The sequence below is a fragment of the Rutidosis leptorrhynchoides genome, chromosome 8 (genome assembly GCF_046630445.1).
Source record: "Rutidosis leptorrhynchoides isolate AG116_Rl617_1_P2 chromosome 8, CSIRO_AGI_Rlap_v1, whole genome shotgun sequence".
NCBI lineage: Eukaryota > Viridiplantae > Streptophyta > Magnoliopsida > Asterales > Asteraceae > Rutidosis > Rutidosis leptorrhynchoides.
The window spans coordinates 320,259,026-320,331,114 of NC_092340.1; the positions used below are offsets into that span (position 1 = coordinate 320,259,026).

At 35.7% G+C, this 72,089-nt stretch overlaps 3 protein-coding genes across 3 annotated transcripts; 1 reads left to right on the top strand and 2 right to left on the bottom strand.

Annotated features, from left to right (window-relative positions):
- Positions 1–16,457: 16,457 nt before the first annotated feature.
- Positions 16,458–21,019, bottom strand: LOC139862835 (serine carboxypeptidase-like 31). The gene is made up of 10 exons (XM_071851466.1): positions 20,690–21,019; positions 19,621–19,728; positions 19,374–19,469; positions 19,117–19,209; positions 18,956–19,038; positions 18,059–18,349; positions 17,833–17,963; positions 17,154–17,249; positions 16,953–17,058; positions 16,458–16,843 (listed from the first exon to the last, which is right to left on the bottom strand). The coding sequence occupies exons 1-10, from the start codon at positions 20,991–20,993 to the stop codon at positions 16,697–16,699; spliced, it is 1,455 nt and encodes a 484-aa protein (XP_071707567.1). The 5' UTR covers positions 20,994–21,019; the 3' UTR covers positions 16,458–16,696.
- Positions 21,020–45,705: 24,686 nt separating this feature from the next.
- On the top strand, positions 45,706–46,807 carry LOC139862520 (caffeoylshikimate esterase-like). The gene has a single exon (XM_071851141.1). It carries the CDS (start codon positions 45,721–45,723, stop codon positions 46,654–46,656), a length of 936 nt encoding a protein of 311 aa, XP_071707242.1. The 5' UTR covers positions 45,706–45,720; the 3' UTR covers positions 46,657–46,807.
- A 179-nt stretch (positions 46,808–46,986) lies between these two features.
- LOC139862557 (helicase-like transcription factor CHR28) lies at positions 46,987–55,776 on the bottom strand. The gene is made up of 10 exons (XM_071851173.1): positions 55,399–55,776; positions 52,813–54,159; positions 52,643–52,714; positions 51,469–51,549; positions 50,566–51,379; positions 49,913–50,043; positions 49,610–49,831; positions 48,339–48,938; positions 47,713–47,922; positions 46,987–47,508 (listed from the first exon to the last, which is right to left on the bottom strand). The coding sequence occupies exons 1-10, from the start codon at positions 55,546–55,548 to the stop codon at positions 47,404–47,406; spliced, it is 3,732 nt and encodes a 1,243-aa protein (XP_071707274.1). The 5' UTR covers positions 55,549–55,776; the 3' UTR covers positions 46,987–47,403.
- Positions 55,777–72,089: the final 16,313 nt, after the last annotated feature.

Below are 72,089 nucleotides of genomic sequence, written 5' to 3' on the forward strand. Positions count from 1 at the left end.
AAATAATAATAATAATAATAGTAATAACAATAATAATAATAATAATAATAATAATAATAATAATAATAATATAAATATTACAGAGTATATATCTATATCTGTGTAAGTGTGTGTGATGTTCGAGCAAAACAATTAAATTTATAGTACCTTTTCTGAAAAAGCACCCCATGCGATCGCATGGGATTTGTGCTTCAAGGCCATGCGATCGCATGGCCCTCTGATCCAGCTCACAAACTTTTAACTTTTTGTTTGTTGACATAATTTTATATAATATATAATATATTTAATTTATATAATTAATTATATATTATATTAAATTCACATGCATAGTTGACTTGTAATTTTTGTTCCGATAAGTCGTACGTCATCACTCGACTTATGTCCCGGTTCCGGTTTTTCAAATGTCCTTTCGTACGCTGAGAAAACTTGTATTTTACATTTCGTGTCACGTACCTTTGTCAAAATATAGCCTTAAATTATCCCTAAACTATACCACTCAAAGTATATCTTAAACTTTCGAGTATTTTGATCATTTACTTCTATAAATCATCGTCTCGCTATTTGTTAATATATATATAATAACAATTCGTTTTTATGACCAAGTTAATATTATATTTTATCGTATTGTTAAATATATATTTTCGATATTAATAAACACGTTTTAAAATACACATCGCAAGTTATTCATATATCTAATTCCAACCGTTGATATTCCTTATTATTGTATGTGTCCAAATTACGTTATTTAAACAAACACTTTACCATTTATTCCGAATACCGTTAAGAATGAATGATTTCCCAAATCAACGTGGACCTTACAACAGAGACCCGTAATAATATCATAATCCTTAAGAGACTCAATAATTATCTTTTAATTCAATCGTTTGGCATAATCTTTTAACTCTGTATCTAAATATATCAATCAGATAATCAAACCAATAAGTTTAATGCACAGTATCATATACTCAACACTTTGTTACGTTTTCAAGTTAAGGTATATATATGTATCTATTTACCTATAATTGTTCGCGAATCATTGAGAACAATCGAAAGGTAATTGAATAGTTCAAAAATTTTGAGATTCAACTTTACAGACTTTGCTTATCGTGTCGGAAACGTTAAAGATTAAGTTTAAATTTGGTCAAAAATTTCCGGGTCATCACAGTACCTACCCGTTAAAGAAATTTCGTCCCGAAATTTGAGTGAGGTCGTCATGGCTGACAATAAAAATGTTTTCATGACGAATATGAGTTGGTAAATAGAATTTTATCACCATTGAATAATACGGATAAAACAATCCGATTACTCGAAGCGTATGAGAGAAGTTATCGTAATAGAGTGAAATGGAGAATAGAGATTCGTCTTATCTCTTGATGTAGTAACAATTGATTTCTGGAATTTAAGGAATAGAAAATCTTCATAATTTAAATAAGATTTGATTCTTCGGAATTTAAGGAAATTAGGATTTCCTTTGATTAAATGCGTAATCTGCCTTGATTGCTATGTCTGATATTTTGCTATAAATTAACCTCTCCCGTTTCATTTATTTTCACCACTCCTATAATCTTCTTTCTTATTTCATACTTACAAAAGATTTGTGAAAATGCTTCATCCAGTTCTGATTCTTGATATTTTCTTAGCTATCATATCATTCATTCTTCTTTTTCATCTGCCACCAGAGGAGGTTATTTTCTTCTACTATTACCTTGGGGTTATATTGTTTTTCATTCTCCCGTTTCTTTGTATTGCTATACGCGATTTGTAATTTTGGGGTTGTTTTCGGGCTTTATATTTTCCATTATATTTCGGAGCTTCATGCTTTCGTTTTCTCTTCCCGACTTTAAGTCAAGCGAATAATGGTCCAAAATTCGTACGTATGGATTTTGAAATGAACATAATTAATGTTCTAAGAAAGAAACGGTAATGGCACAATCTGACTTGTCAAATTAACAGAATACCTCGAAAAAGACCGAATCATCAAGAAAAATATTTTCTTGATATGTTTAAAGGTTAAATAGAATGAAAGAGTTATGTAACATGGTTCATGATGAGGGTATGATCTGTGAACCTTTATCACGTTCCATTAGAAACTCAGCATGACTTACTGTAATAAAATCACGTTGATCAAGTGTCATTATATTATACTAACTCATGCTTCAATTCCCAACACTACTTCAAAAACATCCATTTTTCGAAATTTTCAGAAATTAGAAACTAAAATAGTTTCTTTTATGATGTAACACAGATAGCGTGAAGAGATAAATGATTTCAAATAAGAATAGTTATGAAAATATCTTCAGAAATATGAAGGATATTTATAATGGAAGATACGATGATATCTTAGAATTTCTAATATCAGAGGATGATGCGGAATATCTGTCTGTGAAGGTTTAGAATAAGAAGTAAGATTCTTACTAATAGTTTCAGCAGACACTGAGTCATTTGGATTCTTTGAAGGTAGATTTCGTCCTTGTGATTTGTCTACAGCTTCCTTCATATTTTGCTCAACCCGTTTTCCAGTTTCAAACCTTCTCTTTTTCTGTGCTTTTCCAACACACTACTCTTTATCATCAAACTTTCGACTGTTAAAGTCGTTTATAGTTTTTGCTGCTTCATCAGCATTTTTCCAAAATTCGTAGAACTAGTTTCGTAGTTTGGGGTGTTTTTCAGAAACTTCACATTCGAAGTATGTAAGTCTAGAAGATAGATGTTATATATATATAACTGTTGTCGTAGAAAATGCTGCGAGATTCAAAATACTGATTGCTAATTCCCGGTGGTTGGTATGGAAATTATTGTTACAAGATGTGGATGAGTACATGATAGAGTTTCAATGAGTATAAGAATTTTTTCAAAGGTCAAGGATTAATAAAGTTGTTTGGTAAATTTACTGCTAATGTGGCGGAACATGAAAGGTTCCCCAGTAACAAAACGTATATATCAAGGTTACAATAAGGCTTAATCTGAAAAGTTGAAGTTGACTGATTGGAAGTGTGATAAAACTGGATACTTTGAAAAGAAATTGCAAGATTATTTTTTATAATAACAATGCTAAAGGATCTTTCACCGTTTTGAAGTCAAAGTATATCTTTGAAAGATGTAGAGATCTAAGAATGATGTCACTTGTTAAATCTTGACTTGGATTCTGCTCTGTCAATATCAGAATATGTAATTGAATTTGTATAGAAACGATTGTATATCGCTGTGAGCATAGTTAATAATTTTTGAATCAAAATTGAAGAATGTACAGTGTAACATATTAATTGCGAACTTATATATTTCCCGGGTATTACCTACCCGTTAAAGATTTCACAATTAATACTTTGTACAAAAGAATTTTTATTACCGTCTTTATGAAAATATATGTATGTATATTTTCTTCAGATGTAACACAGATTTAATGAGTTAATATCATATTAAGCTCATTTAATTTTCGGCTTGACTTAGAAATGATTAATCTCTAAAACATTAAAGATTACATAATCTTTGCGGAGTATTTCGCTAATGTAATCGATACTTCATTATTTATTCTTATTGATATTCCTCGGTGAAGGATGTTGGTGCTCGTGGAATTTTTGTGAAGCTTACAAGGCACAGATGATGTTTTCTGAAAAGTTTCGAGTATATTGAAATTGAAAATGTAAAATCAATTATGTAATTGATTAATACACTTGGTTTATTATGAAATGGAATTCATGGAGTTGAAATGGAGATTGTAGTTAAAAATGGTTAAGTTGTTAAGGAAGGATGTACATCATTGCATATTAGTAATATGAACTAACCGAGTAGTACCTACCAGTTAAGATTCACACGTAATAGCTTAGTACGAAATTTATTTTGATTTCAAAATTCATATATATTAAATATATATAAAATTTCTTCAGGGGAAATGAGTTAATACTTCATCGGTTATTGTTGCTGGTATTTCTTGGTAACTACGTTGCGTATGATGTTGATGCTCGTGGAACATATTGTGAAGTTGAGGTTTGCGATGCGGATGTTGTTGGTGGTGGTAATGGTACTGTTGGTGTTGTTGTCGGTGGTACTGTTGATGCCGGTGATGCTGCTGGTGTTTGTAACCTTTGCACCATATTCTCCAAAGCCACTACCCGAGCACGAAGCTCGTTGACTTCTTCTACTACACCGAGATGATTGGCGGTTCGGACGAGCAGATGAATAAGATCCAGAATTTGAGATAGTATATTATCGTAACGAGATACTCTGGAAATGAGAGAGAAAATGGTGTCTCGGACAGGTTCGCCGGTAAGTGCTTCAGGTTCTTCGCCAAGAGGGCAATGTGGTGGATGAAAGGGATCGCCTTCTTCTTGTCTCCAATAATTAAGTAGGCTACGAACCCATCCCCAATTCATCCAGAATAAATGATGGCTAATTGGTTGATCCATTCCGGTTACACTGTCTTCGGAATTCAGGTGAATATCCATATCGGAATAGCTGTCAGAGTTTGAACTAGATACGGGATCCATCTTGTATAATTAGGGAGATGATTTTTGATATGAATTAGATTATAGAATTTAGTTTGGTATTCTTCAATACATAATTTACATATGTATATATAATACCAAATTCTATAAATCACAGAGAAATTTTTGGAAGATATCAGGAAAAGTTTACAGTAACAGATACGCTAAGATATGAATTTTTGTCTATACAGTATTTATGCAATAAATGCAGGAAAACGTGTCTAGGCTTAAGAATGATAAGCATGTAATTTCCGACAAGAAATGATAAGCAAAACTTTTAACATGCAGACACGGTCGAAGTCCAGACTTACTAATGCATCTTAACAACTATCAGTTAGACACATTCATGCAAGACCTGGTTCGCTAGGACCAACGCTCTGATACCAACTGTGACGATCGCTCCAAATCCATATGGACGAACACATCATTCATTGATTTCATTGCGAGGTATTTGACCTCTATATGATACGTTTTGTAAACATTGCATTCTTTTGAAAAGGCACACCATAAATGAATATTTAAATCAAAGGTTTTCGACATCTGATGATTTCTACATATAGACAATCACCGTATATAATAGTTTACAATAGTACTTCCGTTGACAATGCAGTCAAAATAAGGTACATGATGATGAATTGGTGAATGCAATGTTTTCTTGAAAAATATGCCATATAAGACTCCATGCACATAGCTTGTCTATCATATAAGCAAAGAGCGGAAGACTTCTAGGGAACCTGAGAATAAACATGCTAACAAGTGTCAACACAAAGGTTGGTGAGTTCATAGTTTGTATGTTTCGCATAATCTGTATATAAAGATGAATCACAAAATTTCAGTTGTTTCATCCAGAAACATTTATCAAAATATTCTACGAAATTGAGCACCCTGGTAACGAAACTTAACGTATATACAATTTGTACCCTTTGTATAATCATCTTAATAATACACGCAAACCAACGTGTACGCCTCTCAAATAGCATACGTCTGTTAAAAGGCTAGTGCTCTAGCTCGGACGGGGATATCAAGCCCTATGGATCCATATACTACTACTCGCGCCCACCAGTTCTTATAACTGGCAGTTACTAGTTACCAAAGCTAAGGGATTTTTGGTTCAAACTCAGTATAGAATTTAGTATGTACTTGTATCCATTGTTTAAAATAAAGTGCATGTATTCTCAGCCCAAAAATATATATTGCAAAAGCATTTAAAAAGGGAGCAAATGAAACTCACCTTAGCAGCACATAAAGTTGTTCATCGTAATGTGACCGAAACTCGGTATATCAAATAATCGTAGATCTCAACCTAGAGAACATATGTTGGTCAATAAATGTCTATCAAGCTAGGTCAGGTCATAGTGTATCACAATCCTAATGCTCGAAATTGAAATACAAAAGTTATTCAAAGTTGTTTCAAAAAGTCAATTTTGACAATAGTTCAACAAACGAGACGTACCTTATATAAGGATTCATTTACTCGGTTGGTAATATTCAAAAATCCATTTTATCAATCTCGTAAACAAGTTGTTTAAGTATTAATTGCAGATTCAAAAAGCAATTCCAATTAATGTCAATTATAATTCAGTTGACCATATCTTTTGATTCGTTCCTCGAAACTATTCGATATCTAAATGAAAAGTTATTGATTTTTCGCCAGCTTTCCGAAAACATGTATATCATATATACCTTTTACCCGTAATATATGTATTTAATTCGTGATTTATTATAAACTGTTTAACGACGAAATTTAGCATACAAGCATGTATAAATATATACACTCGAGCACTAGTATGTATACACTATTAATTTATAAAATATAAAATATAAAATATAAATGCTTACGTATTAATATTGAGATTCAATATTGTAGAAAAGTACGTAGACGTAACAGAGATGATAAATACTAAGTTTGATTCACAATTATACCCCCGAACATTACCCATAACCTCCTTGGCAATAACCCATAATTTCCTTAGCTTTAATTCACTCGAAAATCATTTTTGAAATCGTTTGAACATGACCTCGTCGTAGTATTTTATGTATAATACTAATAAAAATAATATTAATACTACTGATAATAATAAGATTAATATTAATATTAATCTTTAATAATAATAATTATAATAATAATAATAAAAATAATAATAATAATAATAATAACAATAATAATAATAATAATAATAATAATATAAATATTACGGAGTATATATCTATATCTGTGTAAGTGTGTGTGATGTTCGAGCAAAACAATTAAATTTATAGTACCTTTTCTGAAAAAGCACCCCATGCGATCGCATGGGATTTGTGCTTCAAGGCCATGCGATCGCATGGCCCTCTGATCCAGCTCACAAACTTTTAACTTTTTGTTTGTCGACATAATTTTATATAATATATATAATATATTTAATTTATATAATTAATTATATATTATATTAAATTCACATGCATAGTTGACTTGTAATTTTTGTTCCGATAAGTCGTACGTCATCACTCGACTTATGTCCCGGTTCCGGTTTTTCAAATGTCCTTTCGTACGCTGAGAAAACTTGTATTTTACATTTCGTGTCACGTACCTTTGTCAAAATATAGCCTTAAATTATCCCTAAACTATACCACTCAAAGTATATCTTAAACTTTCGAGTATTTTGATCATTTACTTCTATAAATCATCGTCTCGCTATTTGTTAATATATATATAATAACAATTCGTTTTTATGACCAAGTTAATATTATATTTTATCGTATTGTTAAATATATATTTTCGATATTAATAAACACGTTTTAAAATACACATCGCAAGTTATTCATATATCTAATTCCAACAGTTGATATTCCTTATTATTGTATGTGTCCAAATTACGTTATTTAAACAAACACTTTACCATTTATTCCGAATACCGTTAAGAATGAATGATTTCCCAAATCAACGTGGACCTTACAACAGAGACCCGTAATAATATCATAATCCTTAAGAGACTCAATAATTATCTTTTAATTCAATCGTTTGGCATAATCTTTTAACTCTGTATCTAAATATATCAATCAGATAATCAAACCAATAAGTTTAATGCACAGTATCATATACTCAACACTTTGTTACGTTTTCAAGTTAAGGTATATATATGTATCTATTTACCTATAATTGTTCGCGAATCATTGAGAACAATCGAAGGTAATTGAATAGTTCAAAAATTTTGAGATTCAACTTTACAGACTTTGCTTATCGTGTCGGAAACGTTAAAGATTAAGTTTAAATTTGGTCAAAAATTTCTGGGTCATCACACAAACGGCGTAAGCATCTTTGAATATTGTAGGCCAATAGAAACCGGCCTCGTAGACTTTCCTCCCCGTAATTTGGGGACCAAAGTGCCCACCCGTTGGACCACGGTGACAATCAAGAAGAATTTGAGTGCATTGCTTTCCCGAAACGCACCTTCGAATCATACCATCCACACAACGCCTAAAAAGATAAGGGTCTTCCCAGAAGTAGTATTTCAGGTCACTAAAGAATTTTTTTCTTTTCTGATGTAACCAACCGGTTTCTAAGTACCCTCCTACAAGATAGTTGGCTATGTCAACAAACCAAGGATCATCGATTTTCTCAATTTTCATGAGATTTTTGTTCGGAAAGTTATCTTGGATAACAGTCTCATGGAGAACCTCAAGATTCGGGCTCTCAAGTTGAGAAAGGTGATCGGCAGCTAGGTTTTCGGCCCCCTTTTTGTCTTTAATATCAATGTCGAATTCTTGCAAAAGCAAAACCCAACGTATTAACCGGGGTTTAGCATCTTGCTTAGCAAGCAAGTACTTTAATGCTGAATGGTCTGTATAGACAACCGTCTTTGCTAGTACCAAATAAGATCGGAATTTATCAAACGAAAAGACAATTGCCAGGAGTTCCTTCTCGGTGGTAGTGTAATTAAGTTGGGCTCCTTTCAATGTCTTACTAGCATAATAAATGAGCTGGAAATGTTTTTCAATTCTTTGCCCCAAGACGGCACCAATAGCAAAGTTACTAGCATCACACATAAGTTCGAATGGAATTGACCAATTCGGCGATATGAGAATGGGTGATTGCGTGAGTTTTGCTTTAAGGAGGTTAAAGGCGTTAAGTCATTCGTCCGTAAAGACAAATGGAGCGTCTTTTTCAAGAAGTTTGTTCATTGGGGTTGCAATTTTGGAAAAATCTTTAATGAACCGTCGGTAGAAACTGGCGTCCCCAGAAAACTTCTTACACCTTTCACGTTCGACGGTGGTGGTAATTTAGCTATGACTTCCACTTTAGCTCTGTCCACCTCTAGTCCCGCAGAGGAAATTTTATGACCTAAAACAATGCCCTCTCTTACCATAAAATGGCATTTTTCCTAGTTAAGTACAAGATTAGATTCTTCACACCTAATCAACATACGCTCAAGATTATGAAGACATGAGTCAAAAGAATCACCGAAGACTGAAAAGTCATCCATGAATACTTCCATAAAGTCTTCAATCATATCATGAAAAATAGCTACCATACACCTTTGGAAGGTGGCAGGAGCATTGCATAAGCCAAAGGGCATACGTCGATAGGAGAAAGTACCATAAGGGCATGTAAAGGTTGTTTTCTCTTGGTCCTCGGGTGCTATAGGGATTTGGAAATATCCCGATAAACCGTTAAGAAAACAATAAAAGTTCTTTCCTGCTAACCTTTCCAACATTTGATCAATGTAAGGTAGGGAAAAATGGTCTTTTCGGGTAGCATCATTTAATTTTCTGTAATCAATACATACCCTCCAACCCGTGACAGTCCTGGTGGAAATTAATTGATCGTTTTCATTGGTGATAACGGTCATGCCACCCTTTTTGGGTACACATTGGACCGGACTCACCCAAGGACTATCCGAAATTGGGTAAATAAGACCTGCATCAAGGAGTTTGACAATCTCCTTTTTAGCGACTTCTTGCATATTAGGGTTCAGTCGCCTTTGCCTTTGTACACATGGCTTATAGTCATCTTCCATTAAAATCTTATGCGTACAATAAGAGGGACTTATACCCTTAATGTCATGTATTTTCCATGCTAGAGCCGGTTTATGGGCTTTTAACATGGAAACAAGTTTAGACTTCTCACTTACAGAGAGTTCGGATGAAATGATAACCGGGAGAGTAGAATCCTCTTGAAGGTAAGCATATTCCAAGTGTCTTGGAAGTGGCTTCAGTTCCAAAATGGGAGGTTCTTCAATCGATGTTTTACATCGGTACTCATTTTTTAAATCCAACTTTCTGTATTCTTTATCATTTGGCTCATAACCGTTAGCCATCAAAGCGGTCAATATCTTCACTTCTTCCACCATGTTCTCTTCATCACCTTCCGCAAAAATGCATTCTCCCGAACCTTGAAATTCTGGAAATTCCTGCAACAACTCTGAATATGTGTCTACGGTTTGAAAATAGTAACATTGATCATCAGTAGACTCGGGGTATTGCAGGCCATGGTCAACGGAAAAGGTGACCTTAATATCCTCAATGCTAAGGGTCAATTTCTGCCCATGAACATCTATCATAGCTCTAGCGGTATTGAGGAAAGGTCGACCCAATATAAGAGGCACACGTGTGTCCTCCTCCATGTCCAAAATTACAAAATCGGCCGAAAATACTAGGGTACCCACTTTTACTAACATATTCTCTAAAATTCCACGAGGGAATTTAACAGAGCAGTCCGCTAGTTGAATTGCCATTCGGGTTGGTTTTAGTACCCCGGGGTCTAGCTTAACATATAATGAATAAGGCATCAAATTAATGCTAGCCCCTAAATCTGCTAATGCTTTAATGCATTCCAACTCTCCTAGGAGACATGGTATGGTAAAACTTCCAGGATCTGCTAACTTCTTTGGTATTTTGTTCATCAAAATTGCGGAACAATTAGCATTCATGGTGACTGATGAAAGTTCTTCCATTTTCTTCCGATTAGTAAGTAAGTCTTTTAAGAACTTAGCATACTTGGGCATACCTGAGATTACATCAATGAAAGGCATATTTATGTTAATTTTTTTAAACAAATCTAGAAATTTTGACCTTTCGGCCTCTAGCCTTTCTTGTTGTTGCTTTCTTGGGTATGGGAGCGGTGGTTGATATGGTTTCACTACGGGTTTCTCCCGTTCTTCCTTTTCAACCACTTGTTCCGGCTCCTTAACCGGTTCATCATTTCGGTTCAACGGAACACTGAAATCAGAATTTTCGGGCATTCTTGGAGCATCGTATGCTAAACCACTCCGTGTGGTAATAACATTGGCGTGCTCATTTCGGGGGTTCTTATTGGTATCGCCCGGTAAACTTCCTGGTTTTCTCTCACTAAGTAAACTAGCTAAACCACTCATTTGTTTCTCCAAATTTTGAATTGAGGCTTGTTAGTTCCTAAATTGGTGTTCATTTTTCTCGTTCGTTTGATTTATGTTTGTAACAAGCTGGGTTTGTGATGCAATCAACTTTTCCAACATACTCTCCAAATTTGACCTTTTTTCCTCCTGTTGGGTTTTTTGATAAAAAATCGGAGTTTGTTGTTGAAACCCACTACTTGACCCTTGTTGGTAATTGGAATTTTGACCTTGAGGGTTGTAGGGGTTGTTGAAGTTCCGGTTAAATTGGGCTCTTCCTTGAAATTGATTATTATTTCTTTGGCTTATGAAAGCCACTTCTTCTTTTTGAGCCATTGTTAGACCGGCATCACAATCTTTTCCTAAATGGAGTCCACCACAGTATTCACAACCTACTTTCATACTATGAATTTCCTTGGTGATTTTGTCCATGTTTCGAGCAACACCGTCTATTTTCACACTTAGGGAACTAAGGTCATCATAAGCACCGGCGCTTTGGACTTGAGCATTACGAGTAATTGGTCTTTCTTGATGCCACTCATGAGAATAATCGGCTAGCTTCTCGATTATCTCATAAGCCTCTTGCTCGGTTTTGTCCATGAGTGAACCTCCGGACGCTTGATCAATGGAAATTCGGGTTGCAACATCACAACCCTTGTAAAAGATTTGGACTTTTTGGAAGGTATCCAAACCATGGTTTGGACAACCTCTCAGCATTTTGGAAAATCGATTCCATGCTTCGTACAAGGTTTCCATCGACTTTTAACAGAATTGGGTAATTTCGTGTTGGAGTCTCGCGGACTTAGATGCTGAAAAATATTTCTTAAGAAATTTTTCCAACATACCATCCCAAGTTTCTATCGTAGCCTCGGCCAATGAATCTAACCAACTTCGTGCTTCCCTGTGGAGCGTCCATGGGAAAAGTCTTAAAAATATGGCTTGGTCAGTGTCTGGTTTAAGTTTGAAAAGAAGACATATCTCTTGAAAGAGACGAATATGTTCATTTGCATCTTCATTTGGACCACCACTAAATTGACACCTGTTATTAATCATTTGGAGAATAGGTCCTTTTATTTCAAAATTTACCTCACCAGTGGGCGGAGTAATGGCACTACCTTGTCCGGTTCGGGTTGCCTTCATCTTGGCTGCCATTGATTGTCTTTGTACCAACGGTCTTGCTTCTCCTTCCATTTCAAATTTTGGAGGAGGAACGGGCTCACCAAATTCAGAATATTTCGGCTTGGTTGTACTTGATTCCGACTCAAAAGTTTCCTGCTTTGATGAAGATTCAAAAAGTTCAAGTACTTCTTTCGAGATCCTACCAAGCTTTCTATCAGGTTTCGTAAGCGGTGTAAGTAATGGAGAATCTGAACTTCGGGTATGTGGCATATGCAACCTAGAATCTGTCAATCACACAACTAACAAAAACTATTAAATGCACCGATTCTATAAGTTTAAAAATCAAAGACTATTAATAATTTAAAATAATTAAGAAACTACTTAATCACAAATTAGTCAATAATTCTATTTTGACACAAAACTGTCCCCGGCAGCGGCGCCAAAAACTTGATGTGCGAAATCAGGTATATAAATTATCGTTGGAAAACACCGGTTAAAAAGACTGTTACACACTAACGGGCAGTGTACCCGATCGTGTAGTAGTATAAATAATGGTTTAGTTCCGTGTATCGTTCCAAGGACAGTTGTATTAGTCAAACTAGAATTAGAAACTATATTATGATTAACTAAGTAAATGAAACTTAAAGGTACAAGATATTATGTTTTTGTGGCTTTTTAATGATTTAGCCAAATCAGAGAAGGTTAAAAGTAAAAACAATATTTTTGGTCTTTTAAGTTTATATAATGAAAATAAGTGCAAAGAAAGCAATTAAGATAGTTTGATTTAGATCAAAGAGATGAAATGTTCATCTAGATATTTTACCCTCGGTATTGGATGTAAGTTTTGCTATTAAGGCCTGATTGAATGATTATGTGTGTAAGTTATCTAATAGGTTCACTAAGAGTTCTCTTAAATAAACACGCAAACACAATTACAAGATCAAGGGTTCCCTTTTCTTTATAGTTCTCATGTTTGTAATCAAATAACTATGAAATGTGCTAATCACCTAAATCGACCCGCCAAGAGTTCTCTTTAGCGAGTACTCAAACTAGAAGTACTAAGTGAGGGTTCCCTATTACCTAGACCTTTTCGTTTGTGACTAGTTGATTAGCGAGATCAAAGACTTAAATAACAATTGTCTTTGCATTCACTCTACACAATTCATTCCTATATCGTTTAATCGTATTGATCTAATTTACCCCTTGGTCCGGTTTAGTAAACAATCAATCTAAGACAAGTTGATTGTAAATCAACATGATACATCAACAAGAGTTCTCTTTATCAACAACATATCAATTAACTAGATACAAATGATCAAACATCAATAAGCATGGTTCTTTAATTCAAGCTTCAATCTTTCACACATAGTACATACAATCAATAAGATTACATCCAATACCTCGGTTATTAATCTAGACAAACATTATAGAAACTAGCCAACAATCATTGTAACAGACAACATAATAATCAGATTATCAATGGAAATCATTGCTTTAGAACAAGGAATAACCTACAAGAACAATGAGTTCTTGGATGAAGAAGGTTTTGATCTTTGATGCCTTGATGTTGAGCCTCTTCCAAGAGCTTGGAGTTCTCCAATATTGCTCCCAAAATTCGTCTCTGTACTCTCTGGTTCGTATATGGTTAACTGGTCTTCAATCAGTAGCTTTTTAAAGTGGAGAAAGTAGGTCAGAAAGTCAAAAGTAGGCTGAAACCTACTTCTGGACAGCGTCCTGGCTTTTGGACAGCATCCCATTTTAAAGGCTTGGACGGCATCCCAATTTATTGGACGGCGTCCAAGTGTACAAAGCTGGACGGCGTCCCATAGCTCTGGACGGCGTCCCATTGTACTAAAGTTTACTGTCTTGCTTTCTTGCACTCTCTCTTCAAATGGACGAAATCCCAATCATCTGAAGCCTTGTTTTACCATTTTAGAGCGCTAATTTGACCTGAACTTGTATCGGGATCAACCACGGTCATAAATCATCAAAACTCTTTATAAATCATTCTCCGATACAAATTTACATATCTTGGCCTATCACTTGTAGAAACGCTTTCATTATCCTTGATTCGAGAGTATTTTACACGATATTGCGACAGATATATATAATGTTACTGAGCAATATCACACGGCTACTGGTTATGGGGAAAAAGTTCGGAGGGAAAGAAGAAAAAAACATGCAGAAAACATAACCTATAGTCTTTGAAGTCGTACGATTGGTGGTGGGGGCGATCAAAATCTGATGCGTATGATAGTGTTGAATCAATTTCAAAACCTAGTGGAATAAAACAAGAGAAGGGATTTACTGAGTTCCAAAGCTTGGATCCATTAACAGGACTACTTATTACTCTGAATGCAGTGACGGATGATGGAGAGGAATCAGATCATGTTAGTATTCATTCTGATAGTTCTCATGAATAGGAAAATAATAAGAACCCATTGAATGATTACGGGTTATATGCTCTTGGTGGTGATCCAGTTACGGTATCGTCTACAAAAAAAGGTTATAAATGATCATGGGGTGCAGGGAGATGTAACTCAAAGTCCAACATATACGATGGGTAGTTGTGAGAAGTCAATCCACAATAAACAATTTACATGTCATGATATGATATGGTGGGAGGATATATATCAAAGAAGAAGGTTAGCTTTAGATACATGGAATCTGAGGATAAGTTGGAAGATGGGGTTGACGTTGCAATTCATGTTTCATCTATTCGACCGAGAGGTATAATCATACATTATATGGTTATTTCATGGGTAAAAGAATTGAATATCAGGTTGTTCATAACTATGTAATGAATGTTTGGAAAAAGTATGGTATAGAGAAGACTATGATGGATTCAAAGGGATTTTTCTTCTTTAATTTTTCCTCTGAGCAAGGCATGATGGACGAGCTGGAAATGGACCTTGGTTCATACGTACTATTCCTATAATTCTCAATAAATGCTCACCATCTACATCACTAACTAAGGAGGACATCACCACTTTACCGACGTGGATTAAATTGCATGATGTACCTTTGTTAGGTTTCACTGAAGATGGGTTAAGTTGAGTCGCTTCAAAGCTTGGACGGCCATTGATGTTGGACTCCTACACCAGTACAATGTGTATGGAGTCGTGGGGAATACCGAATTATGCTCGAATTATGATCGAAATTAATGCTGAAACTGAGGTGAAAGAAACTCTAGATATGGCAACTTCCATCCTGGTAGGACAAGGCATAACGAAGGACATTGTACGTGCCAAACTAGAGTGGAAACCTCCACGTTGTGATAAATGCAAGGTATTTGGGCATGAGGTTGTTCAATGCCCAAAGATGGTCGTGGAGAAAGTAGGTAGCGGCGGTAAAGAAGACGAGGCTCGAGTTCAGAAACCTTCTAAAATAAGTGTGGGAAAGAACACTCTTGGTGATGGTAACTATGAGGTGTGAGCATTGTGTGCTCTCACATTCGATCATATCTTGTAATTTTTATTGATTATCAATATATTAACCAGGTGAAAACCTTTCACCTCAAAAAAAAAAAAAAAAAAAAAAAAACCTTGAATTGTCTTGAAAGCTTGAATTGTCGTTTTTGGTTTTAAATTGAAGTTTGTACATGTTGTTTTTGACAGGTGAAGGTTTCAAAATGAGTGACTTAGTTGAGGGTTGGAAAATTTAAATTGACGGGTGTAAAATGTAATTTTTCAGGGGTATAAAATTTAATGTCAGGGGTACAAAATGTAATTGTTCTATTTAATACAAAACCCATCAAACAAAACCTACCAAAATTTCTGAGGAAATTTATCTTTCTCTTCGTCGCGAGTTAGAGTTTCGCCACCATCACTGTTGAACTCGAAATAATTTTTGAATTTAATGCAACAATTTGTATTCGAAACGGAGCTTCAACGAGCTCTCGATGGAGCTTTGTTTTTTAGCAATAAGAATGAAGTGATTAATATTTATAGTTTTGAACCGTAGATTATATTTGAACATCCAAATATAATTATCATAATATTAAACTTACATGACCATCCCCCGAAGTACCCTATCTTGATGAAATAACTAATAACCTTTTTAAAAATTATACTTGAGGTAAATGGAATTTCTGCTTTTTGGTACACCTCGACAGCAGATAATAATATAACGGCATGTTAGTTTGATGTAAATACACCGTTTTGTAAAATCATGAATGCTGGTCATCTTCAACGGCATTGCCCATCTTTTGCAAATGCATGCTTTCAAACTCTGTTGTAACTATATCTAAACGTAAATAACTTCGGAGAAAAGATCTTTTGTAATTGTACATGCTTAACATACTCTGTAAGTACCTATGTACTGCAAATGGTTTGTAAATATATGCAAGCACATCATGTAGCAACTACCTATCACAACACATTCTGCCAATAACAAAAGCGATAAAGACGCAGCGTAACGTGTCGGGCCTACTTCTAGTTGAAACTATAAAGGTCTATTTTTTATATATAGTTTTTTTTGGAACAGAAACAAAGGTAAGATGGTTTATTACTATATTACATTTATAACTTTCCCTTATTTTTTTATTAATAAATAGAGAAAGTTAGCAAAACATATCTAGGATATCACTTTATAAAGCGTAAGGACCTTCATTGAGGTGATTTAAGTTGATATATGGACCATATGGTAGTTTAAGTTACTAAAGAGTCAAAACTTTTTAGTACATATGTTGACAAACTCATCTTATATATATATTATACTATATATATGGATCTGTCCATGAGTGATTTATCGATGGGACGGTGGAGATACACCGAGGAGAAATGAAGTGAAGAATGCAAGTGATTCGCTCGGTTTGAAAATAGGCACCGCATGACCAGCTCCTCTAAATGTCGCGAATGTTAGCCCTTCGTACTCTTGTAGCCAACCACCAACCTAATCAGCCACAAGAGTCATGACAATATATATAGACAAGGTTAAAGATAAATTTAATGTAAAAATATATGTAACAAATTATGAACATATAGTAAAATTATTACTGCACCTGCTTTTGATTGTACCATGGCCTCCATGCTTTTGTTATAGGCAAGCCAAGAGAGCTTAAGCTGTATCTTGTGGACAACACTGGTACTCTTCCATCAGTATCTCCACTATTACACACAAAAAGTATAAAAAAAGTAATTTTTATAATATGTGAACATAAAATTAGCATTTATGAAATGAAATTGATGCATCTGATATATACCTGTAGATCCATATTCTAAGTTTTGCATCAATGAGCTGCTTGTATATGGGAAGAACTGAATCTTTCCACTGTTTCCAACCATCGAATATGTCCATACTGCAGTAAATAGTGTCACAAATGAAGTTATCTAATCTTATAAAGATCGAAATTATATACGATATATATATATATATATATATATATATATATATATATATATATATATATATATATATATAAACAGTTCAAATTGGGTTGTAACTGTTTCATATTAAGTTAAAATTCGATTGTTTTTTAAAGCTTACAAGTTACAACATTCTGGCTCATTTGGTTTAACTATCAAATATTACTTCGTAATATTTACTTTTTTACTGTAATGATCTTGTTTTAAAAGAAGTGTAAAAGGCAGAAGGTCTTTCTTGTTCGGGCTATCCGAGAGTGCGAGTAATCTGACCCCATACTCAGATGTGCGCAGCCAGCAGGATTACTCCCTGACTGTTTCCAACCCATCCCTAACCATCAGGTATCTAGTGATGGTTTGATGATATTGTTTTAGATTAATCATATTTTTTGTATAAATGGATTAACGTATACCCATTTTGACACCTTGACCCAACCTTTCCACCTTGCATTTAGCAAAAAGCTCTAGAAATGGATAGTGTTTTCAAGCAATAACAAAAGAAGTATAAGCATTCATTACTTGCAAATGGTCCAGTTCTTGAGTTGACGGCCGTCGTTAACATGAAGAGCCTTTTGTACCTCCCGTTTATTGTAGTAACCCTTTGCATAATCATCAAGGCAAGGATCATAACCACCAAGTATTCGAGGCATCTAAAAAAAAATCAAATTTTTTTTTCCTTGTTTACTTTTCATGAGTTGCCTAATCGGTAATGATAAGAATATTAGTGAGATTGGTGATTACGTACCATTTTCGATGTGGAATTTTTCAACATGACCCGCAGTGCTTTGTTATCTGAAGATGCTGAGTTGGCAATACAAACGGACGTGTAAAGGCTGTATATATCTATTTTTTTATATTGTCGAAGAACTTCACCCACGGCATCGTTGCAGACAATGTTGCCCAATGGATTGTGACTGTTGAAGTCACAAGATTCTCTAATGGTTTTGTGAGTTTCATCTGATACAACAGCATGGCTCCATGCATAATCAACTAAACCTTTCCAATCCTCAGCTTCACTTATTTCAGGGTTACCCAACTACATTTAAGTAGCAATCATAAGTCAATTAATTGCGCTCATCATTTAAAAAGGATTTTGCTAACGGGAAGTCGTTAACGCGCTTTAGACAATGTTACGACAGCTCTATGGGTTGTCGTTAAGGCGCTTAATAACAATTGTACATAACGGTTGCTTATTAATTTAATGATGGTGGTTACATGAATGTACACTGTTTAAAGCGTGTTAACGACAGCCCTTAGTGTTGTCGTTAGCAAAATAGTAAAAATATAATAACATAACTGAATAAGATATTTATTTTGTGTATTGAGGCGATTCTATTTGGGACTTAGTGGGGTCCTGTGACACCACTAGTTCGGATTTTTATTTTTTATTTTTTTACAAAGTACTCTTCAAATTTTATAGGACGCCACTAAATTTAACCGGAGAACTTGATAGATTTTTAGAATTTATAGTTTTATTTAATTTAAGGTAAAACAATCACTAAATATAACTAGCTATGGACAAATTTTTAGGACCCCTTGAAGTTTTGACCTTGGATTCGTCATTGTCTGTGAGTCCCACTGGAGGAGTGAAAATAGACCCACAAGAAAGAAAAATAATGAATGAAAGTTAAAATAACTATACCAGTATTCCTTTTAGATTGATAAACAAAGAAGGGTCCTTATTTCTTTCATTAATAAGACCTGCAAGTTCTGGAACATATTTTCCTACATAAAATGTTGTAAATGCGTTATGATTTAGACTTACTAACAAATAAAATTTGGTTAAGTATGGTGTAAATATACCTGCATAGCTCTCTCCAGCAATATAAAACGTCCTTGTTCGATACAACGGAAACTTTAGAAACCAGTTATGCAGGAAAGCATAGGTGTCATTTGCTGACATAATATCACATATATATCAGTGCTAATTGATAGATTATTAAAACATCACAGATGCGTGCACATCACACACACACACACACACACACACACACACACACACATTTATTATATTTTATGGTGTAAAAAGCGAACATTTATATTATATATATAAGACTCACCAGTGAAGTCGTCTCCTAATTTGTCATAATCGCTAGTTGTATTGGAGTAGGAAAAGCCAACACCAACAGGAGATTCGAGGAACAACATATTGGCTTCTGCATCACGCACCACGCACCACTTAACAAATTTCAATAGATGCCCATAATTATGGAACATATGCTTCTAATTAATTAATTAATACTAAGACGAAAACCATATCTATCTATATTGATATATATTCCATTAAAATGCTAAAACGTACGATACCTCTATTCCAAGAGTAAGGATTTAACTGAAGATTGTTTCCATCTGCGCCAACAATAAATGGCCCGATCTCTTGTGTAGCTCCGTATCCCACAGACGAACACCCGGGACCTGCCATGTCACCAGATTAATAGACATCATGAGCATCAAACTTCAAACAACTAACTGTCCATAACTAAGTGGACGAATTATGTACTATTAAAGGGACCTTCACTTAACACTGCAAATTACTAATTTATTGATCGATCAGGAGAATAACTTCCTTTTACAAAAAACAAATATTATTTTTGAATTGGTGGTATATTATAAAATTAAATAGAGCATCTTATGCAGAACTTTACATACTTTTTTATTAAGATACGTTCAGATTAAATAATGGATAGATTTGTCAATAGATTACTGTAGTGAAAATATGAAACCAACTTTTTTTCTTTAACAGCAGAAGTTCGTTCGGATCACGCAGGTGACTAAATGACTCACGCGTTCATCTCCCGCAGTATAGATTTGACAATAGATTAATGTAGTGAAAATCTGAAACCAACTTTTTTTTCTTTAACAGCAGAAGTTCGTTCGGATCACCCAGGGGACTAAATGACTCACGCGTTCATCTCCCGCAGTATAGATTTGTCAATAGATTACTGTAGTGAAAATCTTAAACCAACTTTTTTTCTTTAACAGCAGAAGTTCGTTCGGATCACCCAGGGAGACTAAATGACCCACGCGTTCATCTCCCGCAGTTGCCCCCCTTTCCCCACTGCCCCCGCAACGCGATTTGCGGTAGGCATCCGTGGGTGGAATTCGAGGGTTAAGGGGCACACTTGTGTGCAATGTTGCACCCCACGGGAGTTAAACTCCTGACCTTTTCGCTAAGAGATCAGCAGGTCACTACTACATGAGCTACAATACAAGGTTAAAAAAAGGAAAAAAAAAAGTCTGAAACCAACTATCATGAAGAAGGTGACCAATTCAAGAAACAAAATTATCGAAGATGATATCACGCAGAAACATATATTATATCGAACATGATAGAAATGTTTTTGTGTATAATTTCATGATAATGATATTTGGTTACCTCCATTAAGCCAGAGTACCAATGGCTTCTCATCTGGTAGAGTCCAAGCTTCATAAAACCAATAAAATAGTGCTCTTCCATTATTTTCATTAACAGTAACATATCCAGCATAATGATTGAAATCAACATTAGGTTGACCAGGCAAGTTGGTAACAAGATCATCATGGTTCTGAATTTTCGAGTTTTTTTCAGTTTGTGCATGCCGCCTAGCAACTACTACAGCAGTTTTGTTTGATAACAAAATTATTAAAACAAGACTTAAAGTATTTAAAAGTGGTGTCACTTTTAGTGTGAAAAAACCCATAATGAAGAAGCTCAAATACAACCTTTTTTTCTTGGTAAAGGATAAAAGAAACAACGACCCACATTATCTATTTATACTGGGAGAATACACAAATCAAAGATCAAGAAGAAAAGGTAAGAATATAAAATATTAGCGAAAAAGAGCCACGTGGCAAATTGTCTTTTCTAGAGTTTGTAATAGGACCACAATCACGTGATATAATGTTATATTTATAACACAACACCAGGTCACTAAAAACATTGATTAATCATAAATGACGTGGTATAATGTTAATAACACAACACAAGGTCACTAACACCATTAACATATATGTAGGAGCTAGATATAAGATATGCTACAATAGGAGAAGCAAAATAACACCTTTTCAAGGAAATCATTTATTAACTCTTAGTTCTACAGTAGTTTACACAGTAGGATATATATATATATATATATATATATATATATATATATATATATATATATATATATATATTATTTATTATTTATTATTTATTATTTATTATTCATCGCTGACTCTGAAAGTGCTAACATGGCATGTCATCCATTCCATGGTGGGAGGTGAAAGTGGGTGGGTGGGAGGAAAGAGTGGAGAGTGTTTTTATTGGGTGAATTGAGGGACATGTTGTATAAGGAACAAGTAATAAGTTGCATTTTTACTCAAATTTAATATGAGAATGAGAGGTTATTCTATGGGGCAGTATTTCGTACACCACAGATTTTATTCATACACTACTTAATTTTATTTTTTTTGAAAGCTGAGTTTGGAATCACAGACGGGGATCGAAAACCACTTACCTGATCATTTTTCAAGCACGCACGCATTTCCGGACGGAAACCCGAATTGCATAACAGGGACCCGATCCATCAATCCATACGGGCATGTGGATCAAGCCGAATTCCTGCGTACGGGTCGGTAAAACCTCCCACATATAGATCGGTAAAACCTCATACACCACTTAATTTATAAGATTGTATTGTACAACATTATAATGCATGTTTTCTGTGTACAATTAATCTTGTTGATGTATGGATCAGCACTCATTCCATATAAATTTGGTCTTTTAACCTATGGTAGAATACAGAACTACATAGAATACGGTGATGATCCATACACCGCCAAAATTATCTGTACACCATTATATATGCATTATAATGTTGTACTTTACAATCTTCTCAAGAAATTTAAGTGATGTATGGATAGAATTTGGTTGCCCATATCAAATAGTTGCGCAAAGTGCTCACCTTAACAAGTTCAATTTGTTCCTATATAGGAGTTAGATACAATGGTGGTCTTTCGTTTCCAGTGTTTAGTTAGATCATACTTATTCCCTACGACGTATAAGTGGTTAGTCTTAAACATAACATGCCAATGGGGTCAGACCCACTTTCAGCTATCCTTTTTTTGCCTGTTTGATTCTCACAGTCTTACAGATCATGACCCGCCCAACCTTATATGGATGATGATCCATATCAAGCCGTTTATATCAACCCACTCCCATGGATTCCTACTCCCACACAACCACTCACCTTCTCCTTTTCTCTTTTCAATTTAGAATACTTTTATATAAACCTTGTGTTTAAATATTTTTTTTCATGACCCAAATAATAATTTTACAATTTGGTGAGGTTTGTTAGAAATAGGAGGTTATGTATATTATTTGTGGAAGAGAGGATTGATGATTTAGAAGTTTGATTGTTCTTGAAAACTCTTCTTTTATTGCTTATTAAATTGCTTTGTTGCTTGATTACAAATGAGGGGTGAAGCCCTCTATTTATACTACTCAATGGAGTAGTCTAGATCACTCCATCATCTACTACTATCTAGATATTTCCTAGTATTTCTAGACCTAGATATTTTACAAGATTATTCTACACACATTCTACACACTTTCACTACTAAATATTACAAGAAGTTTCTAGATATTGGACTACAATCTTGATCCATATACTTGTATACTTGCAAGCCCATATCCAAAACACATAGCCCAAAATCAAGTTTATTTTCCAACAGCCCCCCTTAAACTTGATTTCGTTACTCCGAGCATATTCCGTAATCTCTGAAACGTCTCGTGTTTTAGAGGCTTTGTGAAAATATCAGCAACTTGGTCAAGTGACTTCGCGTACTTTATCTGCACCTCTTTATTTGTAACACACTCCCTTATGTAATGGTATTTTGTATCGATGTGTTTGCTTCGATCATGGAAGACTGGATTCTTTGCTAGAGCAATCGCAGACTTGTTATCCACATATATCTCTGTAGGTTCCTTTTGAAAAAACTTAAGCTTATTTAGTAACTTCCTGAGCCATACTGCATGACAGGTGCACGATGTTGCTGCTACAAACTCGGCTTCACAGGTTGACAGAGTCACAATGGGTTGCTTCTTCGAGCTCCATGTGAACGCTGTATCTCCCATATAGAACACGAAACCACTCGTACTCTTACGATCATCTATGTCTCCAGCCCAATCACTATCACTGTATCCAACTAGTTTAAAGTGATCAGAAGGTGAATAAAACAGCCCATAGTCAATCGTACCTTTGATGTAGCGAAGTATCCTCTTGGCCGCCTTCAAGTGATTTATTGTAGGTGCTTCCATGTATCGACTTACTAGTCCAACTCCGTAAAGAATATCTGGCCTCGTGCAGGTTAGGTATCTCAGACTTCCAACCAAACTCTTGTATTGTGTTGGGTCCACCAAGTATCCTTCGTCATCTTTTGTCAATTTGAGATTGCAATCCACCGGTGTGTTCATTGACTTGCATTCATTCATCTTAAACTTCTTGAGCACCTCATTCGCATAACCTTCTTGGGATATGAATATTCCTTCTTTCTTTTGTTTTACCTCGATCCCAAGATAGTAAGCCATAAGTCCGATGTCGGTCATCTCGAACTCCCGAACCATTGCTTTCTTGAACTCCTCAAACATTTTGGGATTACTGCCAGTGAATATCAAGTCATCCACATATAGGCACACAATCATAACATCTCCTTCCTTGCTTACTTTGGTATAGAGAGCATGCTCATGTGGGCATTTTGTAAAGCCATTCTGTTGGAAATACTTGTCTATCCTGCTATTCCATGCCCGAGGCGCTTGCTTCAACCCATATAAGGCCCTTTTCAATTTCAGCACCTTATTCTCTTGGCCTTTCACGATGTATCCCAAAGGTTGTTCTATATAGACTTCTTCTTCTAAGTGGCCATTAAGGAACGCGGATTTGACATCCATTTGATAAATCTTCCAATTATGTTGAGCCGCAAGTGAGATTATCAATCTTATAGTTTCTAGACGAGCGACGGGAGCAAATACCTCGTCATAGTCTATGCCGGCTCGTTGACTATATCCCTTCGCCACCAACCTTGCCTTATATCTTTCAACTTCACCTTTGGAATTCTTCTTGGCCTTGTACACCCATTTTACACCAATAGCCTTATGTCCCTTTGGTAGTGTGGCAAGATCCCACGTATTATTCTTCTCGATTGCTTGAATCTCTTCGTCCATAGCATGTTTCCACTTTTGGCTTTTTGTTGCGTCTTCATAGCTTATTGGCTCACAATCGGCAAGAAGGCAGAACAATGATAGATCCTCCATAGGCTGTGTTACCTCGTACAACTCCTCAATGCTCCTTGTGTGATGTTGTAGCCTACTTGATTCTCCTCCGGATGTTGATGTCACTTCATTAGGTGTAGTGGTTGGAGTACGTGGAGAGTGCGGAGATGGTGTACTAGAAGGTTCTTGAACTTCTAGATATTCTTCGTTCCTTGCAGTACTTTCGAATGGATAAGGGAGAAAGTCGTAGTTCTCCTCTTCGGGAACATTCCAATCCCATGTTGCTTCTTCATCGAACACCACATCTCGACTTGAGATTACTTTACCGGTCTTGGGATTGTATAACTTGTAACCCTTCGAACTTGAGTCATAACCCACGAATATGAGTTTCTCGCTTTTATCATCGAGCTTCGTCCTCTTCTGATCTGGTACATGAGCATATGCCACACTTCCGAACACTCGAAGGTGTGAGATGCCGGGCTTCCTTCCACTCCAAGCTTCAATGGGCGTTTTGTTCTTGACACTTCTAGTGGGCGAGCGATTTGATAGATAGATTGCACAGTCCACTGCCTCAGCCCAAAACTCCTTAGGCATCCTTTTGCTTTTTAACATACTCCGGGCCATATCAAGAATGGTCCTATTTTTTCTTTCCGCAACACCATTTTGTTGAGGTGAATACGGAAGAGTTAGAGGACGTCGTAACCCGTTGTTGTCGCAAAATTTCTTGAATTCCTTGGATGTGAACTCTCCTCCACGATCGGATCTCAACGCCTTTATGGTGAGACCACTTTGATTCTCCACAAATGCTTTAAACTTCTTGAACATTCCAAAAGCTTCCGACTTCTCTTTTAGAAAATAGACCCATGTTTTTCGACTAAAATCATCAATGAATAGAAGAAAATATCTATTTTTACCAAAAGATGGTGGGCTGATGGGTCCACACACATCCGTGTGAATAAGTTCTAGAGGTTTCTTCGCTCTACTAGAAGCTTCTGTTGGAAAACTGTTTCGAAAGTGCTTTCCTAGAAGGCATCCCTCACATATTTGATCCGGATGATTAATTGGAGGCAAACCCTTCACCATTCCTTTACTTGATAATAATTTTAAGCCTCCAAAATTTAAGTGCCCGTATCTCATGTGCCAAAGCCAAGAATTATCTTTGAAACATGCTTTTAAACATCTTGGAATGTCATGTTGAATATTTAGCATGAACATCCTATTCGTTGACATTGGCACCTTAGCAATCAAACCTCCTTTTTGGTCTCTTAAAGAAAGGGTACGATTTATCATGTGAATATCATAGCCTTTCTCCAAGAGTTGTCCAATACTCAGTATATTCGTCTTCATATTGGGCACATAATACACGTTAGAGATAAATTGATGCCTTCCATTTTTCAAGCGGATGAGAATCTTACCTTTGCCTTTAACCGGGACTTTAGAGGAATCTCCGAAGGTGATATTTCCACTAATTACCTCGTCTAACTCCACAAACATGTTTTTGTCACCGCACATATGGTTGCTTGCACCCGTGTCGAGATACCACAAATTTGATTCTCTGTTATCTTCACCTTTGCATGCTAGTAACAAAGTGTTTTCCACGGCTTCAGTATCTTCTTGTGCAAAATTTGCTCTTTCTTGCACGTAATTGTTTGACTTCTCGCATTCCGAAGCATAGTGGCCAAATTTATGACAATTATAGCATTTGGTTTGAGAATTGTCATACCTTGGCTTTCTACTTGTGTAACCTCTCCCACGACCTCTTGTCGGGTGAAAATCTTGACTTCTTTCTTCATTTTTGTAAGAACTATAACCTCCACGTTTGATATATCCTTGCCCTCGTCCTCGGCCACGTACTTGACCACGACCTCGTTGACTCGTTTGATGAGTCTTTTCACTGTTCTCTTCCTTGAAAGAGAGTTTTGCTTGTAAAGCTTGCTCCAAAGGCTCCTTATTTTTCTTATTGAACCTCTCTTCATGGGCTTGTAGTGAACCCATGAGTTCATCGATAGTCATTGATTCTAGATCTTTAGATTCTTCAATGGCTACGACTATATAGTCGAATTTTGAATCTAATGATCTAAGAATTTTCTCAATGACCCTCACATCACTTAAAGTTTCGCCATTCCTCTTTAATTGATTGACAACCGCCAAGACTCTTGTAAAATAATCAGAAATTGATTCTGAGTCTTTCTTATTTAAGGATTCGAACTCACCTCGTAGTGTTTGTAGTCGAACCTTTTTCACCTTATCAACTCCCTTATAAGAATTCTCCAAGATCTCCCATGCTTTCTTGGCGGTGGTTGCACTTGCAATTTTCTCAAAAGCTCCATCATCTACACTTTGTTGGATGATGGAAAGAGCCTTTTGATCGTTCGTCTTCATTAATTTTTTCTCCTTGCCGAGAGGACCTTTTTCTGCAGGTTCCTCATAGCCTTCCTCCACAATCTCCCATAAATCTTGTCCACCTAGGAAGGTCTTCATTTGGATGCTCCATCGATCATAATTATCCTTTGTGAGGCGAGGAAACGTGATGACATTGTTGGCCATCATCTTGTCGAACCAAGCTCTTGATACCAATTTGTTAGAAATAGGAGGTTATGTATATTATTTGTGGAAGAGAGGATTGATGATTTAGAAGTTTGATTGTTCTTGAAAACTCTTCTTTTATTGCTTATTGAATTGCTTTGTTGCTTGATTACAAATGAGGGGTGAAGCCCTCTATTTATACTACTCAATGGAGTAGTCTAGATCACTCCATCATCTACTACTATCTAGATATTTCCTAGTATTTCTAGACCTAGATATTTTACAAGATTATTCTACACACATTCTACACACTTTCACTACTAAATATTACAAGAAGTTTCTAGATATTGGACTACAATCTTGATCCATATACTTGTATACTTGCAAGCCCATATCCAAAACACATAGCCCAAAATCAAGTTTATTTTCCAACAAGGTTATCATTAGAACTTTCTTGTCTGAAGAATTTGTTAGTCATCAACAAATTAAACAATCATATCCTGATGTGCCTCGGATTTATCTAGACCAAGACCAAACCCATTAGTCGACACGCCTAGATAGTTCAACCAACTTAACAAAATCAAAATCCTTCTAAACCAATCACAATTAACCATATAGGTTAGGTATTACCACTCCTATATAAGTGACATGCCAGATGCTATACCATTCAAGTGACACAGTTGATGGTGACCTGGGGTCGACGTTAACAGTTCATGATACCATCAATTCCTTCCTATTATTATTCTTGTTGCTGCACTTTTCACACTTACTATTGGTTTGTGCATCTTGTAGATGGGCCCACCTAGTCTCTCCACTTGATCACCTGAGTTTTCACTCTTCGATTCTTGATTTTTGATAAGGATTGATGGCCTTTTCCTCCAATATTTAGCTTTTGTTACAGTTAAAAGGTCACCATAAAAGCGATATTGTTGGTACTGTGTGAAGGTCAAAGCTACTGTCAAAAATTAAAGAATATATGTATACATAAAGCAAAAGAATTGACATTCTTGAATGTGGTGAATCGAACAGGTTTTATTGGAGTACCACAGGTCTAATATGGTGTAGTCCAAGTGACATTTACCAAAATGAAAAATGGAATTTCATCATCAAAGAACAGAAAGTAAGAAATTTGTACTGTACACTGTAGGTTTTAGCTATTTACTCATGCACTAAGGCAATAAAAGAAGATGACAATTAAAATTAAATTAATTGAAAAATGACTTGGAGTCCAACTTATCTTAGTTGAACAGTGATCTGGAAATCATCTAATTGTTCTTCTTTATGGAATGCTTTGTTCTATATTAGGCTTCGTTATCCGTCATGACTAGAATCGCGTATTGCTAAAGACATATAAATTGTATTTGTAAATATGTAGTAGCATATTGTGTTAGTTTAAGATGCATTTTAGGTCATCTACATTCTATAATGGCCAAAAGTTAGTGTGAAAGCAAAAGTGAAGTGCAAATCTATGCCAGGATAATGATGTTTATAGGGGTCATAATCGAATGATACGTTTTTTATCATAGGTTCCTAGAATCATGTAAACTGCGTCATAAAATCAACGTGTGATGTTCACACAATGCACCTCCAGTTACTTGTTAAACAAATAGTGATGCACCATAATCAAAACTCATTAGTTTGTGGATTCTACTTTAACTCTTATTTAATATGACATACATAAAGCTTAAACACATCTAATCAAACAGACCCACAAGTAAAAATATATGACAGCACACAAGTAAAACTCGAGTTGATTACAATAAGCAATTTCTTACAGTGAAGATTGTTCATATTAATGTTTAATTTGTTCCCTGATAAAAGACCTATGTTAGATGCCAATGATTCCTTAAACTTATCTCAATGTCCAAAAAAAAAATACCTGTAGTTGCTTGAGTGTTTATTGAAAACTAAAGTCATGTTTGCTATTATGGCGATTTTTATTCGTTATCATATTTGCTTTTTGTGGTCAGTTAATTTTTCAATGTACATCAGTCAAGTACACCATCAAGTCACAAGTTGGGTATGTTTTTAAATCAATGGTTGACATCTGAACAGAGTAGCCAACCTAGAGTGGCGGACTGCAGCCGAACATGCAAGATAGGCTTATTTCAGCCATTGATGTTATATCCGAATAATGACAGTTATAGCTATAAAGTACACATTTTGATACAATAACCAAAATCTCAACAACTTCTATAAGGGAGTAATAGTTGTATATAATTTTCTTATGTAACCTTCATTCGATCTAATACAGAATAAGTGAATAACGTAGAAGGTTTTCCGTGTGCGGGCTACCTGGAGGGCGAGTAATCCGACTCATACTCTATGTACGCAGCCCAGCAGGATTACTCCCTGACTATTTCCAACCCTTCCCTGGCAACCACTAAATATTCGGCCTAGACAGAATTCGAACCTGAGACCTATTGCAAGGAACTCAGGGCCCCAACCACTGGTGTATCTTGTGATGGTTAATCTAATACATAATGAAAAGGGAAATTGGTATATAACTAAATAAATAGCCCTGAGGCAAAGAAGTTAATTAGAACTAGGGGTGGTCAGTATTTGGTTTGAAACCGTGGAACCCGAAAACTAAACTGAAACCAAACTGGAAAAAAACCAAACCGAATTTGAAAAACGGTTTTCGGATCGAGTCAAACCGAAACCGAATTTGAATTCGGTTTTCGGTTTTCGGTTCGGTTTTCGGTTTTGAAAATTCTGAATTCGGTTTAACCGAAAACCGAATTCAAAACAGAATTCAAAATTTTTAAATTTTTAATTTATATATTTATGTTTTAATGTCATTATAATTTGAGATCCAATCAATAAAATATGTTCTCATTCATATGACGATTTGGTAGCTCACATTATAATTATGTTACTCAAATTATTATGTTTTTCTTCTTAAGAACAGAAGCAGTAAACGTCATAATTCAGCTGTAAATATTAATAAATCATCGAATTCTTTATAATTTAATAGTACGTCATTGTTTTAGAATATAAATAACCAAGACATCGGTAATGCCACAAAATAAACTAACATCGTTCTCAATTTTTTCACAATATTCGGTTTTAACCGAAAACCGAACCGAATCCGAATTCAAATTCGGTTTTCAGTTCGGTTCGGTTTTAACTTTGAATTCGGTTTTCGGTTCGGTTTTCGGTTTTGCCCAAAAAAAATTCAAAACCGAATACACCGAACCGAATAAACCGAACAAACCGAAAACCGAACCGATGAACACCCCTAATTAGAACCAATTACCAGACATTTTTAGCTTATTGATGGGTCAGAAATTCACTAAAAAAGTAGGCATGTGTTACATGGAATGTTGAACGGGCCTTTTGCTATAGAGTAGTGATATATACACAACTAATTTTTACAAATACACAACCAAACATGTTTTACAGTGTTGTACTGTACAACACTGTAAAGCATGTTTGGTTGTATATTTGTAAAAATTGGTTGTGTATATATCATCACCCTATATATACTCAAAACATATCATAAATTAAATTAGTAAAACTATGAGAGTTAATGGAAAAGTTACCTGATAAAGAAGTATTAGCTATTCATTCGCCATAAGTGGTCAACTGAAATAGGTTCAGTCATCATCACAAGTGTAGGCCAGCAACCACACCTTTTTTTGCTCCAACTTAAAAAGAATTACACTTTCTTAAAGGTTGAAAGCAATATCCAAAATATTATTCCACAAAAACAGAGGTAAACACACAAATGAGTAAAATAAAATTAAATAATTCTGCAAATTCTTATAAAATAAAAAGACATAATTTCAGTTATGGAGTCCAATTCATTTTTCTAACTCTGTCAGAACAGACTGAAAGTAGCCCAAATGTAAATGTTTATGTTTTTTGTATACATGCTGATAAAAAAAACTCACAATCATATGATCAGTTATGTGTAATCTCACAAGAAGCCAAATGCTCAGTAGTGCTCTAAAAATTAGACAATGGTTTGAAATAATTCTCCGAAAATGACAGTATTGCGGTCCATCTAGAATCGTTTTTCAAAGTAACAATGCATGGGTCAATGTAGGTTATATGATACTTCAACTAAATCAATTAAAACTGTATGTTACATGCACAAAATGGAAGGTGACGTTCGTGCTTTGATGTAGTTCCATGACAGTTTGTAACTTTCGATTGGTCAAAAATTTGAAATTGGAGCAAAAGCAAGCACTAGCTAAATGCAATATTTTTCCAATATTCCCACTTGATGGGGTAATACTTATCATATTCGACATTGGGATAAAGTGCACAAATGTATACATCTCTTCCCATTTTAACAGTACAGGTATACGTGTTACGCAAATGAATTTACAAACTGCAAGCTAGTAGTAAATTGGTCTTCAAATATAACTAACTAGAGAAAATTCGACCGCGCGTTGCTGCGGTTGTATTCGACGCGCGGTCGAATTTGGATATACGTTGTTTGGTACCTAGTTTGTTGGACGTGTATGTATATGTATGTAAAGCTTTTTTAACGATGTCCGTTTCGCGTATAGTTAGTCGCGTTGTGTTCGTAAAATTATTTCGAGTTGAACGGTGGTCTCGGAAAAATTTAACTCGCACCGAGCGAGAATATAGGGTCCGTTATTTAGTGTTTTTTTAACGATGTCCGTTTCGCGTGTAGTTAGTCCCGTTGGGTTCTCGAGATTTTTTAGAGCTGAACGGTGGTCTCGAAAAAATTTAATTCGCACCGAGCGGGAAGATATGCCTCTATGGAAAATCGGGTGGAGTTTATTAATTAAAATAAGGATTTGACATTTTGTACCCCTGTTTTGAGGGGTTAAGTTGCATATTGTTTGAACTTAGGGGGGTAAAGTTGTTTTTTTTCATATGTTTTTTTATGTGCCGTTTGTTTTTGGTTCTGGGCACAAAACGACCAAAAACAGCATGGCTGTTCACAAAACGACCAAAAACAGCATGGCTGTTAGTATATATGATAATAATGATAATATTGTTCATCTGATGTATTAATCTGCCAAAATCAGAAAAGTGATTCTTTTTTCTGACTATAAAGGGTAAGGCAAATGTTTGTACATAGTATGTAACATTTACAAGATCGATCATATGTTCTACTCCAAAGCAAAAATAAATGGTTTTTATTGAGCATCAATTAAAATTTTACAATTTATTCGAATAATTTATAGACATGGAATGTCAAATTTATAGTTGGTTCCTTAATTTCATCATCTTTGACTGTGTCTTTAAAAGTAGCTTCAAGTACTTAACACTGATTCCGAAGATAGATATGATGAGATCATAAAAGAAAATGCCAAAGTACTATAAAGGTATCAGATAGCCTTATTTGACTCATCCAATAAATAATGCTTTCACTTTAATACACGCGGGTGGTTTTTCGCTTCTTCAAACTTTGTTGAATCATCACGATCGTAGTCTCGTATTAGGAAGGAATGTGAATTGTATGCCTTTTTATCTTTATCTTTAGGTATAACTTTATCTTTTATGACTTTGCTTGTTTAACATTTGACACAAACACCACTCAACACTATCTGTTTACATCTCTCTTTCACTTTATTCCTGTTCTTCTATTGTTTAACCAATTTAGTTCAAAGGCATGCACTGACTTATAATTTTTAAAGAATTAAAGTAGAATACATAAAATATTAAATATAATATATATATATATATATATATATATATATATATATATATATATATATATATATATATATATATATATATATATATATATATATATATTCTGTGAAGCAAGTATTACATGAAGTTTTTCTGACAAGTCCATCTCTGATCATAGCAGCCTCCTACTCTACTAGTGTATAGATTGACCTTAAATGTTTCTTATCTTGAGCAACCAAAAGACCCCTTTACAAAGTTAGTTAAGAGCTATGGGGAGTTAGTCAAGTTGGTTATAGTTTAGTTGTTTGTTATACCCAAAATGTAATTTGTTCAGACATTGGGCTTCAGTAATGGGCCAGTTATTGGAAAATAGACCATTGGCCCTGTTTTGTGGGTTTATAGTTTGTACTTGAAGAATCCAAGTATATCTCTAATTGGGTACCATATCTTAAAAAAGTTTGTTAAAACAACCAAAGAATTGTACATGAAGGACATACTAACATAATAATGAATCACTACAAGTATAGTAACATATACTTGAAGTATACATGTATAAAACTAGGGGTGTAAATGAGTCGAGCTACTCGCGAGCTATTCGAACTCGACTAGTTAAAAACTCGATTCGAGCCGAGCCTAAACGAGCTCAAGGCCGAGCTTGAACATATTTTGAAGCTTGTTTAGTAAACGAGCCCGAGCTCGAATAAACTCGCGAGCTTAAACGAGCTTTTTATTTATATACACTAAATTACTATTTTCCAATAATATAAATATATAGTATAATATAATTTCACCATAATTATTATTATTTTTATATAGTTAAATATAAATAGTAAATCTTATTATATGAGAATAAAAAATGGGAGGTGATACTCACACACTTCTTTTTGATCCATACACACTTTTTGGCATAACACTTACAATTATATCCCTAAATTTACCTAGGAAATTGAAACTGCATTATCATAAATAAGGGTATATTAGTAAGTTAGTGTGTATGGATCAAAAAGAAGTGTGTGAGTATCATCTCCCTAAAAAAATACACAAAAATAAATATTTAATATAATTAAATAAAAAAATTTAACAAAAAAGTATTACGTAATAAACGAGTCGAGCTCGAGCCGAGCTTGAATACAACCATTGAGCCCTTAAAGCTATTATAATATTTGTGTATTTGTGTATATTATTCATTTTAATCATCTTAGGATATTATAACGGTAGGCCATGTGTAATCGTAAGTAGAGGTTTCAAGGTTAAACCTCATTAGCATTAGCATTAAACATTAAAACCGAGTAATAAATACTCCTCTTCTAGGATAACTTGATAGGGAAGACCTCGTCCATTTGTTATTCATGGTCGTGAGCCAGTGGCGATTCTAGGATCAAAATTCAATGGGGTCCTATACAATATGAGTGATACTTTGTAAAAAAAAAAAATCCTAATGAATGACTATTTACTTCCACAAAAATCACTAATTTTGAAAATTTATGGGGTCCTATCTGTGAATTTAGTAGTGTCCTATACAATTTTAATAGTGCTTAATACATAAAAAATTTTAACTAATAGGGTCCTTTGACCCCACTCCACTCTAAGTGGAGTCGCCACTGTCGTGAGCACAAGTATTTTGATATGGACTAATGATGGTCATTGATGATTTAGATAATATTAATCAAATGAAATTTGGTTACAAGAAAGAGTTTAATCAGTCAAAAGTAAAAATTAAATATGAAAGACAAACAAACAAGAATACTGGCATGTAGTAGTATGTTGTGTGGTGGCCAAGCAAAGTTTAGATGATACATATGTCTCTAATTTCAATTCTTCGAATGTGTGCCGCACATGTATATGGACCATTTGGCCTCATTCTTAGAAATAGCTCACAACATAGCTTCTAGAAGGAACGCCATTATACCTAAAAGTATTTAATTAACTATAATGGTAGTTTAACAAACTTCGTGTTGTTAGTCAAATATATAATATACAAACCTATCATTTAATAAATCAAACCTATAGAATATAATCAACTGTGTGAAGAAAACATAAGAAGTTTCTTTTATAGGACATTAGTGTCATGACAAAATTTTTTATTTTTTTTAATTTAAAGATAAAAGTAATATATGTAATAAAGTTAATTTTTGATAAAATGATAGACATAAATTTAAAGAACTCGATACAAGTTGTGATGTAGTCCAGCGGCTGATGGTCTGCCTCCTTTAGGGGAGGTCAGGAGTTCGACCCCCGTTGATTACATATTAACCCACAATTTCATCTTTGTTATGAATTACCATGTCACCTTTCCCACATCGTGTTGGGCAGTGGCGAATCCAGGATGAAAACTCAATGGGGTCCCCGAAAACTTTATCAAAGCTAATTATATTTTAAGGGTACTTTAGTGGTTGTTTACCTAAAAAAAACTATAAATTTTTAAAATATATGGGGTCCTATCTTTAAATTTAGTTGGTGTCCTCCACAATTTGAAGTATACATTAAATAAAAAAAAATTACGCTAGTCGGGTCATAGGACCCCACCAGGGGCGGAGCCACATGTTGAGTAGTGGTGGCCTGTGCCACCACTCAACTCATGGCACAACTAGCAATAAAATTTTTTGAATATTAACTTGTATGGATTTAAGCTTAGAGATATGGGGTCATTATGTGGCGAGGAAGATGACGGGATCCAGCTTTCTAGACTTTATGATTGATTTTTGTGAAATGTTTCTTTTGTTACCCTTCATTGTTATAATAACTAGTCCGGACCGGCTCGCGCGTTGCGGCAGGGACTTTCGGCCTGCATATTCATATTTAACGTAGCGTTGTGTATTTACAGAGGGGAACACAGCCCATGTGTTAAGCGCCGTTTTAGATGCCGTTGTGTTTAACGTTTTTTAAAAAGTGTCCGTTTCGAACGTGGTTAGTTTCGTTTTGTTCATAAAATTATTACGAGTCTGACGGTGCCGTCGGAAAAATTTAACTCGTGCCGAGTGGGAAGATACGGGTTGTCGTTGTGTTTAGCGTTTTTTTAGAAGTGTCCGTTTCGCGTATAGTTAGTCCCGTTGGGTTCGCAAGATTTTTTCGAGTTGAGCGGTGGTCTCTGAAATATTGAACTCTCACCGAGCAAGAAGATAGTGCCCGTTATAAATTCGGGTGGAATTAGTTTCTTTTATTTTAATAAAATTATATATTTACACTTTTTACTCCTGAGAAAATGTAAACTTGAGGGGTCGTTGTGTAAATGTAGTCGAAGTTGATAGACCGTTTGTAATGTAAACGCAATCTCAAAACGACAATAAAATATAACTGAAACGGCGTGTTTTTGCACCACTTTTAGTAACGTAAGTATTAATTAATATTAATATTAATATTGATATTGATATTAATATTAATATTAATATTAATAATATTAATAAACATTTAGAGCCCTTTACTTTATTACTTTGCAAATTTAAATCCTTCAATTTTATTACTTTACCAACTGAAACCCCTACAGATTAGTCAAAAACCAATTCAGTCCTATTATTGAAGGAGTAATATTTTAAATTTTAACGTTTTCATATTTTCAGATGTTACATATAGATGGATTTTCGTAATTAACTATTTGTAAGGATATTAAATTTCTTTTATAATGATATTAATTTTTAAGTGTAGTGAGTTTTTGTAGCGACCCCGACAAATCGTCAAGTGACGGCGTCGTCTACGTGGGTCCCATTACCTGGTCATAAGTCTTTATGACAACGTTTGACCAAAATATGTCGCCTTCATTTCAAAATAAAGATTGTTTTCAAAGTTTACAAGAATAGTTCAACCATAGGTTAAGTTACAAGGTTATAAGTACAAATGAAATCTAGGCGACACGGTTTAAAGTAAAGTCAAAGACGCTCCATGAAATGCATGTATACTCGACATCCAATGCAAGTATCAAATAGTGAGCGGAAGCATGTTTCACATATCGTGCAAGCCCTGAGAAAAACATAGAAATCTGTCAACGAAAAACGTTGGTGAAATCATAGGTTTAAGTAAGTAAGTGAGTAAAAGTAAGTAAGTCGAACCACAAGGTTTGCAAAGTTGAAATAATAGTAACACATTCTAAAAGTTAATATTCACGAGCACTCAATTATCAAAGCTTAACATTCCGTCCGTTGAACCCCGTAATAATAGTGTTAGAACATACACTGTTTCCCGAAAATATATTTCACCCGTAGACGGTAGCGAACCGTCCGAAGTGAGGGTTTGTCAAACCCATATGGCCATATAACATAAGTTCTCGCTTACACCATCTGATGTAACTAATGATAATCGAATTGAGGATTTGTGTTCAAACTCGTATGTAGAATGTTTGTTTTCCCTGTACTTGTGTTCACGTAGTTTAAAAGAACGTTTATGTTTTCTCATCCCAAAAGTAAGTTCAAAAAGAGTAAAAGTGGGACTATGATCTCACCTCGAGTGCAAGAGTTAATAAAGTACTTCAACAAGTAAACGCGTGCAAAGCCAAGCTAGTCTTGACCTAAACATATAGGTTATATCAATAACGGTAAACACAAACGGTCAAAGATGTTCAATTAGTCCTATGGCTCGTTACGACTCGATTATATTAGCATGTGAATCAAATTGTCAAGTTTCATGCAAGATACTAGTAAATAATCATGTTAGAAAGGTTGTATAAGTATTTGGTTAAGTTTGACAAAAAGTCAAACTTGGTCGGGTCAAAGTCAACGAAAAAGTCAACATGTTCGGGTCGGGTCTCGGACAAATTTTCTATGCTAGTTATTCATATATAAGCATGTTAAAACAAGTTGCAAGTGAATTGGAGGTCTAGAACATCCCAAACATTTTTGGTAAAATGGACAAGTGGGACAGAAGCTGGACACTGCCTATGCCGCGCCGCGGCCAGGGGTGTCGCGCCGCGACCTAACACGTGGTCTGGCACCTGGTCAGTTTCAAGGTTCAACTCTTGGTCAAAACTTCAAACAACCACAAAACGCAAACCGTAAACAACTAGAAGACGTATCTTATACCGTTGGAAAGCTCTTTTGACAAGGAACACAACTAAGCACTTATCATCAAACTACAACATCATTTACAATAGCCGAAAACTCATCAAGTGATCATTAAACGTTCATTTCAAGGTTTCAAGTTCATCAAATGCAATTTGAGTTTCGGGAAACCAATTCACACATATGATATGCCGTTTTGAAGGTAATGGAGCATACATTACTACTAAACACTAACAATTAACATTCCATGACATTCAAGCATCCAAAAATTCATGTCAAGAACTATCAAACCCTAGTCAAACATCTCAAAATCAATAATCATGGTTTTGAAGTTTTCTTAATCATCCTCCACATCAAATTGAAGCTAATGATGCTAGTAACACATTTAATACATGAACTTTAACAATTAAACAACTTTTAATCATCCAAAATCAAAGATTTAACAAGCAATTTTCATAATGAACTAGTTACACCAAATACAACAAATCGAGCATACAAATTACATACACGACATCACAATGAGCCATAGACACTAATTAACAACTTTATAAGTCAAGAACACGAATTTAAAGAAATCTAGTGTTTTAGAAATGTTACCCAAATGTGATGAAGTTGGTACCAAATCGAAGAGGATGAAGAGAGGATCACGAATATATAATTTGTTTTGATTGAAGCTTGATAGATTATAAGTAGATGATGATTCTTGATGATGAAGATTGTAAGAAAAGTTGAAAGTGTTAAAGGAAAAATGAAAATGAAATGAAAATAAATGAATGGAGGAGAAAGGGTGTTGACTAGTGACCTAGTCACACCTTTGATCACTTGGCAAAAATGGTCCCTCTAGTTCGGGTGCGGGTGCGTGAATTAACCAAACGAATATTTAAAAAAAACGCTAGAGTAAACGGGTGTCGTTATAATTTAATAACGGAAGATATTATATATATATATAAAAAAAAAGACGGTGTTAAAATAAATTTAACGGAAAAACGCGGGATGTTACATTATCCACACCTCAGAAGAAATTTCGTCCCGAAATTTAGTTGGAAGTAATAGCCGATGTCTCTTACTCGAGACCTAGTGTTGTAACTCTACGACTGAGTGAAGGTGCTGTCTTGGGTATTGCACGAACCCGAATAGTGGGGGTGTTACGTAGTATCAAGGTTTGGTTTCACGACCCACAAGTTCAACCGGTTTCCTATGAAGAGAAGTTTGTCGTCGATAGTTGAGGTATCTAACAGGATTGCACGTTCCTGTTCCGCAGGACACGTTTCTAAGTTTGTTACACGAAATGTAAGGTAAACGGAAACTTAATTGAGTCGGAAGTTCTAAACGGTAGGAAGCGGTTCCAATACGCCCCAAGGTTTCAAAAGGGTCAACGTGTCGCGGGTTTTAACTTTCCCTGATTCCCGAAGCGGATCACACCTTTCCAAGGTGCGGGTTCTCAATATTACACTGTTACACACAGGGATTTTTGTGAGGTTTTCATCTAAGTTTGGTATAACTCTTTTGGTGACTATGGGTTGTCTCGAGCCCTTCTCGGACTTGAATGATCTCAATTGTTGTTTCTTGATGGAGTTCAGATTCGGTGATTTGCTTGCCACATGTTTTGGTTAAATGAACAGGGGTATGACATCTGCGGTCATATAGGGTTTCGGAAGTGTTGCGTTAATATACGAATGATAGCTGTCGTTGTAAGAAGAACTACTAAAGGTGACAATACGAGTTTGTGACATGTCTTTCCAAGACGTAAATCGTTCGTTTGCTTGGTTCGTCGGTTTGTGGGTGGTACGCGGTACTCATGTCTAAGCGGGTCTCCAAGGTTTCTTGTAAAACTAGAAGTGAAACGAGTATTTCGATACGGGATAATTGACAAAGATACACCGTGTTGGAATAGAATCTCTCAAGATATGTTTGAACAAGTCAGTTAGGGTTCGAAAAATGTTCGTTAGGACTATTCACCCTCGTGGCGAATACTAATGTAATATGAAGAGTTTCTCTATCCATTGGGAAATGTTACAAGAAGTTTTCTTATACGGAAGTGCGAGCGATAAAGATAGGAGTGAAATGAGAACTTAGAGTAGAGTGAGTTTACACATCGAGGTTGCCATATCGTGCCTCTAGTTGTCAAAAGTTGAGGTTTGAAAGAGAAACGAGATAGTACACGTAGTTGTATAGTTCGGGGTTGAATAGTGGTTGGCCGATTATCAGAAACACGAGGACGTTAAGTCAAAGAAGAGTGAAGTATCCTTGGATTGTGTGTTATCTTAAGTTCCAGTAATATCAGACGGTAACGGCGAAATAACAGAGGTATGTAGTGTGGTACATGATGACGAGAAAATTGATCGGGTCCACAATTATGTATTCGAATTCTTCGTGCAAAATAACGAATTTCAGTTACGTCAATTTGAGTCGAGAGAGTATGCCTTTCAGGCGTTCAAGTAGAAATATCTCCATATTCGCATTCCATTGTGCTAATCGAATTTAGCTAGTAAGGTTTGCGTGAAAAAAAATTACGTTCAAGGTTCGGACACGGAGAGGTTTAAATTTCTACCTTAATGAGTTATCGAGGGTAAAGAACGAGCATCACGAGATAAAGTCGAAAATGAATCTGCGGTAACAACCGGTGAGATCGAAGATTTTACGAGTACAAGTCTGAGTCGTGAGAGTTTCCCGGTTACGTGTGGTTTCGATTGTGAGATGTATTGAAATACTTTGACCACTATCAACAGGGTCTAGAAATTGAACTTCGTTTAACCAAAATCCTCACTCGAAGAATTCGGTATAGAGTTGCTCTTTTCTCAAAAGTTCGAGCGTAAGACGGAGATGTTGTTCGTTTTCCTTCTTTACTTGAATAGGTCAAGATATCATGTATAAATACGATAACGGATTTGTCTAGATAAGTTTGCATACGTGGTTTAGGAGGTTCATGGATACGGACAGAGTCCTAAATAAATTGAAGGGTACTAAGAGAGATTTACAACTAACGTTGCGAGTTCGGAAAATGGCTTAGGAGACTTCGTCTCCCTTAACCCCCAATTGATGATAACCGGAACGGAGGTCGATTTGGAACATACGGGATTCGTGCAAATAATCATGAGGTCATGGATGTGAGGGAGAGGGCATCGGTTTCCAACCGAAAATTTCTTAGTTCACAATAATCTATACATAAATGTAGGGCAACAATTTCTTCTTAATGAATAGGTTTTGAGTTCCTTAGTTCTATAGGTGTCGGGTTCAATTTCTTAACGTATATCCTCCGATAATATTTATAGGCACACAATATTTTTCCGTTGGTCGCTTAAATTGCCTAAATAGTATATAGGGGAAAAGATGGAATGTAATGAGTACAAGTCAAAGTCTTGGTTGTAAAACGTCTAGCGGTAATCAAATCGAACAAGTATGAAATATACGGTTTGTTGTGAAGAAACGTACCCGTGACTAGTCCATCGTCGTCTCGGGCATCCTAGGTGTCGATGTTGAAAGTTCAATGGCGTGCGTTGGGGTTGATTTCTTCTTTGGGCACACATTCCTAAAATGACCCAGTTGGCCACACTCAAAGCATGCACCCGTCCTGTGTGCGTTGGGCACCCTTCGAGCGACGGTAACGGTACCCTTACAGACATGGGCCACATGGCCACTTCCTTGACACTTGACGCAAAAGGGTTTGCCACATCCACCAAAATGATGTTTGCGACACTTGTTACAGTGAGGTAGGGTTCCGGCATACCCCTTCTTGCCGCCGGAGGTGAAAGGCTTCTTGGAGATGTTGTTATTGTTGTGGTTGCTTGGTTGCGAGGCTTCCCATTTTCTTTTGTTGTTACTCGGGTGGTTCTCGACCATTCGTACCGGTGCTTCCATTTCATTCACCGTTTCTAAAGTTTGGTGGGCCTTTGTTAAAGCCTCTTGTAGGTTAGTGGGTTGGGATGCCATTACCCCGTGTTGAATACTCTTAGGGAGGCCATCCATGTAAAGTTCGACTCTTAGGGATTCGGGAGTCATGAGATTTGGACACATTGAGACTAGTTCGGTAAACCGTTGATTATAAGCTCCGAGGTCATTCCCGACCGTTCTTAAATTCCTTAGACCCTGTTCGAGCCTTCGAGTCCCGTCGCGCAGAAAATATTCGGTGATCATTCTTTCTCTTAATTCGGTCCATGAGAGTGTGTGAGCTTCATCGATACCCACCGATTGTACGTACTTGTTCCACCACGAGAGAGCAATGCCGGTGAAAGTGAGGGTGGAAAACTTGACCTTATCTTGATCTCGACAACCGCTTGTGTTAAAAACGGTCTCCATTTGGTCAAACCATCGGGTGAGAGTAACCGGTCCTCCGGTTCCATCGAAAGTGGGAGGGTTGTACTTCATGAAGTTCTTGTAGGAGCAACCTTCGCTTGAATTACCGGCTCCATGATCGTTGTTGTTAGAAAAGTGATCGGCTACGGCCGTACCCACGGCGGTGGTTATCATTCGTTGAAGAGCTTGTTCTAGAGTGTCGAGAGGAGTATTTTGTTGACCTTGGTGAGCCATTGTTCCTTCATGACACAAGAATATCGTTGATTAGTATTCTCAAAAATACTAACCGTGATATGGAATAAGGATAGAGAGAAAATTTTTCCTTGACTCGCCTTAAATTCTTTATGTCATAATGTCGGAACATCCATATGAATCACCGTAATATAATCCCGGAAATTATATTACCCTGATTCACATGTGCATTTAACATTACTTTATAAAGTCAAGGTGGCGCGTCAACAAATTTATCAACGTAAGATCAAGGTCGAATACGAGTTAGATATGATAGAAGAGTTCGAGTATAAATGCACAAATAGTCAAATAATTCCTACTTCAGTCTATATGCCGGTTGTAGTCTAGATTCACCCATGTACCCTATGGCTCGGGGTGGACACAAATGAACTCTAAATCCCTACAACCAAGGCTCTGATACCACTTGTAGCGACCCCGACAAATCGTCAAGTGACGGCGTCGTCTACGTGGGTCCCATTACCTGGTCATAAGTCTTTATGACAACGTTTGACCAAAATATGTCGCCTTCATTTCAAAATAAAGATTGTTTTCAAAATTTACAAGAATAGTTCAACCATAGGTTAAGTTACAAGGTTATAAGTACAAATGAAATCTAGGCGACACGGTTTAAAGTAAAGTCAAAGACGCTCCATGAAATGCATGTATACTCGACATCCAATGCAAGTATCAAATAGTGAGCGGAAGCATGTTTCACATATCGTGCAAGCCCTGAGAAAAACATAGAAATCTGTCAACGAAAAACGTTGGTGAAATCATAGGTTTAAGTAAGTAAGTGAGTAAAAGTAAGTAAGTCGAACCACAAGGTTTGCAAAGTTGAAATAATAGTAACACATTCTAAAAGTTAATATTCACGAGCACTCAATTATCAAAGCTTAACATTTCGTCCGTTGAACCCCGTAATAATAGTGTTAGAACATACACTGTTTCCCGAAAATATATTTCACCCGTAGACGGTAGCGAACCGTCCGAAGTGAGGGTTTGTCAAACCCATATGGCCATATAACATAAGTTCTCGCTTACACCATCTGATGTAACTAATGATAATCGAATTGAGGATTTGTGTTCAAACTCGTATGTAGAATGTTTGTTTTCCCTGTACTTGTGTTCACGTAGTTTAAAAGAACGTTTATGTTTTCTCATCCCAAAAGTAAGTTCAAAAAGAGTAAAAGTGGGACTATGATCTCACCTCGAGTGCAAGAGTTAATAAAGTACTTCAACAAGTAAACGCGTGCAAAGCCAAGCTAGTCTTGACCTAAACATATAGGTTATATCAATAACGGTAAACACAAACGGTCAAAGATGTTCAATTAGTCCTATGGCTCGTTACGACTCGATTATATTAGCATGTGAATCAAATTGTCAAGTTTCATGCAAGATACTAGTAAATAATCATGTTAGAAAGGTTGTATAAGTATTTGGTTAAGTTTGACAAAAAAGTCAAACTTGGTCGGGTCAAAGTCAACGAAAAAGTCAACATGTTCGGGTCGGGTCTCGGACAAATTTTCTATGCTAGTTATTCATATATAAGCATGTTAAAACAAGTTGCAAGTGAATTGGAGGTCTAGAACATCCCAAACATTTTTGGTAAAATGGACAAGTGGGACAGAAGCTGGACACGGCCTATGCCGCGCCGCGGCCAGGGGTGTCGCGCCGCGACCTAACACGTGGTCTGGCACCTGGTCAGTTTCAAGGTTCAAGTCTTGGTCAAAACTTCAAACAACCACAAAACGCAAACCGTAAACAACTAGAAGACGTATCTTATACCGTTGGAAAGCTCTTTTGACAAGGAACACAACTAAGCACTTATCATCAAACGACAACATCATTTACAATAGCCGAAAACTCATCAAGTGATCATTAAACGTTCATTTCAAGGTTTCAAGTTCATCAAATGCAATTTGAGTTTCGGGAAACCAATTCACACATATGATATGCCGTTTTGAAGGTAATGGAGCATACATTACTACTAAACACTAACAATTAACATTCCATGACATTCAAGCATCAAAAAATTCATGTCAAGAACTATCAAACCCTAGTCAAACATCTCAAAATCAATAATCATGTTTTTGAAGTTTTCTTAATCATCCTCCACATCAAATTGAAGCTAATGATGCTAGTAACACATTTAATACATGAACTTTAACAATTAAACAACTTTTAATCATCCAAAATCAAAGATTTAGCAAGCAATTTTCATAATGAACTAGTTACACCAAATACAACAAATCGAGCATACAAATTACATACACGACATCACAATGAGCCATAGACACTAATTAACAACTTTATAAGTCAAGAACACGAATTTAAAGAAATCTAGTGTTTTAGAAATGTTACCCAAATGTGATGAAGTTGGTACCAAATCGAAGAGGATGAAGAGAGGATCACGAATATATAATTTGTTTTGATTGAAGCTTGATAGATTGTAAGTAGATGATGATTCTTGATGATGAAGATTGAAAGAAAAGTTGAAAGTGTTAAAGGAAAAATGAAAATGAAATGAAAATAAATGAATGGAGGAGAAAGGGTGTTGACTAGTTGACCTAGTCACACCTTTGATCACTTGGCAAAAATGATCCCTCTAGTTCGGGTGCGGGTGCGTGAATTAACCAAACGAATATTTAAAAAAAACGCTAGAGTAAACGGGTGTCGTTATAATTTAATAACGGAAGATATTATATATATATAAAAAAAAAAGACGGTGTTAAAATAAATTTAACGGAAAAACGCGGGATGTTACAGTTTTTCTTTTTTTTTAACGCTTTTAAGTGTTAAAACATTTTTTTTTAACAATTTTAGCTTAAAATTATTCATTTTAAGGCGTTGAAAATAAAGTAAGCATGAAAAAATGAAAACCTTTTTGTTAGTGTTTGTAATGTATTTCGCTAATATTATTTAGTGACACCAGTCATCTATATTCCTGGCTCCGCCCCTGGATCCCACTCATTACACTCTAGAATCGCCATTGGTGTTAGGGGTAAAGGGGAGGGGGTGTGTTTTATCATCCATGACCCGTATGGAAAGTTAGGGGACGAGTATATTAATTGCGAAAGATGATTGTATCGGTAATTAAGTCTACCTAGATGATCCCAACTAACTGATGTCCAGAAGAAAAAAAGAACCGATATGTCAAAAGGTTTGTACTTTATAGATGGATGGAGCTATTTTATGTACAAATCACCTCCTATCAAAATTATTGACGTATTAAACTAAGTCATAAGTCAACATGCAAAAAGACTTGTGACAATAAGTTGTGTTAGTCATATTACTACTTTTATTACATTTACTCAAAATTAAAATGTATTTTTACTAAATTAGCAAGTTAATGTGACGTATTTATATAGCTAAAGTAATTGTTTTTTAGATAATAATTAATAAATTAATAACTTTTTAATAATAAATTAATTGAAAAGAAAAGGTGTGATGTAATTTGATAAATAAATAGAAGCCACAAAAGCATGAGCAAAAAGCCAGTAAACAGAAAGAAGAATAAAAATGGAGAAACAAAAATATTATTGGGGAAACTCACCTGATGAAGAAGAATACTACAAACTCCACAACATCACTTCCACTTCATCTTTCTTCACTTCACCAAGAGGCTTATCTTTATTCACTAGATCATGGCATCCAATCACTCCTCAACCTCCACGTGGCATTATCTGTATGGTCCACGGTTACGGCAACGACATCAGCTGGACCTTTCAATCCACCGCCATTTATCTCGCAAGTAACGGTTTCTCTTGTTTCGCACTCGATATGGAATCACACGGCCGTTCTCAAGGTCTCAAAGCATTCGTACCTGATGTTAACGCCGTTGTTGATGATTTCATATCCTATTTCACGTCCGTCATCGATTCAAGTTACGGCAACTTACCTAGGTTTTTATACGGTGAATCAATGGGCGGTGCGATCTGTTTGTTGATTCAATTTAGTAAACCTAATTTTTTTAACGGCGCTATACTGATCGCTCCGATGTGTAAGATTTCCGATAAAGTGAGGCCGAATTGGCCGATTCCGGAGATTTTGACGTTCGTATCACGATTTGCGCCGACGTTAGCGATTGTACCGACGGCTGATTTGGTTGAAAAATCAGTTAAAGTAGTTGAGAAGAGGAGAATTGGGGGAATGAATCCGATGAGGTATACAGGGAAGCCGAGATTGGGGACGGTTGTGGAGCTGTTAAGAGTAACAGATTATTTGAGTAGTAAACTGAATGAAGTCGAATTACCGTTTATCGTGTTGCATGGAAATGCAGATGTTGTTACTGATCCTGAAGTGAGTAAGGAGTTGTATGAGAAAGCGAAAAGTAACGATAAGTGTTTGAAGATTTACGATGGGATGATGCATTCGTTGTTGTTCGGGGAGACTGATGAGAATGTTGAGCTTGTTCGTGGCGATATATTGTCATGGTTGAATGATCGATGCTCGTAGTTTGATTGTTATTGTTATTAATGGAAGTTATTTGTTAGTCAATGTGTAATGAAGTTGTTTGCTTGTTCACCAACTGTTTGATAAAATGGTTCACTGAAATTGTGTTTGTTGTGTAACATTTGATCTTTTGATTAATCAACCAGATCTCGTTTTGATGCATTTAGCTACATATACAAGATTATAGCTCGAGCTGTTCGATTACCCTTCGATTTGTAAACTGAAGAAACATAAGATGTCCTATTACAGTACAATTTATTTGGCGAACGATGATGAACACGTGAAAAAACCTTGAATGCAAAAATAACAAAGTGTATATAAAAACTTGTGGACTGCAAAGTAATATCCGACTGTATAAAAAGAATGCGCAGAAGCGATAAAAAAAAAATACATTGAAGTGACCAAAACCGCTATATCTTTACCTGATGTACGTCATTTGAGTACCAATAACCCTATACAATGAAATCAAACTCGAAAAAACACTTTCGAAAAATGAATTTACTTCTATAAACCTTCTGATGAACAACTACCATTAAAAAAAAATATCTATAGACTGTAAAAGATTATGTTTTTGTTAAGAGAATGCCATAATTAAGAGACAACCCCGTGGTACAAATATTGAATAAACCAGCAATATCATGTCATCATTTGATATGACACTTGTATCACATTGGCACATGATGACATGATAAAGTCGATATTATCAATATTTAACTCGATATACCAAGGGAAGCTAAATAAGAACCTTGATCAAGATTTGAATAGGTATGTCAAATCTTCAACAGTAAGACGAGTCTGACTGCCACCAGTCTCATCCTCCCCGAATGCCGATGCGACCATCTCTCTCTTCTTTTGCTGCGAAAACCAAAAGAAACCCATATAGTTCAAGTAAATGATACTTTAAAAAACGAGATTTTGAAATGTTAAAACTAATTTTTCATAAATAAAGAGCCTACTTATTCAAACCCAGACATTATCAACGCTTAAAACTGCATGTACTAAGCTACAACAAATTGTTTGTGGATTAACGTTACATATTGTGACAGCACATGATAATACCTGAAGAGCCAATATACGATCTTCAACGGTATCTTTAACAGTCAAACGTAAGACTGAGACTGGGCGAGTCTGCCCAATTCTATGAGCTCTGTCGATTGCTTGATCTTCAGTTGTAGGGTTCCACCATAGATCCAGAAGAAGCACATGACATGCAGAAACCATGTTCAATCCAAGACTGGCAGCTTTCAAAGACATGATCATAACACTAACCTACAAGAGAGAAATATCTTACACAGAAGAAGCAGATTGTTTGAAGCAACCTCCATAACAAAATAAATATATAAATAAATAAATAAATAAAATTACATTTGCATTTATAGATAACAAAGGAATAAATCAAGTCAATCCAAAACACTTCATGTCCAAATATTGAACTTTTTAAAACATAACGAGTGTATAATACCTCTCTTTCTTTATAAAATTATATAAAATATGTTTTGCATTATATAGAACACACTATGAGAGATTTTCAGCCTGTAAATTTAGATGCATTCAGATTTTGCAGATCTGACCCTTTGATATAAATGAACCAGAATTGAACCATTTATGTAAGTAGATGGGTCAAGATTGCCACCTCTATATGAATTAATAAAAAGGTTTAAAAAAAGACGAGATTCCTAACAAACCTCAGGAAGAGTGTTGAAATCCTTCACTGCTTTATCCCGAGCAAGAATAGACATCGTTCCATCAAGTCTTCGGTATCCAATTCCAGAATTTTTCAAGCAAGATTCAAGCAAATCCAGCATTTTCGTCCACTGTGAAAATACAATAGCTTTCTCTCTCACAACTATGTTTCCTTTCACATTGCCATCTTCATCATGCGTTACTATTTCCTTAGGTTTAGAAATAGACTCTAACACCTCAAGAGCAGCCTTGATTTTTGAAGAATCGAGTGCCTCAGCTGCGTCAATATTTGAAGAACTAACTGAACCACTTGATGAACACGGATCGAGAACCTCGGATTTTACTGGACTAGAACTATAAAGAGCATTTTCAAGGGCCTGAGTAGTTGGACTAGAACTATAAAGAGCATTTTCAAGGGCCAGAGTAGTTTGGTCGCAAAGGGATATCTTAAGGGTGGATTTTGAAAATACTGATGATGTGTTTAAGATAACTTTGCATTTTGAAGATGGGCACTGAGTTTCTTCACTTGAAAGACGTTCAAGGATACACTGGTTGCAGAAGACATGCTCACAAGTTGTCACGACTGCATCTTCAGGTGGATCCTGTGGAAAAAATGCTAATACTGAATATCATAACAATAACGATATACCTGGCAAACGGGTCAGGGTGGGGGTTTGGGTAACTGTTGAAATCGGTCATGGGTCAAACGGAGTAAAGATTATAAACGGGTGCAAACGGGTCAGGTTGGGTGGGTAGGTTTGGGTAGCAGGTCAAAAGGGGTAATGGGTCAAATAGCTCCAAACATGTTATACACTTTTACATTTGAGTTTTTACATTTATTATATTATTTTAGTTATTATTAATTAATATTAAAATTAATATTAATATATTTATTATATAGAAGAAAATATAAATATGCATAATAACTGATATAACTATTAATGCTTTCATAAGTGATTGACGGATGAAACTTGTTATGTTCAACCCATTTGACCCATTCACAAGACCCACTAGACCTCTTTATTTATTAAACTTTAGGATCTGATACCCATGTGGCCCGTTCTTTTACATTTTGTACAAAAACCCAATAGGTTGAAGAAAAACTCATTGGACATCTTTTTAAGTTTTGGTTTACATTACCAAGACTAATTTTTTCAAGACCCAAATGACCCGAAAGCTCGACCCATTTGACCCGAATTTGAAAGTATGGGTCTCAATTGCCAAGTATATATCTAACTAAATGGTGAAATATACAATGGAAAGATGTACATACACTGCATATGCTGCATAGAGCTAAATTAGTTTCTAAACAATTTAGGAGACGGGTTCGTTTTTCAGGAGGAAGCGTTTTTGCCTTGTCAACAGATGATTTCCACCCAGAGTTTGAGCTACATCCTTTCACAAGTAAAGGGTGATCACAAGCTTGTCTGAGACGTAAAAGCATCAACAGTATGTTAACATAGTTTTGTTTGACTGTTCCTGCAGCTGCATATTCCTGACACAATGACAATTTAAATTAACCAAACAGATTATAAACTATAATAATGAAATCAAATATACTGGACAAAAACCTTACCTCAAACTGAGCACGAGAATCAGTTTCCAGCCTGGAGTAGAAATCACGCTCCTCGTCTGTGAAATCAACTTTCATCAGATTAATGGTTTTGGGTGGCAGATTGATAATCGGTTCCCCATCGAGTAGTGTAGCTGGATAGATATATACCAATAATTATACAAATTTCCAACAATATGCTTATAATCTTAAACACTTGCACACACAGTACATTATCTAAGGGTTGAATTCAGTTTTGTTTTATCTTTAAGGGGTGCAACCTGCCCAGAGTGTATCTATGCATACAACCTCCTAAAATTAGAAACTTTAAGGTTTTTCCATGTTTGGGTTACCCAAGAGGACGAGTATTTTCTGACCCATACTCTAGTGTACGCAGCCCGACCGAATTACTACGTGGCCACAAGATTCGAACCTGAGACCTCTTGAAAGGATGTCAAAGGCTATCTTGTGATGGTTTATACTTTATACAACCTCCTAAAGGAAACAGGCAAATACATAGAAAACCAAGATCAAAATTTGTAATGATCTTGTTTTTGATTTCATATTTAACACCGAAATATGTTTTTTTAAAGTCAACAACAAAACGTGCTTCTGTCAACCTACCCAACCCACCCGACCTGTCATTTGGCCACCTCCAATTATTGTATATCTCTCACCTTTTGTGCGCCGGAGCATAATAGTCTTCAATACAACCTGTAACTTCTTATACCCATCAGCAGGACTCTTTTGAATCAAGGCCTTTATGGCTGAGCAGAATGTTTTATATTCAGAATACGGATCATATCTCAAGAATCTAAAGTAACTGTAGAGATCATCAATGGCATTCTGAATAGGTGTACCCGACAAGCACCACCTTCGTTTAGCTTTAAGACCCCAACAAGCGCGAGCTACTTGTGTTTTGTAGTTCTTAATACTTTGTGCCTCATCCAATACAACCCTATACCATCTCACTTTAGCAAGAGGACGAGCAAGTGATTCAAATAACTCATTTTTAATTCCCTTATTGCCCTTCTTCGAACCCTTACTAGAGCTAGAAGGATATTTTCTTTTTTTAATGAGCCCAACAGTATGAGACTCATTGCGCCTTTTTGTTTCATCTTCATCTTCATCAACAAGTGGCTGTTTTGGAACCTCCATACTTACAATTGCATATGTGGTCAGGACCACATCGTACTTAGCTAACTCACATGGGTCCTTGGTTCGGTTTGCACCATGATACACTAAAACAGAGAGACTGGCTTTGTTGCTTACTTTGTTATGCAACTCATCATTCCATTGACGAAGAACGCTTGTAGGGCAAACAACAAGGGTCCCACCAGCTAGTCTACTACTATTTGTATGAACAGAATCGTCTATTTGCTCATCATCGTCATCATCCAAATTTGTAATCTTTATCTTTTTCACTTCAGTAGATGATGGAGATCTTTCTGTCAGAATAAGGGCAATTGTCGATATTGTTTTACCAAGTCCCTGCAAAAGAATAACAATTGTGACCATCCATATATACATATAATGTTATAAAAATTATAAATATAATTATAAAAATTAGATCATGTCACCTGGTCATCAGCAAGGATTCCTCCAAAGCAGTAGTGCTTGCTTATAGTCTCTTTCTGTACCATCCACGACAAAGCAATTCGCTGTCACAGTTTTCTTCATAATGTTATTTCCCCCCAAAAAAAATCTAATACATTTAATTATACCTGGCAAACGGGTCAGGTTGAGGCGGTTTGGGTAACGGGTCAAAACGGTTTTGGGTTGAAATGGGTCAAGGGTCAAACGGGTAAAATTTTAAACGGGTCCAAACGGGTCAGGTTGGGTAACAGGTCGAAACGGGTAATGGGTCCAAACGGGTCATCTACTTTCACATTTGATTTCTTACATGTATTATAGTGTTTTAGTTATTATTTTTTAGGGTAAAATAGGGTTAAGGCTACTCAAGGTTCATATACTTTTCATTTTGTCCCGATGTAGTCCATATACCCAAAAAAATACTATTATAGTCCATAAACTTTTAAACAGGTCTACATCGATACACTTTTGAAAGTTTATGGCCCACATCGATACACTTTTTGAAAGTATGTGAACTACATTAGTACTTTTTTTTAGGTATATGGACTACATCGGGACAAAAAAAAAATGTATACTTTTTTGAAGATCAACGGTTTAAAATCGATCAACCTTATTTATCAGGTCAATGGACTACATCGATACACTTTTTAAAAGTTTATGGACTATAATAGTATTTTTTTGGGTATATGGACTACATCGGGACAAAATGAAAAGTATATGAACCTTGAGTAGCCTTAACCCTATTTTTTATTATTAGTTATTAATATTTATTAATATTTATTATATATATAAGAAATATTAATATACATAATAGTTGATATAACCATTAATGCTTTCATAAATGATTGACGAATGAAACTTCTTATGCTCGACCCATTTGACCCTTTCACAAGACCCATTAGACCTGTCTTTATTTGTCTTTATTTATTGAACTTTAGGATTTGATACCCATTTGACCTGTTCTTTTATATTTTGTATAAAATCCAATAGGTTGAAGAAAAACTCATTGGACCTTTTCTAGGTTTTGGTTTACATTGTCCTGCCTAATTTGTTTCAAGACCCAACTGACCCGAAAGCTTGACTTATTTGACCCAAATTTGAGAGTATGGGTCTCAATTGCCAGGTACACATTTAATCATAAGTTTGTCCACAAGTTTAAACCTGGTGTTTCAAGAGTTTGACCTCCAAAGTACCATCAGGTGCAAATAATTCTGAGTTTGGCTGAGAAAGATCCTGCAGTGGAACAACATTAAATTCATCAATCATCAAAATCATAATATTGGTTCTCAAAAAACATTTTAGCTTACATGATCCTGAAACACTAGATTTACCTGCAATGCAGCTTCATAAACAGTTTGTTCATCGTTTTCCATAACCCGTGCATTATTGAATCCCATATGAACGGGAGGAGCACGAATTGAAGACCTTTGAGTAACAATAAAAGGTGATTTCACATCTACAGAATAATGCTTTCTTGGTGGAGGTTGACTCATATCTTCAAGAATACAGATATCATCAGCATCATCAACATCAATACATGTGACATTTTTTCCAGCTGTTTTGTGACCATTTGAACCCATATTGGTAAATGCAGCAAATTTAGTCTCTCTTTTTTCACCATGAAACAAATTGGCTGGAGTGAATGGATTATTGCGGATATTAATAAAACTGTGAGAGCGTTTGGTATCATGATCTCCCTCTACACGATGTTCCTTTCCCGAAAAAGAATTGGGACCCGCAGAAATGGATTCAGTAAAAAGTCGATCAGCAACGTCACTCGATCTTTCACTACCCGCATCACCTGTATCTTCCATAAATTTAGTCTCTCTTTTTTCACCATGAAACAATTTGGCTGGAGTGAATGGATTATTGCGGATATTAATAAAACTGTGAGAGCGTTTGGTATCATGATCTCCCTCTACACGATGTTCCTTTCCCGAAAAAGATTTGGGACCCGCAGAAATGGATTCAGTAAAAAGTCCATCAGCAACATCACCCGATCTTTCACTACCCGCATCACCTGTATCCTCCATAATAGAAACAAATTGTCTTCTGTTTGGTAACATGGATACAAAATGACTTCCATTTGTAGACGTATTAGCAGGTGTATCAGTAGAGCTTTCATTGCTCTTTAAGGTACCTTTAGTACTAAAATACGGTTCAGTATACTGATCTAATGTAATATTATCATTCAGTAACATTCCATTAGGGTAAATCGAATGAGAATCAGAATAACATGGTTCACTTGTGTTAGTGGCATATGTCATTGAAGATTTATCACCATGGTTGTACAAACCATCAGAATATTCACTAAGATCAACAAATGTTGATTCTGGTGTTCCATCATAAATTCTATCACTTATTCCTCCAGATTTTACCATCATTTGATTAGATGATGTAAAATCTTCCCTAGAATCATAATGGCTAGAGAGACTTGTGTCACCTGGTTGAACTGGTACCAACCAATCACTAGGAGTCAAAGAGTTGACTTTAGTTGATGAGACATCTGGCAAAGGCCCCATCTCTGTGGGCCCATGATTTCCTGTCTGCCTTTCACGGTCAGGTGAACCATCAGAACAAACGTTACCTTCGAGGGTTTGAGAGTAACCGTTAGCACCAACATGTGTAGTTGGCTCATTGTAGGGTTCAGTACCTAAGAAAGGATATGCTGATCCACTCTGAAAGATATGAATAACAAAGTAAGTTTGTCACCATCATTCTTGTATTACAATATATAAGACAAAATGTACATTATTGGTTAATAAAAATAATATGTAAATGGGAGTTTAACTTATATTATTATTCTAAGTATAATATAATTAAGGGTATAATAGGTAATTAGGTGTACATGGATCAAAAAGTAGTGTGTGAGGATCACCTCCCCGTGCAAATACACTACGATTTGCATTTTCTTTGTGCTCCATTTTTTCATCATTCTAAATGTGATTATCAACCTTAGTCAATGAGACAACCATCACAATATGACATTGTAACAACCCATCCCACATTGGTTAGAGAGAGAAATTAGTGGTCCCTTGTAATCTTTAAGTTGTGGCTAATTAGTATCGCATAACATGGTTTTAGCTGTTAAGCTGGAGATATCCGATTAGTCCACAGCTTTAGCTTGTGAGGGAGCGACGGACATGCGGTTCGTGCATCTCTTGGAACCGGTTTGCGGGTCGTTTCAGACACAGTGGTTGTGTCCTATTATCCTCTCACAAGAGGTCTCACGTTCAAACCTCGCTAGCATCACATCTTGAGGTGGTCATGGAAAAGGTCGGAAATAATCACGGATAACTCTTGTTATCCCGCATACATTTGAGTAACAATATTCGCATTCCCAGATAACCTAAACAGGGAAAACCTCCTATGTCTACCAGTTTTTAACCTTTAATCAATGAGACAACAAGCTTCCTATGTCTACCAATTTTTAACCTTAATCAATGAGACAACTTTGTCACAATCCCAGATAACCTAAACAGGGAAAACCTCCTAAGTCTACCAGTTTTTAACCTTAATAAATGAGACAACTTTGTTCCTTAATGGTTACGTGGGACTCGTATATATCATCATGAACTATAAAATAATGCCACCCAACAATTATCTATTTCCACCAGAATCAAACCAATAATGTTGGTAATTCGGTAGTCCTACGCATTAGGATCTCAATTTATGATCTAAAACAGGGTACAACTAACCGATTTTAGAACATGAAAAAAGTGTAAATATTCATCTTCACCGCATTGTTCACGCATCAAAACTATATAAACACATAATTCAACATAAATTAACAAATAAAAAATAACCCCACACATACAACCAACAGAAATTTTGCTACATCTATGATCTGATATACATAAACACGTCAATTAATCCATCACGAAAATACGAAATATAGATACACAATTTGAACAAACCTGAGAAGAATCATGAGGACGGTTTTCATCGAGGATACTTAAAAACGATTCAATATCCATACTCATGGAACCATCATCAACATCATCATCCGCTACAAAATCATCATCAGCGACGAAATTCCAATTATAATCGCCGTTTGTCATCATCATTATATACGCAAATTCATACAATCGTTGATGAAAAAAAAAAAACCCTAAAAATTATCTCTCGCTCTGCGGTTGTTAAGTGATGATTAATTATACTAAATGAATAACTGTTGATATCACTTGAAATTAAGAACCGCGTTGATTATGTGAAAATAAACTCAATTTTGCCCTAATTGTAAAGAGATGGATGGATGGGAAGGGGTTTTTTTGTGGAATTTAGGAAGAAAGTTGTGTGTAGTTTCTGGTGATGTGGGGGGTGTATAATGTGAACTTTTTTCTATTTTCATTGGTTCAAAGGGTTAAGATTTGGAATAATATACGCGTGACTTTTGCCGATTTCTGTTTACTTTTGCTTTTTATTATTTAAATTTTAAATTTTAAATTTAAAATTTAGTTTCTTTTATTATTATTATTATTATTATTATTATTATTATTATTATTATTATTATTATTATTATTATTATAATAAAAAACTTAAAAGTTTTAAAACTTACAAAAAATTAGTGAGAAGCCTAGAGACAATCTGGGCCCCACACCTCTAGCAATAGCAAAACCTATCCTAGTAAAAATATGAGCAGCAGCACCGGCACTAATATCTTGCGCCATCGAACTCTTCTGAACCCGCTTTAGCAAAGAAACAGCCTCCTTCTCTAATTCCCCCAGGGAATAAAATGAGAAAGGAATGAAACCATAACCAATCGTCTGACAGCTAGATTTGTACTTGACCCGCTTCCGACGAGCCGCATCAACCACAGCACGTTCATGGACAAAGTCAGAAAGCCCAGACTGCGTCAAAGGAGAAGACCCTGTCAAGTCAACACAAACATCGCGACCACAATCCCAGGAATAAAGTAACACATCTGCAGGTCTGAGGGCCCTGTCGTTCCCTCCAGACAACCCAATGTCAACCTCCTTTCTCACTGAAATCCCAGAGCGATAACAAACATCAACAAGGGAATCCCGAACAATATTATGTCGATGCTTAATACCCACCATACCAGCACAAGACACGGCGTGATCCCCGAAAATATCCCCAGTAAAAACCCTTGAACAGGCAGAGCATGCCGTCGAGATAGAGAACAATGGAACACCTAACCAGTAGCACAACACACATCGGTAAGTCTTTGCGTTCATCGTCTGACCCAACCCCAAAATAGGGACTGCCCTTAGCCAAGCAGATGTGTGATCACCCTGCTGTGATTTCCATAAGGCCGATTGTCGGGGAGATAACGAAAAAGTGGATTCTGCAGAAGCGGTAACCTTTGTGAAATAAACATCTGCCAATTTCTTCATGAGTATTGGGGCAGCGACCTCACTCGGATTACCTAAAATATCAAACCCAACCGTATTATTAAACAGACCCAATGCATCTCCAAAAGCACGACCAAGACCAACAATACCCGTATGACGTAAGAGCTTGGTCTGCAACCCAGCAGACTGTAATCGAGAAGCCATAAAAGCATAATGACGAACATCTCCCGCAGAATAAACACCAAGCCCTCCAAATGCAAATGGCAAGGTGGCAAGCCGCCACTGCCAATCACCAAACCCAGGCCCTGAAACAGTAACAATACGCTCCAAGGAAGATCGAAGGGCTCCATCGAAAGCGCGTTGAGCCGCCTCAAATATACTAGGAGGACAAGTACGCAAGGTAAAGTAGAGTTTAGAAACTCCCGTACATGCCCTAAGCAACAACAACTCACACTGAGGATCATCAAGCTTAGCAACCTTATCCATAAGCGCAATGGATTTGGTCACCCTTTGCATCACCAGTTCACTACTAAAACCAAGATCGGAAGTTGCGGGGGCCCCTAGCAACTTAACACCATTTAAAGGCCGAGCAATATTAGGAGGAAAGACACCTACTTGCCTGCTGCAAGGGTCCTCAGTAGGCCAGAAAATTTCTGTTTTTTCAACGTTGAGATGTAGCCCAAAACGAGGCCCATCCTCCATAATCAAATGCAAAACCTTCCCCACCACCAAAGTGTCCCCAATAATAGTGCCATCATCCAAATACCACGCCTGAAGACAAACCTCAAAATTATCTCTGATTTTAGAAACCAAGGGTTGTAAGACCAAAGCAAAAAGCAGCGGACCAAGGGGATCACCCTGTTGCACCCCCGAGAAGACCATAAGGTGTGGTTCCCATAATACAATCTGGCTGGATTAGAGTAGCAAAATTCAACCCACCGAGAAATGCTCGGACAAAGGCGGCGAACTTCACGTAACATGACCGTACGATCAACTAGATTGAAGGCATTTTGAAAATCAACTAATAACATAGAGAGGCCAACATCAGAGCCACGATCCTCAATCAACCGATTCACAGCATGAAGAATTGCCTCACCACCTGAAGAAACACCAACACCAAATTGAAGACCATCGAAGTAACTTCCCAAAGACTGGCCAACCATAGCAGCGCCAACCTTCGAAACAAGACGTCGCCAAACAGTACCCACAGCTATAGGACGAAGACCACCGCCGGGCTTGACAAGCGGTGTGAGGGGAGCACTAGCTATATACTCTCCTAATTCCATAGGGCACCTACCAGCTAGAAAGAGATTAACGACCCCGGTAATAGAGCCAACCAACTCATCCGAGACTGCCACAGCAGCACCACCCAAGCAATCCATAAGGTGGTGTTGTTGTTATTATTATTATTATTATTATTATTATTATTATTATTATTATTATTATTATTATTATTATTATTATTATTATCCTTATTATTAATATCATTATCATTACTAGTATTATTATTTTAAAAATTATTATCATTATTATCATTAGTAGTAAAATCATTATTATAGTTATTATTATTATCAGTACTACTATTATTATAATCATTATTACTAAAAGTATCACTAATTTTAAACTTATCTTTTTATTAAAATTAGTATTATTTTTATCATTATTATTATTATAATTAATATTACTAACTATAACTTAGTTTTAAATATATTTCGTATATAAAATATAAATATATTTTTATGATATTAAACTAAAAAGACAGATATTATAAATTAGATACAAACTTTAATTATATAGAAGTATATATTAAAATGTCCCGTTCATATTGATTATAAACGTTCCATATTAATTGATTTCGTCGCGTGGTTTTGACCTCTATATGAGACGTTTTTCAAAGACTGCATTCATTTTTAAAACAACTATAACCTTTATTATATCCATAAAGGTTTAAAAAGCATTACGTAGATTATCAAATAATGATAATCTAAAATATACCGTTTACACACGACCATTACATAATGGTTTACAATAAGAATATATTACATCAAAAATAAGTTTCTTGAATGCAGTTTTTACATAATATCATACAAGCATGGACTCCAAATCTTGTCCTTATTTTAGTATGCAACAGCGGAAGTTCTTAATAATCACTTGAGAATAAACATGCTTAAAACGTCAACAAAAATGTTGGTGAGTTATATGTTTAACCTATATATTATCAAATCATAATAATAGACCACAAGATTTCATTTTTATAACACATCTCATATCAGGCATTTCGCAAACTGCATAGAGATAAAAAAATCATTCATATGTTGAACACCTGGTAACCGACGTTAACTTAATGCATAGAATATCCCCAAAACAGAACCTCTCGTCTGTATAATAATCTCGAAGTACTAAACCATCCATAACCTGAATGGGGGTTGTTAAGCCCAATAGATCTATCTTTAGGATTCGCGTCAATTAGGGGCCATTTCCATAATTCTTAGGTTACCAGACTTGAAGGGCGATATTCGGTTTAATAATCCAACCATAGAATATAGTTTTGAGTACTTGTGTCTATTTTGTAAAACATTTATAAAGCTGCATGTATTCTCATCCCAAAAAAAATATTAGATTGTAAAAGTGGGACTATAACTCACTTTCACATATTTTTACTTCGTCGGGAAGTAAGACTTGGCCACTGGTCGATTCACGAACCTATAACAAATATGTACATATATATCAAAGTATGTTCAAAATATATTTACAACTTTTTTATTACGTTTTAATGATTTGAGTTTGTTAAGTCAGCAGTCCTCTTTAGTAACCTAAAACTAGTTGTCCACAGTTAGATGTACAGAATAAAGCAATATATACTATCTCGAATCAATCCACGACCCAGTGTCTACAAGTCTCTGACTCGATCACAACTCAAAGTATATATATTATTTTGGAATCAACCTCAACCCTGTATAGCTAACTCAAACATTACTGCATATAGAGTGTCTATGGTTGTTCCGAAATATATATATAGATGGGTCGATATGATATGTCAAAACATTGTATACGTGTCAATGGTATCCCAAGATTTCATAATATGTATAATACAATATAAATTAGTTAGGATATGTTTAGTCTAGATTTGTTACAAAATTTTCGTAGCTAAAACTAGCAAATTTATCCAATTTTGTTTTACCCGTCATTTCTTCGTTTCAAATCCGTTTTGAGTGATTCAAGTTGCTATGGTTTCATATTGAACTTAAGTTTATGAATCTAAACAGAAAAAGTATAAGTTTATAGTTGAAAATATAGGTTACAAGTCAATATTATAAGAGGTAGTCATTTCAGTCGAAAGAACGACGTCTTGATGACCATTTTGAAAAACATACTTCCACTTTGAGTTTAACCATGATTTTTGGATATAGTTTCATGTTCATATGAAAAATCATTTTCCCATAAGAACAACTTTTAAATCAAAGTTTATCATAGTTTTTAATTAACTAACCCAAAACAGCCCGCGGTGTTACTACGACGGCGTATGTCCGGTTTTACGGTGTTCTTCGTGTTTCTAGGTTTTAAATCATTAAGTTAGCATATAATATAGATATATAACATGTGTTTAGTTGATTTTAAAATTCAAGTTAGAAGGATTAACTTTATTTGCGAACAAGTTTAGAATTAACTAAACTATGTTTTAGTGATTACAAGTTTAAATCTTCGAATAAGATAGCTTTATATGTATGAATCAAATGATGTTATGAACGTCATTACTACCTTAAGTTTAGTAGGTAAATCTACTGGAAGTGACAAGAAATTATCTAGCTTCAAAAGATTCTTGAATGGCTTGAAAGTTCTTGAAGTAGAATCATGACACGAAAACAAGTTCAAGTAAGATTTCTGCTCGAATTAAGATTTTTATAGTTATAGAAATTGAATCAAAGTTTGATTATGAGTATTACCTTGAACTAGAGAGATAACCTACTGTAAGTAATAAAGGTTTCTTGATCTTGGATGATTACTTGGAATGGAATAGAAAGCTTGGAAGTAATCTTGCAAACTTGAAAGTGTTCTTGGTTTTATGAAACTAGAACTTATAGAATATATGAAGAACACTTAGAACTTGAAGACAGAACTTGAGAGAGATCAATTAGATGAAGAAAATTTAAGAATGAAAGTGTTTGTAGGTGTTTTTGGTCGTTGGTATATGGATTAGATATAAAGGATGTGTAAGTTTGTTTTCATGTAAATAATTCATGAATGATTTATAATATTTTTTGTAATTTTGTGAGATATTTCATGCTAGTTGCCAAATGATGGTTCCCACATGTTTAATGACTCACATGGGCTGCTAAGGAGCTGATCATTGAAGTGTATATACCAATAGTATATACATCTAGAAGCTGTGTATTGTACGAGTACGAATACGGGTGCATACGAGTAGAATTGTTGATGAAAATGAACGAGGATGTAAGTGTAAGCATTTTTGTTAAGTAGAAGTACTTTGATATGTGTCTTGAAGTCTTTTAAAAGTGAACTAATACATCTAAATACACTACATGTATATACATTTTAACTGAGTCGTTACATGTAAGTGTTGTTTTGAAACCTTTAAGTTAACGATCTTGTTAAATGTAATTAATTCATTGTTATTATACTTAAATGCGATGTTAAATTGTTATGTTAACATGATAACATGGTGTATGAATATATCTTAACATCATATATATATATATATATATATATATATATATATATATATATATATATATATATATATATATATGTGTGTGTGTGTGTGTGTGTGTGTGTGTGTGTGTGTTAAAATAATATTACAACGATAATCGTTACGTATATATATTGTTTTGAAATTCTTAAGTTAGTAGTCTTGTTTTACATATGTAGTTCATTGTTAATATACTTAATGATATATATAATTATCATTTTATCATGTTAAATATAGTGTAAAAATATCTTAATATGATACATATGTATTTAGTAAGACGTTGTTATAACGATAATCGTTATATATATCGTTTCGAGTTTCTTAACTTAGTAGTCTCATTTTTGTATATAACTCATTGTTAATATACCTAGTGATATACTTACTTATCATAATATCATGTTAACTATATATATATATATATATATATATATATATATATATATGTATATCATATAGTTTTTACAAGTTTTAACGTTCGTGAATCGCCGGTCAACTTGGGTGGTCAATTGTCTACATGACACTCATTTCAAATAATCAAGTCTTAACAAGTTTGATTGCTTAACATGTTGGAAACATTTAATCATGTAAATATCAATTTCATTTAAAATATATAAACATGGAAAAGTTCGGGTCACTACAGTACCTACCCGTTAAATATATTTCGTCCAGAAATTTTAAGCTGTAGAAGGTGTTGACGAATCTTCTGGAAGTAGGTGCGGGTATTTCTTCTTCATCTGATCTTCACGCTCCCAGGTGAACTCGGGTCCTCTACGAGCATTCCATCGAACCTTCACAATTGGTATCTTGTTTTGCTTAAGTCATTTAACCTCACGATCCATTATTTCGACGGGTTTTTCAATAAATTGAAGTTTTTCGTTGATTTGGATTTCGTCTAATGGAATAGTGAGATCTTCTTTAGCAAAATATTTCTTCAAATTCGAGACGTGGAAAGTGTTATGTACAACCGCGAGTTGTTGAGGTAACTCAAGTTGGTAAGCTACTGGTCTGACACGATCTATAATCTTGAATGGTCCAATGTACCTTGGATTTAGTTTCCCCCGTTTACCAAATCGAACAACACCTTTCTAAGGTGAAACCTTAAGCATGACCATCTCTCCAATCTCAAATTCTATATCTTTTCTTTTACTGTCCACGTAGCTCTTTTGTCGACTCTGGGCGGTTTTCAATCGTTGTTGAATTTGGATGATTTTCTCGGTAGTTTCTTGTATTATCTCCGGACCCGTAATATGTCTATCCCCCACTTCACTCCAACAAATCGTAGACCTGCACTTTCTACCATAAAGTACTTCAAACGGCGCCATCTCAATACTCGAATGGTAACTGTTGTTATAGGAAAATTCTGCTAACGGTAGGTGTCGATCCCAACTGTTTCTGAAATCGATAACACATGCTCGTAGCATGTCTTCAAGGTTCTGTATCGTCCTTTCACTTTTCCCATCAGTTTGTGGATGATAAGCAATACTCATGTCTAGACGAGTCCCCAATGCTTGTTGCAGTGTCTGCCAAAACCTTATAACAAATCTGTCATCCCTATTAGAGATAATAGAGATTGGTATTCCATGTCTGGAGACAACTTCCTTTAAATATAATCGCGCCAACTTCTCCATTTTATCATCTTCTCTCATTGGCAGAAAGTGTGCTGATTTGGTAAGACGATCAACTATTACCCAAATAGTATCATAACCACTTGCAGTTCTTGGCAATTTAGTAATGAAATCCATCGTAATATTTTCCCATTTCCATTCTGGGATTTCTGGTTGTTGAAGTAGACCTGATGGTTTCTGATGTTCAGCTTTGACCTTAGAACACGTCAAATATTCTCCTACATATCTCGCAATATCGGCTTTTATACCCGGCCACCAAAAATGTTTCTTGAGGTCCTTGTACATCTTTCCCGCTCCGGGATGTATTGAGTATCTGGTTTTATGTGCTTCCCCAAGTACCATTTTTCTCACATCTCCAAACTTTGGTACCCAAATTATTTCGGTTCTAACTAAGGATTCTTGTGGTTCCAGAGGATCCAGCTACAGGAGAACCAGGAACGGAGAGCTTTCCCCCCTTTTCATTCTTCAAATTCCCTTCTTTTACGACACCCTGCTGCGCCTCCTTTATTTGAGTAGTAAGGTTAGTACGAATAATTATATTCATAGCTTTTACCCGCATAGGTTCTCTGTCCTTTCTACTCAAAGCGTCTGCTACCACATTCGCCTTCCCTGGATGGTAACGAATCTCGAAATCGTAATCATTCAATAACTCAATCCACCTACGCTACCTCGTGTTTAGTTGTTTCTGATTAAATATGTGTTGGAGACTTTTGTGATCGGTATATATAATACTTTTGACCCCATATAAGTAGTGCCTCCAAGTCTTTAATGCAAAAACAACCGCGCCTAATTCCAAATCATACGTCATATAATTCTGCTCGTGAATCTTCAATTGTCTAGATGCATAAGCAATTACTTTCATTCGTTGCATTAATACACAACCGAGACCTTGCTTTGAGGCGTCATAATATATCACAAAATCATCATTCCCTTCAGGCAATGACAATATAGGTGTCGTAGTTAACTTTTCCTTCAACAATTGAAACGCTTTCTCCTGCTCATTCTTCCATTCAAACTTATTCCCTTTATGCATTAATGCAGTCAAGGGTTTTGCTATTTAGGAAAAATCTTGGATGAATCTTCTGTAGTAACCAACCAGTCCTAAAAATTGGCGTATATGCTTCGGAGTTTTTGGGGTTTCTCACTTTTCAACGGTTTCAATCTTTTCCGGATCCACCTGAATACCTTCTTTGTTCACTATGTGACCGAGGAATTGAACTTCTTCCAACCAAAATGCACACTTTGAAAACTTAGCATACAGTTTTTCTTTCCTCAACAACTCTAGCACTTTTCTCAAATGTTCTTCGTGCTCTTGATCATTCTTTGAGTAGATAAGTATGTCATCGATGAAGACAATGAAAAACTTGTCAAGATATGGCCCACACACTCAGTTTATGAGGTCCATGAACATAGCTGGTGCGTTAGTTAAACCAAACGGCATAACCGTAAACTCGTAATGACCGTAACGCGTCCTAAAAGCAGTCTTCGGAATATCATCCTCCTTCACCCGCATTTGATTATATCTGGAATGTAAATCAATCTTTGAATAAACTGATGAACCTTGTAATTGATCAAATAAGTCGTCGATTCTCGGTAGTGGGTAACGGTTCTTGATGGTAAGTTTGTTCAACTCTCGGTAGTCGATACACAACCTGAATGTACCATCTTTCTTCTTGACAAACAAAACAGGGGCTCCCCACGGTGACGTGCTTGGTTGAATGAAACCTCGCTCTAAAAGTTCCTGTAATTGGCTCTGGAGTTCCTTCATTTCGCTGGGTGCAAGTCTATATGAAGCACGGGCTATTGGTGCAGCTCCTGGTACCAAGTCTATTTGAAATCGGATCGGTGTGGAGGTTATCCCGGTAATTATTTTGGAAATACATCGGGAAACTCTTTTGCGACGGGAACATCATTGATGCTCTTTTCTTCAGTTTGTACTTTCTCGACGTGTGCTAGAACAGCATAGCAACCTTTTCTTATTAGTTTTTGTGCCTTCAAATTACTAATAAGATGTAGCTTTGTGTTGCCCTTTTCTCCGTACACCATTAAGGGTTCTCCTTCTTCTCGTACAATGCGAATTGCATTTTTGTAACATACAATTTCCGCTCTCTCCTTTTTCAACCAGTCCATGCTGATTATCACATCAAAACTCCCTAACTCTACTGGTATCAAATCAATCTTAAACGTTTCGCTAACCAGTTTAATTTATCGATTCTGACATATCTTATCTACTGTAATTAATTTACCGTTTGCTAATTCGAGTAAAAATTTATTATCCAAATGCGTCAATGGACAACTTATTTTAGCACAAAAATTCTTACTCATATAGCTTCTATCCGCACCCGAATCAAATAAAACATAAGCAGATGTATTGTCAATAAGAAACGTACCCGTAACAAGCTCCGGGTCTTCCTGCGCTTCAACTGCATTAATGTTGAAGACTCTTCCTCGGCCTTGCCCATTATTATCCCCCTGATTTAGACACGCATTTTTGTAATGGCCCTTCTTCCCACATCCGAAACAGGTAATGTCGGAATAACTTGTTCCGACATTATTTGTTCCCTTAGCCATTGATCCATAGATTTCACACTTTGTCGTACCATGGCCCTTTCTTTTACACTTAGTACACACTGCCGTACAGAGCCCAGTCGGATGGTATCCTTCACACCTCTGACATGGTTTCTGCCTCTTGTTGTTATTGTTGGGATTGTTATTGTTGCGGTTGTTATTGTTGTTGAAACGGTTGTTGTAGTTGTTGTTGGGGTGGTTGTTGTTGTTGCGTTTGTTGTTGCGAAAATTGGTGCGATTGTAGTTGTGATTGTTGTGTTGATTGTTAAAATTGTGACCCTTATCACTGGTTTCTTCCCACTTTCTCTTGATTTGTTTCGTGTTGGCTTCTTCGGCCGCCTACTCTTTAACTCTTTCCTCAATCTGATTTATGAGTTTATGAGCCATTCGACTCGCCTTTTGTATGGAGGCAGGCTCGTGTGAACTTATATCTTCTTGGATCCTTTCTGGTAACCCTTTTACAAATGCGTCAATTTTCTCCTCTTCATCTTCGAACGCTCTTGGGCACAATAAACACAACTCCGTGAATTGTCGTTCGTATGTGGTAATGTCGAAACCTTGTGTTCGTAATCCTTTAAGCTCTACTTTGAGCTTATTGACCTCGTTTCTGGGACGATACTGCTCAGTCATCAGATGTTTGAATGCTGACCACGGTAGTGCGTACGCAGCATCTTGTCCCACTTGCTCTAGGTAGGTATTCCACCATGTTAACGCAATACCTGTGAAGGTATGCGTAGCGTACTTTACTTTGTCTTTTTCAGTACACTTACTTATGGCAAACACCGATTCAACCTTTTCGGTCCACTGTTTTAATCCGATTGGACCCTCGGTTCCATCGAATTCCAAAGGTTTACATGCAATGAATTCTTTATAGGAGCATCCTACATGATTTCTTGTGGTGTTATTTGTATTGCTAGATTCAGAGTTATTGTTGTTATTTTGCATTGCAGCCTGTACTGCGGCTATGTTTGCTGCAAGGAAAAAACGGAAGTCTTCCTCGCTCATGTTCAAATTCTGACGAGTCATCGGTGCCATTTCTTTCAAAAATAGCCCAAAAGAATTAAGTTAATCATATAGAATATTAAGAGTAGTCAATAGTATTTCGTAGCATAATATGAACTCATTTATAAAAGCTTTTTCTTCATATTAGCATTTTATAGTTTTAATTCGGGTAGTACCTACCCGTTAAGTTCATACTTAGTAGCTAATATACCATTCAACTACTACAATTCTATATGAAAAACTGATTATAATAATATTTCGCGTTCAAACTTTTATACAAAAATTTACAAACTTACAATACCGATATTATACATATAGTATGAAATATAGCACACAATAACTTTGATACAAAACAGTTGTGACAACAATCCTAGTTAATACGCAAGTCGTTCAGCAAAGGCAATAAAAACACGTAATTCATAAGTCCAGAAACAAGTCATGCATTCTGGTTTTACTAAGACTACTTCTCATCCTTGGTCTTGTGGAACATAACCGTTGTAGCCATTGACAAGACAGCATGTTGTAACGTCGTCAAAGGGACGAGGGTTTTGTAATGTCCAACAGCCCCGTAATAATCTAAAAACCTTGTTTCTCACCCCAACTACTGAATTCGTCACTTGTGGGAATGTTTTATTTAACAGTCGTAATCCGATGTTCTTTTTCTCACTTTGGTGAGAAGCGAACATCACTAACCCGTAAGCATAACATGCTTCTTTATGTTGCATGTTAGAAGCTCTTTCTAACTCACGAAGTCTTAGGTTAGGATATGTTGAGTCAAAATAGGTTCTCAACCCGTAGCGTAAAATTATATTTGGGTTCCCCGCATTTAACGCTTTAAAGAAAACACGGCGTAACTTACGGTCTCCCCAATGTGATATACCCCATCTTTCAAATGAAAGCCTTTTATAAACTAAGGCATGCCTGGAACGTTCATCAAATGTTCTACACACTAATTTCATCGTAAATAATTGTGCTGACGAATTCTGACTGACTTTAGACAAGATTTCATCAATCATGTCCCCGGATAGGTCTTCTAAAATTTTTGGTTGTCTCTCCTTAACATCCATTTTTTTTTGTTTTAATACTGTAAAAATAGACGAGGGTTAGATTCGTAAAAGATAATTATCAAATAATACAAGCAATTTTCACATATAATAAGAAAAGTACAAGCACACTTATTTTACATATTTTACACCTCATGGTTACAACTCTTTATTCCGACTCACTAGTTTCTTCCTCTTCGGACCTGTTTCGTTTTGCTAATTTTCTAGGGATATATGATGTTCCTCTAATACGGGCCGTTGTTTTCACAAATGGTTTAGAAAAACCTGGTGGCTTAGAGGTTCCCAGGTTATTGTTACAACTTAAAAAATATGGGTGTTGACGATAGATATAAAGTTCATCGGGGTTGGAATCAGGTTTCTCTATTTTGATGTCCTTTCCCTTATTATTTTCTTTTGCTTTTTCAAATTGGGTCGAGATAATTTCTATAACATCATCGGAATCCTCATCGGGATCCGATTCATCGGAAAATTGGTAATCTTCCCAATATTTTTCTTCCTCGGCGAAAACACCATTGACCATTTTTAACTTTGGTCCATTGTTTGAGGATTTTATTTTATTTATCTGTTTTTCTATGGTTCCTAATATTTCCTCCTCCGGAACCTCTTCTTCCGGTTCCTCTTCTTCTGGTTCCTCCTCTTCCGGTTCCTCCTTTTCCGGTTCCTCCTCTTCTGGTTCCTCTTCGGGAATTTGTGAATCTTCCCAAACTATATTCGGCTCTTCATTATTATTAGCTGAGTCGATGGGATTTGTACTAGAGGTAGACATCTAACACACAATATCAAGCATGTTAAGAGATTAATATATCACATAATATTTACATGTTAACAATATATAGTTTCCAACAAAAATGTTAAGCAATCATTTTTCAAGTAAACACGGTCGAAGTCCAGACTCACTAATGCATCCTAACGAACTCGATAAGACACACTAATGCAAATTTCTGGTTCTCTAAGACCAACACTCGGATACCAACTGAAATGTCCCGTTTATATTGATTATAAATGTTCCATATTAATTGATTTCGTCGCGAGGTTTTGACCTCTATATGAGACGTTATTCAAAGACTGTATTCATTTTTAAAACAACCATAACCTTTATTTTATCGATAAAGGTTTAAAAAGCATTACGTAGATTATCAAATAATGATAATATAAAATATACCGTTTACACACGACCATTACATAATGGTTTACAATAAGAATATATTACATCAAAAAATAAGTTTCTTGAATGCAGTTTTTACACAATATCATGCAACCATGGACTCCAAATCTTGTCCTTATTTTAGTATGCAACAGCGAAAGCTCTTAATAATCACCTGAGAATAAACATACTTAAAACATCAACAAAAATGTTGGTGAGTTATAGGTTTAACCTATATATTATCAAATCATAATAATATACCACAAGATTTCATTTTTATAACACATCTCATATCAGGCATTTCGCAAACTGCATAGAGATAAAAAAATCATTCATATGTTGAACACCTGGTAACCGACGTTAACTTAATGCATAGAATATCCCCAAAACAGAACCTCTCGTCTGTATAATAATCTCGAAGTACTAAACCATCCATAACCTGAATGAGGGTTGTTAAGTCCAATAGATCTATCTTTAGGATTCGCGTCAATTAGGGGCCATTTCCCTAATTCTTAGGTTACCAGAATTGAAGGGCGATATTCGGTTAAATAATCCAACCATAGAATGTAGTTTTGCGTACTTGTGTCTATTTTGTAAAACATTTATAAAGCTGCATGTATTCTCATCCCAAAAAAAATATTAGATTGTAAAAGTGGGACTATAACTCACTTTCACATATTTTTACTTTGTCGGGAAGTAAGACTTGGCCACTGGTCGATTCACAAACCTATAACAAATATGTACATATATATCAAAGTATGTTCAAAATATATTTACAACATTTTTATTACGTTTTAATGATTTGAGTTTGTTAAGTCAGCAGTCCTCGTTAGTAACATACAACTAGTTGTCCACAGTTAGATGCACAGAATAAAGCAATATATACTAACTCGAATCAATCCACGACCCAGTGTCTACAAGTCTCTGACTCGATCACAACTCAAAGTATATATATTATTTTGGAATCAACCTCAACCCTGTATAGCTAACTCAAACATTACTGCATATAGAGTGTCTATGGTTGTTCCGAAATATATATATAGATGGGTCGATATGATATGTCAAAACATTGTATACGTGTCTATGGTATCCCAAGATTTCATAATATGTATAATACAATATAAATTAGTTAGGATATGTTTAATCTAGATTTGTTACAAAATTTTCGTAGCTAAAACTAGCAAATTTATCCAATTTTGTTTTACCCGTCATTTCTTCGTTTCAAATCCGTTTTGAGTGATTCAAGTTGCTATGGTTTCATATTGAACTTAAGTTTATGAATCTAAACAGAAAAAGTATAAGTTTTGTGACACCGCTAATTTTTTTTTTAAACGTACGTGGCGGAAGCATTATATTATTTAAATAAGATATCAACATTTGTACAAATCGATGTCACGTGTCATTACAACAAATTCCATACGTAACTGGAAAAGATGTAAATACATTAAGTTTTCAAAAGAACCTAGTTCAAACTATAAAAGACCACATCAGAGTTAACCCTGTCAAACATAACATCACCATGCCCGTCTTCTCTCAAAAAGCACTATCTACAAAAGCTATCAACCTGCAGGGAGGAGATGGAGGGGAATTAGCACGAAGCTAAGTGAGTATGACTAACTACAGACCATAGCATACATAAGTGCTATACTAATCATGTCACAATAGTCTAACACACAAACATCACCCAAGTGCCGTCTACAGAGACTCTGGCGGCTCGGCCAAACCATTAACCACCAGCTGATCGAACTGGGGCTTACAGAAGTTTCTCCACCACCGTATGTATATATATAATCCACACGCCACGGACGCGTCATTCACATATATATACACCACGATTGTCTAGGCCACCACATGAGGAACCCAACCCGCAGGTTGATCTCTCCTACCGAGGCCACCACACAATAGGGACGCACTGGGCTCCAGCAGACAAGCATCAACCAACATGCAGTCATCACAACAACTAACTAACCACAACAATAAGTATATCTAACAATCATGGCAATCATAATATAACATGCTACTATATACTATATTCTCCAGCTACACCGATTACCAGCAAACGAGAAGGTGTTCAGCTATCTAATCACTGAACCTTCTCTTTCTCCTTTTCTCCTGAGAAATACATATACACGAGTTAGTTTATGTCCATAAACACCAATTAACACAATACAGAAAATTTTGTCAGAAAACTGTCCGCTAAAAATTTTCTCCTTTCAAAATTTACATCATAAACATCAAAATACAAACGGGCAGCATAACGGCTAAAAAATTAACACTTAGGTAAAATATTCTGCTCTAGACACTCAGTCGGTCGACTGGCTCTTACAGTCGGTCAACTGTCTATACAATCGGTCGACTGACCTTACCAGTCGGTCGACTTATTTGGAATTTTCACAATCGGCCGAAAGTCAAACTCAATCGGTCGGTTCACTCGCCAGTCGGTCGGTCCACTACATCAGTCTGTCGACTGTCAACCGACAGTCGGCCGACTGTGTTCATTATCTGCAGATTCTGAACACAACCTACAGACTTCAAGCTAAATTCACCAAAACTGGATCTAGAGCTCGTTTTCGACACCAAAACTTACCACAACTCAATTACTACATGTCATAGACTATAAACCCACAAAGTTTGGACCATAACAACATTAAATCCATGGATTTTGACACAAAATCAAGCTTTTGAACAAATACACTTAAAAACACCATTTTAACACTAAATTGATCATGAAGGCTCATGATTCATACCTTAAAAGAATCAGTAGAGTGTAAAGAACGTGATTTCAAGACCAATTCGAGCTCAAGATCAACTATGGGAAATTAGGGTTTGGTAGTTGGAAGAGATGAGAGTACGGAGTGTGTTTGGGAATTTTCTAGAAATGGGAAGAAGAACATACAGACTAGTCACTTAATTTAGGTTAATTTCCCACATTGTGCAACACACGGGTATTTATCAGTTATCTGATATCTTTCGTACAACATTTGGCAACCCAAACGGAGTCCAAATTAAATAAACAAACCTGTTCTGTGACCCTTGTCACAAACTGGTCCTAACCACATCATTATTTAATAATAAATATTAAATAACAATAAAAGCATATAGTAACACAATACAAACTTAAGGGCAATCTAGTAATCTTACAGCTAGGCCCGATTGAGGATGTTACAAATCTACCCCCTTAA

Bases quoted from the DNA above. Each gene is read 5' to 3' on its own strand.
- LOC139862835 (XM_071851466.1), bottom strand. From the start codon at position 20,993: ATGGGTTTTTTCACACTAAAAGTGACACCACTTTTAAATACTTTAAGT. The intron at 18,350-18,955 runs GTATAGTTATTT...ACTTAAATGTAG, and splicing joins TCAATCTAAAAGGAATACTG to TTGGGTAACCCTGAAATAAG. The intron at 17,964-18,058 runs GTACGTAATCAC...ATTTTTTTTTAG, and splicing joins AAAATTCCACATCGAAAATG to ATGCCTCGAATACTTGGTGG.
- LOC139862557 (XM_071851173.1), bottom strand. From the start codon at position 55,548: ATGATGATGACAAACGGCGATTATAATTGGAATTTCGTCGCTGATGAT. The intron at 51,380-51,468 runs GTGACATGATCT...ATTCTTTTGCAG, and splicing joins GAATCCTTGCTGATGACCAG to GGACTTGGTAAAACAATATC. The intron at 48,939-49,609 runs GTATGTACATCT...TTTTTTCCACAG, and splicing joins CTCTATGCAGCATATGCAGT to GATCCACCTGAAGATGCAGT.
- LOC139862520 (XM_071851141.1), top strand. From the start codon at position 45,721: ATGGAGAAACAAAAATATTATTGGGGAAACTCACCTGATGAAGAAGAA.